The sequence below is a fragment of the Gorilla gorilla genome, chromosome 5 (genome assembly GCF_029281585.2).
Source record: "Gorilla gorilla gorilla isolate KB3781 chromosome 5, NHGRI_mGorGor1-v2.1_pri, whole genome shotgun sequence".
Taxonomy (NCBI): Eukaryota; Metazoa; Chordata; class Mammalia; order Primates; family Hominidae; genus Gorilla; species Gorilla gorilla.
In genome coordinates this window covers 156,331,897-156,403,985 of record NC_073229.2, presented here as the reverse complement: position 1 = coordinate 156,403,985, position 72,089 = coordinate 156,331,897, and the positions used below count along the sequence as shown (strand labels likewise).

The 72,089-nt window shown below is 37.1% G+C and overlaps 1 long non-coding RNA gene across 4 annotated transcripts; it reads right to left on the bottom strand.

Annotated features, from left to right (window-relative positions):
• Positions 1-33,741: 33,741 nt before the first annotated feature.
• On the bottom strand, positions 33,742-70,327 carry LOC101150354 (uncharacterized). 4 transcript variants are annotated; one of them, XR_174945.3, is made up of 5 exons: positions 70,281-70,327; positions 70,061-70,130; positions 67,770-68,137; positions 48,347-48,468; positions 33,742-34,115 (listed from the first exon to the last, which is right to left on the bottom strand). It is a non-coding gene; the product is annotated as an uncharacterized lncRNA (long non-coding RNA). The 4 variants fall into 4 exon arrangements; XR_010134371.1 differs by lacking the exons at positions 70,061-70,130; positions 70,281-70,327 and adding an exon at positions 68,921-69,721 and having other exon boundaries at positions 67,770-68,393; XR_010134370.1 differs by lacking the exons at positions 33,742-34,115; positions 48,347-48,468; positions 70,281-70,327 and adding an exon at positions 56,221-57,062 and having other exon boundaries at positions 70,061-70,268.
• Between the last annotated feature and the right edge of the window lie 1,762 nt (positions 70,328-72,089).

Sequence of the window (72,089 nt, the reverse complement as noted above, 5' to 3'; positions counted from 1 at the left end):
ACCCACATATTGAACAGATGTCTGCGAGCATTCCTGCTGGCTACTCTGTCCTGTGGGATGTCCACCGTGTATTCCCTGATAGCAGACCCCTGACCTATGAAGTAATGTTGCCCTGAAGACACTGGATGCAAAGACAGGTCTGAAGTAAATTCAGTGAATTTGCTTCCTTACGCAGCCCTTAGAAAGAGATGGCTGCAGTATCTGGGAGTTGTGGGGGATTGTATTGTATTTTATATCTATAGATATTTGTTAATTTTTACTATTTTCATGAAAATGAGAAACTCTAAAACTAAGGCATTTTGGAAAGCTAATATTTTCCAGTAGGGATAAATACATATTTTAAAGTTCCAAATGATTAAATGGCTTAGATGGGTGCATTTTACCAAAGGCCTATTCATAAAATGAGAATTGGATTAAGATTGTTTAAAATTAATGCAATAATGAAGCTGATGCTGACTTTCTTTCTAATGTACTAAAATAACCAGTCTGACTTCAAATATCTGTATCTATTTTATTTGCTAGACATCCTCACCTTATTAAAAAGGAATTTTCTTAGCAAGACTTATTTGGAGGATTGAGCAAGTGAGATTTTAGGAAATGGGACAAGAGCTATAGCAAGATAATGTTCTAGAATATGCAAAGACAAAGGGAACTATGCAGGTGCTTCGATTATCTGAGATGTTTCCAGCCTGCTGAGAATGGACCTGATTGTATACCAAAGTCAGGCTTTCATTCTAACTGACTTTGGGCAATGAAAGTATGTTAGTAAATGGCTTTGGCATATGGTCATCTCAGACTGAGATCACAGATCTCACAGTCCTGAACTTTTAGAGTTGGAGGAGTTTTTAATATTGATAAGGAACTGTGGCCCAGGCAGGACCACACATCATGATGGTATAAGTATCATTTAACCTTATCTTTACCTTTAATTTTTGAGTTCTAAAGGTACTTGATTGTTATAAAAGTCTAAAAATATTATTTAAATATATACATACACATATATACATATAAATGTATATATTTAAACAATATATAAATGTATGTATTTATATATTTAAACATATGTATATAAACACTACTCATGAACAGATTTTGACAAAAAAGAAGAAAAAAATCAAACTTGAATCCGACCAAGACTCTAGATCTTATTAATAATTTATGATAAATTTAAGGGAAAGAAAAATATGTCAGATTACATCATGAGGTTGCAATCAGCAAAATTTAGACAGTGCAAACTCTACTGGTTAAGGAGTTGTGTTTCTTCCACACACAAACATAGTTATGGAAAGGGAAGCTTTAAATGAAAAGAAATGTAACTGACCTACCAATCTAATATCAATCTTAATTATAAAACTGTGGAGAGGGGTGTGTGTGTATGAAACAAACAGGTAAATATAAACAATAATTCATTTTTTATACTCTTAAGTAACTATTGTTAAAATTATTTTCTTTTTTAAAATAATTATTTCAGTTTTTTGAGATATAATTGGCAAGTAAATTTGTATAAGTTTAAGATATAGAACATGATGATTTGATATATGTATATATTGTCAAATGATTACCACAATCAACACATCTATCACCTCACCTAGTTACCATTGTGTGTGTGTTTGTGTGTGTGTGTGTGTGGCGAGAACATTAAAAATCTATTTGCTTAGCAGATTTCAAGTATACAATATGGAATTTTCAACTATGGTAATATTAAAAGTTTCTTGGTATAATAATGACATTATAGCTTTTTAAGGGAGTTCTTATCTTTAAGAGATACAAAGTATAATATTTACACATAAAATGATAGACGGCTGAGATCTACTTCAAAATATTCTGACTGGCATGGGGTAGAGTGGATAGGGGTATAGATAAAACAAAACTGAACATTTTGATAATTATTAAAAGTGAGTAATAGACTCACTGGGTTCCTTAAACTAGTCTTTCAACATGTGTGTTATATTTGAAAATTTCCATAATAAAAAGTTAGAAAAATTTACTGAACACTAAGCTAAAACTTCCGTGAAGGCCAGAATTGTGTCTATCTTATTTACCCTTTCATCCCTAGAACATAGCATAGTAGATATATATAATAGCATCTCAATGAAGTCAGAATTTATTAACCAACAATATTTGATATTTTATACTTGAATCTAAAGAGTTTCATTTGCCTTCATGAGGCCTCTGAGAAGTAGGATTCACTATACCTTAAGAAGTAGTGGAAGAACAGGGCTCAAAGAATAAACTCAGTCTATGTGCTGTATTAATTTATTTATGCCCCAACCATTTCTTGATTTAAGTGATCCTTTCAATCTGAGTCTGTCATATACCCTATTACAGAGGTCTTCCAAAAACTCTTCTAGAGTTATTTTAAGGTCTAAAGTCTACTTTATCCTAACTTCCAAAATTCCCAGCAAGTTAATTGATATGTTTTGGTTTTGTGTCCCCACCCAAATCTCATCTCGAATTACAATCCCCACGTGTTGGCGGAGGAGCCTGGTGGGAGGTGATTGAATCATGGGAGTGGACACCCCCCCTTGCTGATCTCGTGTTAGTGAGTTCTCACGAGATCTGGTTGTTGGAAAGTGTGTGGCACATGCGCCCTCACTGTCTCTCTCCGGTTCTGCCATGGTAAGATGTGCTTGCTTCTCTTTCACCTTCCAACATGATTGTTAACTTTCCTGAGGCCTCCCAGTCATGCATCTTGTTGAGCCTGTGGAACTGAGCTGATTAAACCACTTTCCTTCCTAACTTACCCAGTCTCAGGTAGTTCTTTACAGGAGTGTGAGAACAGACTAATACATTAATTGAATAAACTTTTGTTTAGAAATTCAGTATAAAAGATATTCTGCCCTGTGATTGGGGTAAAGCAAAGGAAATATTTAGTCCTCGAGAAGCTAACTTCTATGGTGTGGATTAGGAGCCTACTCTCTGTATAGAAACTGACCCTAACATGTTTAGGAGTTGCTTTGCTCATGAGCTATGAGGGACGTTATTTTTTTTCTTCTTCATCTTACTGTCTTGAAACAAAGTCAGAGCAGCTGAACTATAGTGGGGTTATTGGTTATTTGAGTCAGCTGCTGCACTCACATGATATTACTGTAAGCTATGAGCCCCGATATGATTGAAGGAAGAGTTTTTGTCACTGATGTCATCCTGGCTTTGGTTGTGGAGCTTTCCTTAAAATTTCACTTTGCGTGATAGACATACTTAATCCTATGCAAAGATAAATCTAAATAGTGCTGGATAGTGAACATACATTATCATTTTTTGGTGTCTTTTTGTTGGTGGTGGTTTTTGTTTTGTTTTGACCACTGTGTAAGGCAGAAATCTAGTCCAAATTATGACAGACTTCTGACTCATCATTTGGAAAATGGCCTTCCATTTGCCAAAGGTTTATTCAGATGTTTTTATTGTATTATGATTACTATTTCTACTTTTTTTCCCTGGAATCTAAAGTTTTTAAGATTAAACCTACAAAATAGAAGGTTATCCTTTAACTATTAAAAAGGGAAAAAATAAAAACCCCAAGAATGTGATTATAATTTAGACTAGCCATGAGAATTAATGACTCCAACCCACACTCAACACAAAATTTTATTAGTGTACAGTTTGTACTGTATGCTCTTACATTTCAGTCCGTCATGCCCTAAAAATGTGCTTTTCCACTTGGATAAATAATTGAAAATCACCCAATGTCTAAGGCTAGTTTGCTTCTGATTTCCACTGTGAGGCTATACAACTTTTGGGAACATGTGATCAGTGCCAAACAAGGGCAAAAGTTTACCAACTATAGCTCCTTTAGTGTGAGTGTTGGTGTTTGGGCTCTGTTTCCCACAGAGGGTTTTATCCTTAAATGGAGTGTGTCTATTTTTTATTTTACAAGTCCAAGTAACAGTTTCATTTTAGTCAACAGCACAATTTTTTATATATATTTTACTGGTTTTGAGTGTTACTTTTGAGCAGACTTTCACATGAATTCACAAAAGTTAATATATTAAAAATAAAACACATATAATAAAAAATAGGCAAAGATGTTCAGAATCATGATATAGGGATGTTCCAGTTGGTTCTATCACTGGGTACCCTAGCTATTTAACAATTCACTACCAGATACCAGTTCTTCTCCTCCTTGTTCCCATACAATTCACCAAAATCAAAGAGTTCTACACACACACAAACACACACACACACACACACACACACACAACAAACCTTCTTTTAAAGCCATATCCATTAGAAAGCCCAAATGTGTCATGATCAGACAATTTCATTGATCAAGTCCAGCCCATTAGGAGGAAACAGGCAATATCTTTACATGTCTATTTTAAACTTAATAAAAATACAAATTTCATTGAAAGCACGAAAGTGCAATATCTTGGGGTATGTAAAGAACAGGCAGGGCATGGGCCCTATAAACACCACCTGCTCTTCTCCAGAGCTGCTGTGATAAGGGGATCCTAGCTATAGGCTGTCAGTCTGGAAACTTTTTTTCGGTGAACTCTTCGGTGGGCCAGTTCCTGGCCAGCAAATGTCAGTTGCTGAGTCAAACCTGAGGCATGCAGAGAAGGCCATCTTCTTAAGTGCCGGTACTGGGCACCTCTGACAAGAATGGCTTGGGCATCTAAGCATCTCAGGGTCTTCCTTCAATTCTACTGATGATGGAAATATATTTTGATTCCTTTGTAGGTTTAGTTTATTTACTTTTCAAGATCAATATTTTTCCCCAGCAAACTGATAGACATGATCTTTTAACATAAAAGTAAATTTCACTTTTTAAAGATGCTATTGATAAATTACTAGATTTTTTAAGACAGATGTAAATGGAGATTTTCCAGCTCCAGCAGCAGGCTTAAGGAAAAGTAAAACTATGGTACATACAGGAATATACAATTGTGAACAAAAATTGAAGTATACTTAAGGATGATAAAAAAGTTTACTAGTATATATTTACGAAGTTGATAATGTCTAATTAACAAAGGCAGTATTCAAAATTCAAAGACAGAAAGTAATAAACTATGACACAAATGAAGCATTGTAGTAAAAACTAGCAAGTTTAAAACTGAGATTAGCTTAGCTGATACATGACGGTCTTTGACCAATCCTGCTGATACGCAGGAAACGACATAACCTCAGCAGCCCCATAGCCTGGACTTTCATTCATTGCCGTTAAGAATAACATGAATGTTTTAGTGATCTGTGGCCACTGAAAATCTAACAGTTCCCTCTGGCTCTCAGGGTAGACAATCTGGATCTGCTAATACTTCCACTGATAACTGACTGTATGTCTCTTCCCAAAAGAAAAAAAATGGATTTGAGTATTTCAATGGGCAGAGTTTCAGTATCTGGCCATCTCTTTAGCCTCTGGAAAGTTTACAGATAGCCACTTTGGGTGAGCTCTCCATGTTGAGTTGGTTCAACTGGGCCCTGTAAGACAGAATCACATGGGTCAAAACTCAGTAGATTATAACTAAGAAACCACTCTTTGAAGGTACAGAGGTATGGCTAGACTTCTGAAGCTTTTTAGAAGAATGTATTGTAAATTGCAGACTACATAGGAGTACAGGCTATCTGGCATAAGAAAAATAGAAAACTATTTTATTATGTAGATACCCACAAAGGCCATCATCATGTATTTATGAATAAAATCTTTTATTCTTTGTTATGTTTAGAAATTTTATAATAAACATTTGCTATTCAAAATAAAAATTATCACTACTGCTCTTCTCAACAACTAAAACATAATAGATACATTTTTACTCATTTGACAAATATTTATTATATGCTTATTATATGATAAACATTGCTAGTTGCAGAGGATACAAGAGAGAAAATACAGACAAAGTTTATGGTTTTGGAGAAGATATGCACATTGGCAAATTTAACAGTATTATGCAGGTTATGATGGGGGAAGATAATAATATTTTTGGGTTATAGACAGGCATTTAACTGTAACCTGTGTAATCTTGCAGGGTGGGGGCTACCTGCAGATAATTACATATAGGCCAAAACCACCTAGAACTGAGTATAAAGGAGAAACAAGTGCAGAATGATGTCCAAGTTTCTCTTTCTGCCTTGAGGGACCAGATGAATGATGGTGCTATTCACTGCGGGAAAATAAATCCCGGAGGAAAAGCGAGATCGAGAGGAAGATCAGGCCAGGTGCAGTGGCTCATGTCTACAATCCCAACATTTCAAAGATGAGAGGATCACTTGAGGCCAGGAATTCAAGACCAGCCTGGGAAACATAGCAAGACCTCCCTCTCTCCAAAAAATTTTAAAAACCGAAGAAGGTCCTGCATTCAGTTTTGAAGATGTTCTTGAAGTATTTGAGAAATCTTCAAGTGGATTGGAACAATAGGTAGAGAGAGATACAGTTCTGAATCTGAAGAGATAGATCTATGCTGGAGATAAAGCTGTGGGATTCATCAGCCTATAAAAGATACTTGAAGTCATGGGAGTGAATCAGCTCACCCAGGGATAGTGAGTAGAATCAGAAAAGGCTTAAAAGGCAAAACCCAGGCCTGGCGCGGTGGCTCATGCCTGTAATCCCAGCACTTTGGGAGGCCGAGGCGGGTGAATCACGAGGTCAGGAGACCAAGACCATGCCGGCTAACATGGTGAAACCCCGTCTCTACTAAAAATACAAAAAATTAGCTGGGTGTGGTGGCGGGCACCTGTAGTCCCAGCTACTCAGGAGGCTGAGACAGGAGAATGGCATGAACCTGGGAGGCGGAGCTTGCAGTGAGCCAAGATCGCACCACTGCACTCCAGCCTGGGTGACAGAGCGAGACTCCATCTCAAAAAAAAAAAAAAAAAACAAGGCAAAACCCTGAGAAACAGAGAAACATCATTATGTGCAGGTAAATGGAGGAAGGGAAACACAAAGAGACAGAAAAAGATTGGCCAGAGATAAGAAAGGATGGGAAAACCAAGGAGATAACAAGGGAAGTTGAACAATGGAAGTAGAAGGCATATGACAGTGAATTGAGATTTTATTAGACAATAAGCAAGTGTCAGAATGTATGAACTTAATTTTTAAAAAACTATTTGTCTAGTATTCCATGGTGTATATGTGCCACATTTTCTTAATCCAGTCTATCATTGTTGGACATTTGGGTTGGTTCCAAGTCTTTGCTATTGTGAATAATGCCGCAATAAACATACGTGCACATGTATACATATGTAACTAACCTGCACAATGTGCACATGTACCCTAAAACTTAAAGTATAATAAAAAAAAAAAACTATTTGTCTGTCAAAAGGGAGGAAAGAGATAAGGTAGTAACTAGAGATTGAGAAAAATCTTAAAAGTGGAAGAGGCTTGTACACAATTAAAATGTTAATGGAAAAAACTCCTGTATAGAGTGAGGAACTTTAGATACAGCACACAGGCAAACAATCAATAAAGCAAAATTCCTGAAGGCAGGGAGGAGCTGGAATTCAGACAATAAATGGGGAAATTAGCTTCAGATGGACGAGAAGCATCTCTTTCATTGTAAAGCAGAAAGAATGTTTAAAAAGACAATAGACTGGTTTGTGAATAGCTGCATATGTGATTTCGGTAGTGGGAAGTTCCTATTTTTCTAATGATATGGACAGGAGACAGGGAAATACTGGGTAGAAGAGGGTGGTTCCCTGGCAAAGGCCCCACCCTCAAGCCTGGATTCCCATAGCCCTAACTGAGAACAGGCATTCCTGTTTTCATGCCCAAAGCGTTGCCTTTTGGCCCACCATACCCCCTATCCTGTAACCATACAAACCCTGAACCCCAGGCTCCAGAATCAGAAGATGAGGAGACAAGCAGACAAATGGCAGCACAGCATGGCAGAGAAAGAGAGAAGAGAAGGAGCAACTGAGCACTGAGAGGAGTCTGACCACTGGCCAAACTCCAGGGGAAGATCATCTTCCCACTCCATCCCCCTTCCAGCTCCCCGTCCATCCCATTGAGAGCCTCTTCAACTACTCACTAGAAGCCCTGCATTCATCCTCCAAGTCTGTGTGACACCTGATTCTTCCAGGATGCTGGACAAGAGCTCAGGATACAGAAAGCTGCCACACTGGCCATCTGTCCTTGCTGAAAGGCAGAGGGTCCACTGAGCTGGCTAATACTTAAGCCATCCACGGATGGCAAGGCTAAATGGGCACACTGTAACACATGTCCACGTGGGCTCCTGCACCTGTCCAGTTGCATGCTCCCCCTCCTGTAAGAGGTTTGAGCAGCGGCAGCCACCAAACAGGCAAGCCACACCTCCATCTCACACCCTGCAAGGGGGGGGTCAGGGAACTCTCTTGTTTCAGTAACAGTTTTTGTTTTATATCACGATTGTCACTTATAGATCTTACTATATGCTATTGTTTTTATTCAACACAATTCATATAACTAAATGATTTTTCTCTTTCTACATAGTCTTTTTTTAGAATTTAGCATATTTAAAACATTGCTTTGAAATATACAGTACCCAGGTATACAGATATTTTGCACCACATCAACAGTTTCATTTTTATTTCTAACTTGCATAGTTTCTGGCTTCACAGTGAACCATTAACTGGGCACCAGAATTTCCATTTATGTATAGGTCTTTTGGCTCATATCAAATGTATAGAAAATCATTCTAAATTTTAAATATTACCTCTATTTTTCAGATGTAGTTGGCAATCTATATAAATAGCTTCAGGAATGCAGCTTAAGCTGTATTAGTAGTTTAAGAAATAAGATAACCAGACATACAGGCAAAATGTTTGCAAAAGAATATTTTTGTTTGCATCATTTTTCATACTGACAAAATTTGGATACAAGGTAAAATTCAAACAAGGAGAAAATGCATGAATGTATTATGATTAATAAAATACATACAATTTAAAATATTATTCACAAAGGACTTAACAAACAAATATTTATGACAATCATTGATAAAAACAGTGTAACAATAAATACAATATGACTTTTGTTATGTTAATGTAAACATGCATTGAAAAAATAGGTTATTTGATACATTGTTACTATTTGTTGTTTGTATTTTGTTGTTCCATTTATCTGTGCTTTCTTTTTTTGTTTGTTTATTTTTGTTTGTTTGTTGAGACAGAGTCTTGCTCTGTCACCAGGCTGGAGTGCAGTGGCATGATCTTGGGTCACTGCAACCTCCACCTCCCAGATTCAAGTGATCCTCCTGCCTCAGCCTCCCTAGTAGCTGGGACTACAGGCACCCACCACCACACCCCGCTAATGTTTCTTTTTGTATTTTTAGTAGAGACAGGGTTTCACCATGTTGGCCAGGATTGTCTCGATCTCTTGACCTCATGATCTGCCCGCCTTGGCCCCCCAAAGTCCTGGGATTACAGGCGTGAGCCACTACACCCGGCCTTATCTGTGCTTTCTAAAATGGAAATATAAACATATTAGAAGCAGTAAAAACTAAATTATCTTATGAGAAATATATTCTTGGATTGTTATATTTTGAGGAACATGTGGTTAAATTGTTTCTAATTACTAAACTTTCAGATGATATGCACATCTTGAAATGTCCATTCTTTTATGTATCAGATCTGATATTTACCTACTTTCCATATTAGTTCTGTTATAAAAATGCTTCATTTTCTAAATTTGCCCTTTTTTGCTGAGAGTTACAACATTTATATTTAATAAAGAAAGTACAGGTTAAATGCAAAGGCCAAAAAAAAAAGAGGACCAATACTATTTAATTTAGAATTTGTTGTATTTAACATGGATCATCTCCCTCTTCCTTTCCTCTGGATCTTTCCAGCTGAAGCTTCTCACTCGGTCTGTGCTGTAAGTCAGAGCACGGTATGTACTGTACCTGTACTGGAGCATTTTATTATTTGTTAGAATTTTTCCTAGTGCTAGGTCATTTTGGGCAGGAAGTCATTGCCAGTTAGAAAGAAGCAGAAGGAAAAGCAAAAATAATGTACTCTAAAAAGGGTGGTATTTGCAAGTTACACATAACTGTTATTTTAAACCATCAAGAACTGGGTTTGGTGGTGGCAGCCACATCTACCCTGGAGGGTGTCATTGAAGAGAACTAGGTATTACAGGAGCCACAAGCAGACTGTGCAATTAGGGTTATGTGAAAGGATTGGGTAATCCTGCAATAGTTACTGTTACATAACGCGTCAGTCGCTGCCCAGGGATATGAGCGGTAACTGAATATTATAGCGGGAACTGTTAGCATTGATGCTGCCAAGGGTCACTAACTGTTTCCATTATAAACTTTATTTTGTAGTTGGCTTATAACCCAGACAGTTGAATTTACATCAGGTGGAAACCTGGCATTTAAATTAGAAGCCTAGAGGCACTATTTTTTTTTTTCAGTAAGAAAATTTTGAGCTAGGAGGTACTAGAGAGAACATCCAGTCCAACAACTATTTTACAAATAAGATAGAGGTGCATATTTAAAATAGAAAAAGAGACATATTTAGTAGCATGCAGTTACCTAGAGGCAGAACCAAACCTAGGACACAGGCTTTTCTGCCCTCCAGATTAAAAAACAAACACAAAAACAAAAAGGCTCTTTCTCCCATCCTGTGCTAATTTAATTTATTTTTAATATATGGAGGTGCCAGAGGAATGTTGACTATCTTACATTCAAGAGGTGTCCCTCTTAAAGTATGAAGTGACTTGCCCAGGGAAATACAACATGTGGAACAGGGAAGTACAACATGTGGAACAGGGAAATACAACATGTGGAACAGGGAAATACAACATGTGGAACAGGGAAATACAACATGTGGAACAGGGAAATACAACAGAAAAGAACACAGGCTGTCTTCTGTCGCCATTTGGCCTTTTTTATATCCTTTCCTGCAGTCCTGTCAGCTGTCTATTCAGTTTATTCATTGATTATCAGAAAAGAAATGATGGTTAAGCCATTGATACATGGGGCTAGTTTACTCCTTCTCATAACCATAAAATGAATCATAAATTGAATTGGAAAAGAAAGAAGGGCTATGAAGCCAGCATCATGTTTCTGTAAAACCGCAATTCGTTGAAAGGTGAGTTCAATCAGTTAACCCTGCAGTCTCCATGATATCAAAAGTGTACTGGATTAATTTTCTTTGATAAATTCTAACAATTAGTTTGTGAATATTAGATAAAGTCAGAACTTCTGATGTAAATGAAGTGATGACATTTTCTTGAGCTATGTATTACATCAGTTGGTTGGAACTATAAATTATCAATACATCGTGACTTCCTGCATAGTTGGCTTTCCTGAAATCTAACCCAGAAGAGCATCCTCTGTCAACTGTACCATAGCTCAGTATTTAAAAGAGACCTGCTCTTCCAGACCTGAAAGAATATTCTATCATGACGGTAGAAAGTTCATACCAAAATCACATTTGAATTTTAAAACCTATGCTGTGACCAGTATACAGCTAGTATTCCCCCTCCTCTCTCTATTTTCACCTGTGTTGACACCCAAGATCATGGAACCTTTTTTGAACATGTCTTTTTCCTTTACTGGGTGGTAAGTTCCTTTGAGTATAGGGACTATGCATTGTTTTTCTGATTCACATTCTCTCTTCCATATACCACAGTTGTACTGAGCCATAGTGCTCTATATACACAATCAAAATTTATGTTGTTTGTTGTATTATTTTCTCAGAGATATACTTCTGCAGAGCGTAGGATTATATTCACATCTCCTATAGAAGAATGTGATGATAAAGTGTACTAAGCCCAGTTTAAAACAGGAGAAATAAGCATGCAGAGGAGCCTTAGACTTTGACTTTTGCTTACAATAAGTCAGAAATGAGTCGGAATATACTAATTAGAATTCCCAGTGTATAATTCGATACACCTAACCCAATCAAGAAAATTTGTCTATTATTTGTATTTTATGCTATTTTTAACCTCTATTTCCCAAATTAAGATGTTGCATTATGTTTGTATTTTGTTTATACTTTGTTTGTGGTCATTATTATTCTGTAGGTTTATGACATTGACAGCTTGAAATTCCTACAAACCATGAAAACCATACTGAGGAAGTGGGTGGTAATTGGCAAAAGGAAAGCATAATACGGAGAGAGTTAGTCAAAGGCTGTTGTAATAATTTGGCTCTGTTAGAGGGTTCATTTGTTTTGCATTTCTTGTCCAATGTATTATAACGTTATTGAAGATGACTTCATAGGTCAAGTGTCACTTAGGAAACCTCGTATTTTTATTTAGCATGAAGAGATCCAAAGTTGCCAGAAAGTCAATATTTATCAGGGTCACTTCATCTAATATTTTTATTTTCTCCATAACCTAATCCCCATTTCAGGAGTTGACAACTTTAGTCAGTGGTTTAGTTATCCTCATTTTGTCGGAAATGGTGTGTGCTATCAACCTAACTTCTTGTTGCTAACAGTGAGAGTAGGCCGAGGTGCATTTTCCACTGAATCACATGTCTCTGTGGTTTAAAAGCACAGATATTAGTTGACCTCTTGCCATTGCTGTCAGGTTTCAGTGGTGTTTGGGATTCTATTTTAGGAGTTTGGGACCGAAAAGTGAACATTTAAATCTTTTATGGAGCACTTGTCCTTAAGAAAAATCCATGTGCAGGCACTGAAATTGCATATTAACAAAAAATGCATTACAAGGATTTTGACATGCAAATGAAATTCTCTGTGCTATTTGATTTTAAAGCCATTAAAAAGGAATACTGTTTTGAGATGAAAACTATGTGGAATCCTTGTAAATCTAAAGTCAACCCTGCAGGAAGTTGGAAAAACTGACTCATCACCCCAAATGACCTTTCTATCTCTCATGTATACCTACCCAAAAAAGCCTTGCTCTTCTATAATCACAGAAGTGTTAGAGCATGCATGAACTCCATGTTCACCACACTTCCAGCCCGCATAAAATTCCATCTGGTGACTTCTAGGAACCAATATGATTTCCACAATGCTGAGAAATAATTCTATAATGAAGTTTGTCTTTTGATAGAGATTTAGTGATACTGCTCAACTTAACCCTTCCACTGGACACGTACACATGGATATACTAACATATTTATTATGTGTAAGATGAATATATTTGCTGTATTTTTTATTCAAATATTTAGATATTATATTCCACTACCTATTACTGATGCTACCTTACAGCTTATTTATTATTAATACTACCTTAGTAGTTTAACATCCAAAACACTTTCAATACTTCATTTGTTTTCATTTCTTTGTGTTTTTGCTCCTCATTCTGGGAGATTTTCCTTAATGTGTCTTTATTTTCCAGATCACTAACCAGGTATAATAACCAGGATTATTTTATTCTCAGCCCCTTTATGAATAATTTTATTTTCATAATCATGGTTTTAAAATATTTTATTTATAGAAGCATAGTTTTTAATTCTAAGAAATCTTCTGGTTTTCTGATTGTTCTTTTTTCATAGCAGCATGTTTTTGTTTTATTGATAAAATATTCTCTGGATCATGTTGAGGATAATGATGGTTTTAAATTCTCCTTTCATAAAAATAATCCTTTTCTCCCCTGTGGTATTAGTTTCCCTTTTTTTTTCCTTTTTTTTTTTTGAGACCAAGTCTCACTGTTGCCCAGGCTGGAGTGCAGTGGTGTCATCTTGGCTCACTGCAACCTCTGCCTCCCAGGTTCAAGTGATTCTCCTGCTTCAGCTTCTCAAGTAGCTGAGACTAAAGGCATGTGCCACCATGCCTGACTAATTTTTGTATATATTTTTAGTAGAGACCAGGTTTTACCATGTTGACCAGGCTTGTCTCAAACTTCTGACCTCAAGTGAATCGCCCACCTTGGCCTCCCAAAGTGTTGCAATTACAGGTGTGAGCCACCATGCCCAGCCAGTTTCCTTCTTTATTTTTGTACATTTTCTCCCAATACTTGATGATAGATGTATACATAAGTTTGTGTATATGAAAGAGGAACATAAGAGAAGGAGGAAAAAACACGAGGGAACAGAATGTTGATTTCTCCATTGAATAGGTTCATTAATCCTCCCAAAATCTGCATTGTGGTATTGAAAACCACAGTATGTGGGAGAGAGGAAGTTGTGACTCATACTTATGGATGCAGTCTAAAGTGAGGCTCAATTTGACCTCCTAAATCTGTATACTTTGATTCAGCAATTCCATTTCTAGAAGTCTATATTAAGGGACTAGTCAAGGTTATATGTACCAAGGATTCGGTTTGAGAATGTTCATCACAGTCACAACAATGCAAGAATAATAGAATGCAACATCAAAACTGATATGCTGGATAAATTTAAGTTATGGTGATTCAGATAATGGAAAATAATGTAGCCCTTAGACATTATGTCTTAAGGCACTATTTTAAAAAGGAAAGAAAGGCTCACATGATAGTATTGGCAAAAAGAGAAAATGCCTAATAGTCTAAACAATGTGATTCTATTTAGAAAAATAAGACAAGGGAAATGTGTGTGTGTGTCCTAAAATGAAATATGCCAAAGTATTAACCATGATTATCACTGATAGTGAGAACATTATAATTTCTGTGTTTTGTCTTAGTGTAATATAATTCCTCTTATTTGTAATACATAACTTCTAAAGTTTCCTTTTTTTTTTTGAAACGGAGTCTTGCACTGTCTCCCAGGCTGGAGTGCAGTGGCGTGATCTCTGCTCACTGCAACCTCCACCTCCTGGGTTGAAATGATTCTCCTGCCTCAGCCTCCTGAGTAGCTGGGATTACAGGTGCCCACCACCCCACCCAGCTAATTTTTTTTTTTTTTGTATTTTTAGTAGAGATGGGGTTTCACCATGTTGGCCAGGCTGATTTCAAACTCCTGACCTCAGGTGATCCAACCGCCTCGGCCTCCCAAAGTGCTGGGATTACAGGCATGAGCCACTGTGCCTGGCCCTAAAGTTTTCTTTGTATATAGTTAACACATATAAACTATATGTAACATATATATAAATTATGACACATAATAGTGAAATAAATAGAAATAAAACATTTTCAGATTCATGAACTGGAATACTGCCAACCATTTTGGAACTACTTATACATACTTCTTTAGTTCTTTGTATTTCATTTTCCTGTCCCAAGAGGTAAGCACTCTCCAGAGTACTGAGTTTATGCTTCCTTTGTTTTGTTTGTCTTCCAAAATATATTCCTTAACAGTATAGTTTAATTGTTTTTGTTTTGGAACCTCATAACATTGAATGATATCATGAGTAACCTTTTGCCACTTTTTTCCCCGCATGTTTTTCAAAGTTTCATCACTTTTACTCCTGTATAATATTACATTATGTGACTATACTTGAACGCAAATGACCATGAACAGAAAATATAACTATTAAATATACAATTAATATTAACTAATAATTAGTTATATTTTCTGTTCATGGTCATTTGCGTTCAAGTATTTTTTATTATATGAATACCATTACCTAAATCACTGTGCCTGTGTCAAGACACAGGACACATGTGAAAAGATTTCTCTAGCTGATAACCTGCAATGGAACAGCTGGGGCACGTATTGTGTGCTTATTACTTTTATATTGCAAGGTTGAAGTGTTTTCCAATTACTCTCCTAACACCAGTGGATAAGAATTTCTATAGCTCACACCCTTGTTAATGGCAGTCATTGTCATACTTCAGTTTTGCCCATCTAGTGGATATAAAACTGTCCCATTATACTGTTAAATTGCATTACCACATGGTTAATGAGTAAAACATCTTCCATATACTTTTGGTCATCTAGTCTTTCTCCTCTGAAAAAAAAATGCCTTTTGATGCTTTTCTGTTAGGTTGTTGGTCTATTCTTATAGCCACTAAGAGTTTTATTAGAAGATATTAGGAGATATTTGGTTTTTTTATCTTTTGTTAATATATGGCTGATATATTTTTCTAATTTGTGGCTTGTATTTTACTTGTTGTGGTTTCTTATAATTAATGGTAATTCTTCATTTTAATGAGTCAAAGTTATTAAATTTGCATTTTTTAGTTGGTACTTTTTGTGTCTTACTGAAGAAATCTTTTCCTAGCCCCATGACTATAAAGAAACTCTCCTTGTTTTCTTCTAAAATTGGGTAATCTACCTTTTCAAATTTAAGAATTTAATCAATCTGAAATTGATTTGTGGAAATTGTGTATGATAAGGTTCTAGTTTCATATTCTTTGAAATGAATAATCCACTCAACCAGCATCATATATTGAGTGGTCCCAACTTTCCCATTGATCTGCCTTCTCAATCACAGCATTTCCATATGTGTATGGGTCTATTTCTATTTTCTCATTTCTACTATCAGTATCCTTTTTGTTTGCAAACCAATACCACACTGGCATTGCCAAGGCTTTTTAAAAAGTCTTGCTGTCTCCTGGGGAAATCCCACACTATTTTTATCTCAGGGATCTCTTAACTAATCTTGGGCTTTTCTTTTCTTTCATCAATATCAGAATCGGATTCTCAAGTTTCTTTAAAAAATTCTATGAAATTCAAATTAAAATTGCATGTATGCTATTTGGTGATATTGACTTCCTTGTAATAGCAAGTCTTCCTTGAAAGTGGCAAAATTTAAACTTATTTATGTCTCTTTTAATGTCTCAATAATATTGAAAAGTTTCCTCCATGAACTCTTTATATTTTTGGTACATATGTTTTTACACATCTTATATTTTGTGTTAATATAATAAATGGTGTTTATTTTAAAATTCTATTTCCAACTCTTTATTCCAAGTATACAGTTTCTGTATATTAATTTTTTTCAGCACTTGGCTATATTGTCTTACTAATTCTATGGATTCCTTTGAGTTTTTCTATCTGTGAATTAAAAAGATTTTAGTTGTTTTCCCAAACCTCAGAATTTTTATTTCTTTTTGTCTTATTTGACTGTCTTAGAATTCCATGCTGAATGGAAGTGCTGTTCTTGTTTCTGATTTTTTTCCCAGTTCTATTTTTTGTGTATTTCAATAGGTTTTTGGGGAATAGGTGGTGTTTGGTTACATGAATAAGTTCTTTAGTGGTGATTACTGAGATTTTGGTGCACCCATCACTGAGGCAGTGTACACTGTATCCAATGTGTATTTATCCCTCACTCACTCCCACCCACTCCCTGAATATATATATATATATACACATATATACATCTATATACATATATATGTGTGTGTGTGTGTACATACATATCACAATTTGTTTATCTACTCATTGATTGATGGGGCGTTTGGGCTGGTTTCATATTTTTGCAATTGCAAATTGTGCTACTGTAAACATGCATGTGCAAGTATCTTTTCGGTATAATGACTTCTTTTCCTCTAGGTAAATATCCAGTCATGGCATTGCTGGATCAAATGAGTTCTACTTTTAGTTCTTTAAAGAACCTCCACACTGTTTTTCATAGTAGTTGTACTAGTTTACATTTCTACCAGCAGTGTAAAAATGCTCCCTTTTCACCACATCCATGGCAACATCTATTATTTTATATATTTTTTTATTATGGCCAGTCTTGCAGGAGTAAGGTGGTATTGCATTGTGGATTTGATTTGCATTTCCCTGATCATTAGGGATGTTGATGATTTTTTCATACTTTTTTTTGCCATTTGTATATCTTCTTTGGAGAATTATCTCATTCATGTCCTTAGCCCACTTTTTGATGGGATTGTTTGTTTTTTTCTTGCTGATTTGTTTGAGTTCCTTGTAGGTTCTGGGTATTAATCCTTTGTCAGATGTATAGATTGTGAAGATTTTCTCCCATTCTGCGGGTTGTCTGTTTACTCTACTGATTGTTTCCATTGCTGTGCAGAAGCTTTTTAGTTTAATTAAGTCCCATCTATTTATCTTTGTTTTTGTTACATTTGCTTTTGGTTTCTTGGTCATGAAGTCTTTGCCTAAGCCAACGTCTAGAAGGGCTTTTCTGATTTTATCTTCTAGAATTTTTGTGGTTTCAGATCTTAGATTTAAGACTTTGATCCATCTTGAGTTGATTTTTGTATACAGTTATACAACTAGATAAACTAGATAAAAATCTGGTTTCATTCTCCCACATGTAGCTAGCCAATTATCCCAGCACCATTTGTTGAACAGGGTGTTTTTTCCCCACTTTATGTTTTTGCTTGCTTTATCAAGATCAGTTGACTGTAAGTATATGGCTTTATTTCTGGGTTCTCTATTCTGTTCCATTGTTCTATGTGCCTATTTTTATACCGGTACCATGCTGTTTTGGTGACTGTGGCCTTATAGTATAGTTTGAAGTTGGATAATGTAATGCCTCTAGATTTGTTCTTTTTGCTTAGTCTTGCTTTGGCTATGCAGGCTCTTTTTTGGTTCCATATGAATTTTAGGATTGTTTTTTTTTTCTAGTTCTGTGAAGAATGATGGTGATATTTGGATGGAAATTGCATTGAATTTGTAGATTGCTTTAGGCAGTATGATCATTTTCACAATATTGATTCTACCCTTCCATTAGCATGGGATGTGTTTCCATTCATTTGTGTCATCTATGATTTATTTCAGCGGTGTTTTTTAGTTTTACTTGTAGCAGTCTTTCACTCCTTGGTTGGGTATATTCCTAAGTTTTTTTGTTTTGTTTTGTTTTGTTTTGTTTTGTGTGCAGCTATTGTAAAAAAGTTGAGATCTGGATTTTATTCTCAGCGTGGTCACTGTTGGTGTATAGCAGAGCTACTGATTTATGTACATTAATTTTGTGTCCTGAAACTTTGCTGAATTCATTGATCAGTTCTAGGAGCTTTTTGGACGAGTCTTTAGGGTTTTCTAGCTATATGATCATATCATCAGCAAACAGCAACCGTTTGACTTCCTCTTTACTGATTTGGATGTATTTCTTTCTTTCTTTTGTCTGATTGCTCTGGCTAGAACTTCCAGTAGTACTATGTTGAATAGAAGTGGTGAAAGTGGGCATCCTTGTCTTGTTCTAGTTCTCAGGGGGAATGCTTTCAACTTTTTCCCATTCAGTATAATGTTGGCTGTGGGTTTGTCATAGGTGGCTTTTCTTAGGTTAAGGTATGTCCCTTCTATGCCAATTTTGCTGAAAGTTTTAATCACAGTTGGATGCCGGATTTTGTCAAATGCTTTTTCTGAGTCTATTGAGACAATCATGTGATTTTTGTTTTTGATTCTGTTTATGTGGTGTATCACATTTATTGACTTGCATATGTCATATGTGAAACCATCCCTGAATCCCTGGTATGAAACCTTTTTGATCATGGTGGATTATCTGATTATCTTTTTGATATGTTGTTGGATTCGGTTAGCTAGTATTTTGTTAAGGGTTTTTGCATGTATGTTCATCAGGGATATTGATCTGTAGTTTTCTTTTTTGTTATGACCTTTCCTAGTTTTGATATTAGGATGATACTAGCTTCATAGCATGATTTGGGCAGGGACGGATACCCTCTTTCTCTGTCTTGTGGAATAGTGTCAATAGGATTGGTACCAATTCTTCTTAGAATGTCTGGTAGAATTCATCTGTGAATCCATCTGGTCCTGAACTTTTCTTTGTTGACAGTTTTTTTAATACCATCTCAATCTCACTGCTTATTTTTCGTTCAGAGTTTCTATTTCTTCCTGGTTGAATCTAAGACAGTTGCATATTTCCAGGAATTTATCCATCTCCTCTAGGTTTTCTAGTTTATGTGCATAAAGGTGTTCACAGCAGCCTTGAATGATCTTTTGCATTTCTATGGTATTGATTGTAATGTCTCCTGTTTTGTTTCTAATTGAGCTTATTTGGATCTTCGCTCTTCTTTTCTTGGTTAATCTCTCAAACTGCCTATCAGTTTTGTTGATCCTTTTAAAGAACCAGCTTTTTTGTTTCATTTATCTTTGTTTGTTTTTGTTTTGTTTCAATTTCATTTAGTTCTGCTCTGATCTTGGTTATTTCTTTTCATCTGCTGGGTTGGGGCTTGATTTGTTCTTGTTTCTCCAGTTCCTTGAGGTATAAGCTTAGGTTGTCTCTTTGTATTCTCAGATTTTTTCAAGTAGGCAATTAAGGCTATCAACTTTCCTCTTAGCACCACCTTTGCTATAGCCCAGAGGTTTTGATAAGTTGTGTCACTATTATTGTTCAGTTCAAAGAATTTTTTAATTTCCATCTTGATTTCATGGGTGACCCGATGAACATTTTGTGGCCTATCATATGGTCTATCTCAGAGAATGTTACGTATGCTGATGAATAGAATGTATATTCTGCAATTGTTGGGTAGAATGTTCTGTAAATATCTGTTAAGTCCATTTGTTCTAAGGTATAGTTTAAATCCATTGTTTGTTGATTTTCCATCTTGATGACCTGTCTAGTGCTGTTAGTGGAGTATTAAAGTGCCCCAGTATTATTGTGTTGCTGTCTATCTAATTTCTTAGGTGTACTAATAATTGTCTTATAAATTTGGGAGCTCCAATGTTAGGTGCATATATGTTTAGGAATGTGATAAATATCACATATTGGACTAGTCCTTTTATCATTATATAATGTCCCTCTTTATCTTTTTTAACCACTGTTGCTTTAAAGTTTGTTTTGTCTGTTATAAGAGTAGCTACTTCTGCTCACTTTTGGAGTCCATCTGCATCTTTTTCCACCCCTTTAGCTTAAGTTTATGTGAGTCCTTATGTGTTAGGTGAGTCTCCTGAAGACAGCAGATACTTGGTTGGTGAACTCTTATTCCTTCTGCCATTCTGTTTATTTTAAGTGGAGCATTTAGGCCATTTGTATTCAATGTTAGTATCGAGATGGGTGGTACTATTCTATTCATCATGCTATTTGTTGCCTGGATATCTTTTTTCCCCCATTATGTTTTTGTTTTATAGGTCCTGTGAAATTCATGCTTTAAGGAGGTTCTATTTTTGTGTACTTCAAGGATTTGTTTCAAGTTTTAGAGCTCCTTTTAGCAGTTCTTGTAGTGCTGGCTTGGTAGTGGCAAACTCTCTCAGCATTTGTTTGTTTGAAAAAGATGGTATCTTTCCTTCACTTATGAAGCCTAGTTTTGCTAGACACAAAATTCTTGACTGATCATTATTTTGTTTAAGAAGGCTAAAGATGTGGCCCCAATCCCTTCTAGTTTGTAGGGTTTCTGCTGAGAAATCTGTTGTTAAACTGATAGGTTTTCCTTTATAGGTTACCTGATGCTTTTCCCTCACAGCTCCTAAGATTCTTTCCTTCATCTTGACTTTAGATAACCTGATGAGTATGTGCCTAGGTAATGATATTTTTGCAATAGATTTATCAGTGTTCTTTGAGCTTCTTGTATTTGGATGACTAGATTGCTAGCAAGGCTGGGGAAGTTTTCTTCAGGATGACAAGATCTCTAACAAGGCTGGGGAAGTTTTTCTTCAATTATTCCTCAAATATGTTTTCCAAACTTTTATATTTCTCTTCCTCCTTAGAAACACCAATTATTCTTAGGTTTGGTCATTTAACATAATCCCAAACTCCTTGGAGGCTTTGTTCATTTTTTTAATCCTTTTTTATTTGTGTTTGTTAGATTGAGCTAATTTGAAAGCCTTGTCTTCAAACTCTGAAGTTCTTTCTTCTACTTATTCAATTCTATTGCTGAGATTTTCCAGTGTATTTTGCATTTCTCTAAATGTGTCCTTCATTTCCAGATATTGTGATTGCTTTCTTCTGCTTCTTTTTTTTTTTTTTTTGTGGGGGGGGATTGAGTTTTGCTCATGTTGCCCAGGCTGGAGTGCAATGGCATGATCTTGACTAACTGCAACCTCTGCCTCAAGGATTCAAACAATTCTCCTGCCTCAGCCTCCCAAGTAGCTGGGATTACCATGTGCCACCACGCCCAACTAATTTTGTATTTTTAGTAGATACGAGGTTTGACCATGTTGGCCAGGCTGGTCTCGAACTCCTGATCTCAGGTGATCCAACTGCCTCATTCTCCCAAAGTGCTAGGATTACAGGTGTGAGCCACTGTGCCTGGCCTGTTTTTTATTTATGCTATCTATTTCACTGAAAAATTTTTCCTTCATATCTTGTATCATTTTTTTTATTTCATTATGTTGGACTTCACCTTTCTCTGGTGCCTGCTTGATTAGCTTAATAATTGACCTTCTGAATTCTTTTTCTGGTAATTCAGAGATTTTTTCTTGGTTTTGATCCATTGCTATGAGCTAGTGTGATCTTTGGGAGATGTTAAGGAACCTTATTTTGTCATATTGCCAGAATTGTTTTTCTGGCTCCTTCTCTTTTGTGTAGACAAATCTGGGGCTCAAGGGCTGCTGTTCAGATTCTTTTGTCCCATGGGGTGCTCCCTTGATGTGGTGCTCTCCCCCTTCTCCTAGGGATGTGGCTTTCTGAGAGCCAAACTGCAGTGATTGCTATTTCTTTTCTGGACTCAGCCACCCAGAGAAGCTGCTGGGCTCCAGGATAGAAGTGGTGAGTGTCTGCTCAGAGTCCTGTGATGTGAACCATCTTTGGGTCTCTCAGCCGTAGGTACAAGCACCTGCTCCAGTGGAGGTGGCAGGGGAGTGAAGCGTACTCTCTGAGGGTCCTTGGCTGCAGTTTTGTTTATTTCACTAGTTTTGTGTTCACTGGCCTCCAGCCAGGAGGTGGTACTTTCAGGAGAGCATCAGCTGCAGTAGTATAGAGAGGATCAGGCAGTGGGTGAGGCTATAGAGCTCCCAAGAGATTATGTCCTTTGTCTTTGGCTACCAGGGTGGGCAGAGAAAAACCATCAGGTGAGTGCAAGGTTAGGTGTGTCTGAGCTCAGGCTTTCCTTGGGCGGTGCTTCCTCTGGCTGTTGTGGGAGATCAAAGTGTGGTTCCCCAGCTGATGGAGTTGTTTCCACGGGGATTATGGCTGCCTCTGCTGCTTCATGCAGGTTGCCAGGGAAGTGGGGAAAAGCAGGCAGTCACAGACCTCACCCAGCTCCCACGCAGCCCAAAAGATTGGTCTCCCTCCCACCATGTCCCATCAACAGCACCGAGTTTATTTCCAGGCAGCAGGTGAGCAAGGCTGAGAACTTGCCCCAGGCTACCCACCTCCCAGCTGAGAAAGCAAGCAGGGTTTCAGGTCTTGCCTCTCTGCCTGCCATGGCCTCTGTGCTGTGTCTGTACTTCTGATTCACCCCTCCCCCAGGTTCTGTCCAGGAAACTTTGCCTTCGGTCAAAATGTTTACAAAGTTCAGCTGGAAGTTTTATTCTCTCCGTGGTCTTTTCCTAGGTCCTCGGGCAGCCCTCCCCAAGGACCCCTGACAGGGAGAGCTCACAGGGCTTTTCTTGCTGCTGTTTCTAACCCTGTATTTTGCTCAGCTCTCTAAATTTGTCTCAGCTCCAGGTAAGGTCAAATCCTTCTCCTATGATATGGACCTTCAGGCTCCCCACTGAGGGTGTGTATTCCGGTGCCCATGATCCCACTTTCACACTTTGGGCACTCATAGTTTTTCAGCTGTCTCCAGGGGCCTGCAGCAGCACTCCGCTTCCTTCAAAGGATCTGTGAATTCTCTCAGCTTTCCTGGTATGTTCTTGTGGTAGTTCTTGGAGCAAAAGTTCATGATGTGAGTCTCCACATGCTGCTCTGTCAATCCAAGTGGGAGCTGCAAGTTAGTCCTGCCTCCTGTCTGCCATTTTTTTCCTCCCCTTGTTTCTGATTTTAAAGGGAGCATTTTTACTATTTTGCCTCAAAGGTTGATGTTTGATGTAGATTTTCTGTTGAAGATTTTTATCAGATTATGGAAATCCTCTTTTATTTCTAGTTTACTAGAAGTGATTTTAAGATTATAAATAATTCTTGAATTTTAGCTATCATTTTCTCTATTTACTGAGATGATTATATGTCTCACTTTTTCTATAGAGTAATTAGATGTATAGATTTTTCTGAGATATTTAGCAATATTGAATTTCTTGATCATAATATCATTATAGATTAAGATTCCCAAAATATTCTTTTGTCAGAATATTGTTTAGAATATTTGTATATATGTTCATGTCCTTTGTTTTCCTTTCTCATATTTGCTTGTTAAGTATAGTTGGCAGAATAAAGCCCCACAAAAGTTGACCACATTCTAATCTTTGGAAACTGGGAACACGCTATGTTACTGGCAAGCAGGGTCTTCATGGATGTGATTAATGAGCTATGTATTTTGAGACTGGAAGTTTAAAAGCAAAGAACATTTCTGATATATCATAATAATGTGTGATCCTAATTGCCGAGACCAGCTCAGTCGGGGAGACCCTAACCCAGCAGCGCTAGCGGAATTAAAGACACACACACAGAAATATAGAGGTGTGAAGTGGGAAATCAGGGGTCTCACAGCCTTCAGAGCTGAGAGCCCCAAACAGAGATTTACCCACATATTTATTAACAGCAAGCCGGTCATTAGCATTGTTTCTATAGATATTCGATTAACTAAAAGTATCCCTTATGGGAAACGAAGGGATGGGCCAAATTAAAGAAATAGATTGGGCTAGTTAACTGCAGCAGGAGCATGTCCTTAAGGCACAGATCGCTCATGCTATTGTTTGTGGCTTAAGAATGCCTTTAAGTGTTTTCCACCCTGGGTGGGCCAGGTGTTCCTTGCCCTCATTCCTGTAAACCCACAACCTTCCAGCTTGGGCATTAGGGACATTATGAACATGTTACAGTGCTGCAGAGATTTTGTTTATGGCCAGTTTTGGGGCCAGTTTATGGCCAGATTTTGGGGGCTCGCTCCCAACACCTAATGTCTCAAAATGTAGTCACTCATATCAAGTAGCATTGAACCCACAGTAAAGTAGTCTCCCTCTTCTCAAGTGATAAATATATATGTAATGGACTGAGGTGATAATTCCTGCTGTTGCCTGATATCACTCGAGACCTGAAATGAACCAGTAGAAAGAGGAAAGTCATAAGATGTTGAAAATAGACACATCTCTGAAGGATTATAAAAGCAGCCAGGACAAAACCTTGTTCGAGATGCCTTTGGAGGCCTGTGAGAACTCTGAGGACTTCTCGCAACTTTAGGTGGCTGCCGCTTGAGGCTTTGCCCTAGAGAGGCAGTGACGCCCCAACTGACCAGCTTCCAAAGGACTCCAGACCCACTAGAATAGGCTCCCGGGCCATCACTGTGGTTCATTACCTCCCATCTTTTATTACTACCTTTAGGTTGAATATAAATTACATGATTGATGACATGTAAGGCCTCACAATAAATTGTGCACTCAAGCATACATATATATTTTTTTAAAAGATGTAAAATATGTATAATTATATGTCAATATATAACAGTATTATAATTAAAATTATGAAATTATATTAATTATTACAATAAGTATATACAACTATAACATACAATTATATACAACTATAAAATGTATATATATATAACTCTTCTGCCTCCAGTGGGAGTTAGCACACTTAATTGACCTAGCAGTCTCCCAGTTGTGGAGAACCAGAGAGTATGAAGACTCAGCCCACTGTTGCTGGCTTTGAAGATGAAAGAAGAAGACTATGAGCTGAGGAATGTGGGCAGTTTCTAAAAAACAATTCTACCCTAAGCTACAGGAAGGAAAATAGCTCTACTGACACCATAATCTTAGTCTAGTGAGATCAGGAGACTTCTGGCTTCTAGAGGTATATATAAGATGATAAATGTGTATTGTTTTAAACAATTAAGTTTGTGGTAAATTGTTACAGCAGCAATAATATACTTGTTTTTGTTATTAAGATCATACTTGGCTTTTAAAACGAAATGGAATTCTTTACCTCCTACTTCCATTTTCTGGAAGAATCTTTACAAGGCTGGAATGATATAATACATTAGCAAAAATTAGTAAATCTTTTTCTTTGAATTATTTGGCCTGCTGTTGGCTTTGTAAAATATTTTTTAACAAAAACTCTGGTTAAATTTTAAATTGCTGTAAGATTATTCTTAATATTCTAAAGTTAATCTTACTGTTGTAAGATACTTCTTTTCTTATGTGACTTTTGTTCAGGAACTTCTAATTTTCCTACATCCAAATGTAAAGTTTCATCGTATTCTGATCCTCTTTAATTTCTGCCTTATCTTTAGTTATGTTCTCTTTTCTATTCCTAATACTATTTATTTGACTCTATCTCCCTTTTATTTGTTCTGACCAGTTAACCAGTAGTTTGCCTATTTTGAACATAATTTTTTCCAATTTTTTTGCTTTTGTGTATCTATGTTTTTTCTAGAGTCACTTTATTTTGTGCTGAAGAACATACCTTAGAAGGTACTTTTCTGAAGTTGTGCTGGTGATGAAAGCTCCAAGTTCTTGTTTATGTTCACGCCTTTATTGTGCCCTTATTATTGAAAGAGAATTTGACCGGTTACACAACTCTAGGTTGACAATTTTATCATTTCACTGTGTCCTGGCTTTGGTTGCTGCTGTTGAGACACCTACTGTTAAATTCAATTGCTTCTTTTTAGGTGATTTGTTTGTTTTCTTAGTCTACTTTGAAGAGTTTTGCTTTGGAGTTCTAGAGCTTTAGTGGAAGGTACAGGGTTATGGATTCATTTTTACTTATTCAATTTGGTATGTGTTGTGCTTCTTCTATACGTAGATTATCTTTCATCATTTCTGGAAAATTCTTTGTCATTACCTTTCAAAACTGGCTCTGCTCCATAACTTTTATTCTCCTCTCAAACTCTGTGATATGGTTTGACTCTGTGTCCCTAACCAAAGATCATGTCGAATTATCATGCTCAATGTTGGGAGAAAGATCTGATGGGAGGTGATTGGATCATGGGGAGTGGATTTCTCCCTTGCTGTTCTTGTGATAGTGAGTGAATTCTCATGAGATCTAGTTGTTTAAAAGTGTGTAGCATGGCTAGGCACAGTGGCTCACGCCTGTAATCCCAGCACTTTGGGAGGTCAAAGCGAGTGGATCACGAGGTCAGGAGATCAAGGCCATCCTGGCCAACATGATGAAACCCCGTCTCTGCTAAAAATACAAAAATTAGTTAGGTGTGGTGGCATGTGCCTGTAATCCCAGCTACTCGGGACGCTGAGGCAGGAGAATTGCTTTAACCAGGGAGTCGGAGGTTGCAGTGAGCCAAGATCATGCCATTGAACTCCAGCCTGGCAACAAAGAGAGAATCTGTCTCAAAAAATAAAAATAAAAAAAAGTGTGTAGCACTTTCCCCTTTGCTCTCTCTCTCTCTGCTCTTCCATGTGACAATTATGCCTGCTTCTCCTTTGCTTTCCACTGTGATTGTGAGTTTCCTGATGCCTCCCCAGCCATGCCTCTTGTACAGCCTGCTGAACTGTGAGTCAATTAAACCTCTTTTCTCCATAAATTACCCAGTCTCAGGTATGTCTTTACAGTGGTGTGAGAACAAACTAATACAGAAGATTGGTACCAGAGAAGTGGGGCATTGCTATAAAGATACCTGAAAATGTGGAAGTGACTTTAGAACTGGGTAATGGGCAGAGGTTCAAAAGTTTGGAGGGATCAGAAGAGGACAGGAAGATGAGGGAAAGCTTGGAACTTCCTAGAGACTTGTTGAATGGTTTTGACCAAAATACTGATAGTGATGTGAATAGTGAAGTCCTGGCTGAAGTGATCTCAGATGAAGATGGGGAACTTATTGGAAACTGGAGAAAAGGTCACTCTTGCTATGCTTTAGCAAAGAGATGGTGGTATTTTGCTCCTGCCCTAGAGATCTGTGGAACTTTGAACTTGAGAGAGATGATTTAGGGTATCAGGTGGAAGAAATTTCTAAGCAGTAAAGTATTCAAGATATGACCTAGTGGTTTCTAAAAGAGTACAGTCATATGTGTTCACATAGAGATGGCCTGAAAGTGGAACTTATGTTTAAAAGGGAAGCAGAGCATGAAAGTTTGGAAAATTTGCAGCCTGACCATGTGGTATTAAAGAAAAACCCATTTTCTGGAGAGGAATTCAAGACTGCAGAAATTTGCATAATTAAAGAGCTGAATGTTCACAGCCTAGACAATGGGAAAAATGCCTCCAGGGCATTTCAGAGACCTTCACGGTAGCCCCTCTCCTTACAGGCCTGGAGGTCTAGGAGGAAAAAATGGTTTTCTGGGCCAGGCCCAGGGCCCTGCTGCTCTGTGAAGCCTTGGGACCTGGCACCCTGCATCCCAGCCACTCCAGCACTTGCTGTGGCTAAACAGGGCCAAGGTACAGCTTAGGCCATTACTTCAGAGGGTGCAAGCCCCAAATCTTGGTGGCTTCCACATGGTGTTGGGCCTGTGGGTATGCAGAGGGCAAGACTTGAGGTTTGGGAGCCTCAGCCTAGATTTCAGAGAGTGCATGGAAATGTCCGAACGTCCAGACAAAAGTCTGCTGCAGGTCCAGAGCCCTCATGGAGAATCTCTGCTAGGGCAATGCAAAGGGGAAATGTGGGATTGGAGCCCCAAACAAAGTCCCCACTGGGGCACTGCCTAGTGGAGCTGTGAGAAGAGGGCTACCATCCTCCAGACCTCAGAATGCTAGATCTAGCAACAGCTTGCACTGTGCAGCTGGAAAAGCTGCAGACACTCAATGCCAGCCTGTGAAGACAGCTGCAGGGGTAGAGCCTCTGCAGGGTAGACCCTGCAGAGCCACAGGGCAGAGTTGCCCAAGGCCTTAGGAGCCCACCCCTTGCATCAGTGTGGCATGGATGTAAGAGATGGAGTTAAAAATTCTTTTGGAGATTTAGGTTTTAATTATTGCCCCATCGGGTTTCACACTTGCATGGTGCCTGTAGCACCTTTGTTTTGGCAAATTTCTCCCTCTTGGAATGGGGGCATTTATTCAATGCCTGTAACTCCGTTGTATCTTGGAAGTAACTAACTTGTTTTTGATTTTACAGGCTCATAGGTGGAAGGGACTTGCCTTGTCTCAGATGAGACTTTGGACTTGTAGTTTTGAGTTAATTCTGGGATGAGTTAAGACTCTGGGGGACTGTTGAGAAGGCATGATTGTGTTTTGAAATGTGAGAAGGACATGAGATTTGGAAGTGGCCAGGGGTGGACTGATATGGTTTGGCTCTGTGTCCTCACCTAAATCTCAGGTCAAATTGTAATTCCCAATTTTGAGGGGAGAGACCTGGTGGGAGCTGATTAGATCATGGGGGCAGATTTCCTCCTTGCTGTTCTCATGATAGTGAGTTAGTTCTCATCATGAGATCTGGTTGTTTAAAAGTGTGTAGCACTTCCCCCTTCCGTCTCTCTCTCCTGCTTCACCATGTGAAGACCTGCTTGCATCCCCTTTGCATTCTGCCATGATTATAAGTTTCCTGAGGCCTCCTCAGCCATGCCTCCTGTACAGCCTGCAGAACTGTGAGTCAATTAAACCATTTTTCTCTGTAAATTACCCAGTCTCAGGTATGTCTTTACAGCAGTGTGAGAATCGACAAATACACTCTGATAAGACAAGGTTTAGATTCTCATTTTCCAACTTCCTTATCTATTAACCACTCTATAGTAATTTTTTTTGTCTTTGTGTTTCATTTCTAATTTTCTTTCTGATGAAACTTTCAGTTTACTTACTGACTTCATGTTAATCTAATCACCCACCAAATTTTTAATTTTAAAGAGTATATTTTCATTTTTTAAAGTTGTATTTTTTTAAAATCTGTCTGGTAGTTTAAAATATTTTTACCTTCTGTTTTTAAAATATTTGATACGTATGTCCTACATCTAACAATTTCAATATCTATAGTCCTTGAGATTCGTATCTATTGCTTGTTGATTTTATTGAATCTCACCAATGATGGCCAATTTCCTCTTGCTGTAATCTTTGATCAGAGTTTATATTCGACTGACATAAATAAATAAAAACACCAAGGACCTGAATTTCCTCCAGAGTGGATTAATACCATAATACTCTTTCTTATTCAGTAAAAATGACTAGAAATTTACAAGCAGTAATGTCCAGTGCTGACACAGTTTGCTAAAGGAGAAAAACTTGAATAGTTATTGATTGTTAAAACTGAATATGTTAAATCATGAGGTTTGTTGTGATTATATAGTATAAAACAGTATATAATGTAAACCAGATTACATAGTAGTAGAATGTTTAATAAAGGTTCTTGGTGTGTTTTTCATGCTTCTGAGTAAATTCAAGCTACTACCATGGAAGTTGCAGAGCAAACCAGTGAAGTACTAGAGTAAGGTAATTATTTCGTGACTGGTGAGTCACTTCAATCTCATACCAGAAACATAATTAAAAACAAGAGTATATAGTGTTTTACAAAAAACATTAACAAGTGTGCTCTCTTATTTTTAAAAGTCGTGAATTTGGGATTTACAAGCAAAAAGTCCTTGGAGTCTTTTAATAACACAAAAAAACTCCGTCCTTTTTGAATAAAATTAGAAAAAAACTCAAATTTCATGATGAGAAGATACAGGTGAAATGCAGATTTTTCTTAAATTTTATGGAAACAGGCATTAAACTATTTCCCAACCTTTTTCTTATCCATCTGATAAGATGCAATGGCTATATGAGAGCTTTGTCTTTTCAAAGCAGCTGCATCAACTGTCTTACTATTATATTTAATGTGTTTTATTAAACTTCTAATTAAGTTCTGTAGTGTCTGCCTTCAGTTACTTTCCTAGGAATGATTAGGTTAAAGAATATAGGGCTTGTCAGTTATTTTTTTTCACAACAGGAAGTAAGTCACTCTTGGGCATACTTCTTTGAAATGTTCTTAATAGGTTCTTGGTAGAGAAAACTTGCAAAATATGTTAAAATTAAACATGTCTACTTCTACCTAATAATCCAACCTGATAAATTATCCAATAGAAATAAATACCACATTTGGATTATTCCATCAGCTAATACTGGTTTTTAATAAAAGAATACCCACCAATGGTGGGGGACGTAGTATTTGAATACATGTAAATACATTCAAACCACAGAATGTGTTCAGAAATACTTCTCTCACATTTTGACACATCTTGAGAAAAGATGAACTGACTGTCTTTTCTTCTGGATTGTCTTTTAAAGGATGTTTGTGTAATGAATAACCTTGAGTGATAGAGATAGTGTCTCTCCCTAGAACAAAGAGCAGGAATGCTTGCTGTCTGGTATAAAAAATATCATGTCTCCCTCTGGACCAAAGGACAGAGACACTTACTGCTCATTATAAAATATTCATATTCCCTATGTAGAGAGTTCCTCTCCTGGAGTGTAAACCACTACATATGTGGGCTATATCTGGGCCCATCTGGGTCACCTTCACAGGGTTGCGGAGCAAAGAGAACCCGCAAAAATAAGCTGATGTTCATGCTGCTTACCAGGCCGTAATAAAGTCATTTGTTTTGACTTAGGAGTTTCATGCCATTTTTTAAATCCATAAAGCTGTGGCAGGCTAGCTCATTATCTTGCAGTTAGAGAACATGTCAGGTCCTTCACAATTCTTAACAGTTTTGGTGACAATAATGGAAGCTGACTTAGGTGTGGCTTTCAGGAAGAGAAAAGACAAGAGTCCTGCAGGCCAGGTTTGGGAATATGACAAGGCTCTCTGCGACCTGATACCAAATGCTGGGCAAGAGAAAGGGAGCATAGTAAGGGTCCCCTACTGTCCTTGCTGATAATGAATCTTTAAAGGATAAGCTGTAATAGACAGGACTGAAACAAACTGCCCAAATGGCACCTTGGTTGTTGCTCACTCTCCTCTGGTAGGGTGGATGAGCAAATGCTACTATGACAATGGGGCAGCAAGCCCTCCAGCCCCAGCCAAAAGGCAATGAGGCCATGGCTGATGAACCAAAGAGTCCCCAAAGCAGAAATAAATGATGTCAGCAGTGGAGACCTTGCCATTCAATACAGAGCTTTGGGCAGATTAAAATCATTAAATGTTCTTTTGGTTGAGCCATAAGCCAGCACCTGCTCAAAACCTGCTCAAATTGAGTGAAATGCCTTACTTAATGGCATAGATCCCCTTTCTCTTTTGATATGCTCTGATTACTCTCTTCCCTTCTACCCTGACTTCAGCTGCTTTAAAGAGAAGTCTCCCTGCCCCCCAGAAAGACCAAAGGCCATATTCATCAATCTCATTATGCTGGAACTCTGTTGGATAAAACTGCCCAAGTCATCATCTTACCCAATACTGTGCGGGGAGCAGGCACTAGATTCAAGGAATGGCGTTTGGGCCAGGTTCACAGTGAAGAAGGGAAATTAATGTGACTTTGTGCGTTGAGGAATTTTGGACCAGTTCAGTGTACTGTTGTAGCTTCTACATCTGAATGTACTTCCTCATCCCAAAAGTGCCAAGGGGATTCTCCTGATCACAGAAGAGCTGCATGCAAAGTGCTAATGCACAACTTCAATACACCTCTGAGCTCAAGTCTTTGTGACAAGTCTTAGTCAGTTAGGGTCCGGGCAAATAAAGCCAACCTCTACCTTGAGGGGCCCTTGGGATATGGGGTTAACTTCTCTGACATGGCTACTTAAAAAAAAAACAGTAGCTAGTAACTTGCTGGGCTCTTGGCAAAGCTAAATACCTGACCCATAGAAACCTTGTGACTGTCTTGCCTGGTGTTCCCATTTTTTGGGTGGGCCATTTATTGGGTGGGACTCAATGACTAACAAAGTAAGAAAGGCCCAATAAGCCTCACTTGTCAAATAAAATGATATATTCAAAAGCAAGGTCCCAGCAGCATCTTAGCATTAAATGAGACATGACAGCTTGCCTTCTCAGGGAAACTGTATCCTCCATTCTGCTTCTGAAAGCAATGTCACTGGCTCAGTGGGGACCTCAATGCCTGGTCTGGTTCCCTGATGGTGAACATCTATGTATATAATGTTTTCATCTAAGTAATTCAATTACTAGTAATTTGTAAAACAGCATATTCATATGTGTGCCTAAAGTAATGTTTGCAAGAATGTTTACTGCAACATTGTTTTTGACAGCAAATGACAAGGAAATACTTAAAAATCTCTCATTGAGGAACTCTCTAAAGAAATCACTTGTAGTTCCATACAAACTATGGCTAATTGTCCCAATAAAAATAGTGTTAACAATTTCTATCTTTACGAACAGTGACTATTTTCTCTGTGTTTGTAAAGTGTGAATAAAAGCATGTTTCATTACCTTTGCCATTTATTGACCAGCTATATACAACATAACAAATGACAGTTGCTTGCTTAGCAAAGGCAACTTGAAGGCAAACCCCTTAGTCTTCTCCCTCAATGTCCCAACTCTCCAGTCCCACAAGACTGTCCCTATACAAATTCTGAGACTTATACTGATTTCAAGATTTATTGTTACATGAAAAAGCAAGGATCTGAAAAATGTAAAATTTATCATTTTCCTGTAAAAATGGCATATATACAGATGTTTGCATGTACTCCTCTGAAAGTAAACACAAGACACTGGCAATACGGCTGCCTCTACAGAAGAGGATAGGGGAACCCTGGATGTCTTTGGTGAAAGTAAGACTAATTTTCATTGCTATAGATTAAGGCTCACACTTAGATTAAGAACTATTATCTCTGGGTGGTAAAAATCCAAAGGACTATTCATTTGTTTATTGCCTGTTACTCATTTTGTATTATTTCTACAATGAACTGAAATTCACTTCAAACAGAAAAAGTTAAAAATATTTTGAAAGGAGTTGTCCAGCAAGAATATAGCAGAAGAAAGGAAATATCTGTATTTTGGCAGCTAGAAAAGGAACATAAATTGTTGTAATCCCTGGTGATTAAAAAAATACAATCCTTAATGTAATTGTAATTAATTGTAATACAATCCTTAATGTAAACAGCATCTAATGTAATGTAGGTGCTGACATTAAAATAGGAAAGAGATAAAAATGACATAAAACTAGAAAGGCAAGTGACTGGCAGAGAAAATAAATCCAGATGCAAAATTACTTACCAGAAAAATTCTCAGATTATATAATCAAACAAAAATTCAAATAATATCTTGCTTTTATTATTTATTTTTATGTCTTCTTATATGCAAGGATATATTCAATCAAACAAACAGTATTATAACAAGAAATTCTCAGTTCCATTCATTAGATTTCAATAGCTGAGTTTCTCCCAGAATCCTATCTGGAATAACCTCAGTCATTACCATACCATACAGACAGATAGATTTCCCTGGGGCTTTTGGTGGGGATTCTTTTATTCTGACAGCACTTTGAAGGATTTGAGATGGAGAACGCTGTGCCGTTGCCTTTGCTCATCTTCCAGACAGTGGAGAATGCATTTAGGGGCAGCAGATTGGAGTTCATCTTTTGGGGGCCTGTGAAAATATTTTTGGCCTTTGTAGATTGGTTGAACTAAAAGGGAAAAAAAATACCTTAAATCATTGGATTGGTATACACTACCAATACTCTACTCATGTTAGAAGTAACACACACACAAATCAGTTTATGTAACTCCAAGAATGTAAGGTAGATGTTTCATCTTTTAGGAAAACAGCACCTCCTAAAACAATTATTTTATTTCATTCTTGGGGTTGTTGCTAATGGCAACAGAAAGAATGCACTGGAGTGTCATAATAATCCTCCATTAAATCCCTACTGTTTAAATTTTAATGCTATAATTCAAGAGCTGACAAAAGCCCATTGAGTTTGTCTATGGGGAGGAAAACAGGCAGGCCCATTTTCTCAGGGGTGATGCTATAGCAACATGGAATGAATTTGGGGTCAGGGAACAAGCAGTCTCCAAGCTTTGTTTGCATTTCCTGACTAAAAGTAGAATCTAACATTATAAATTTTACCCAAATAAGTATTTATTTTGAATAGCAGGAAGATAGCTCACTTTGTACTGCTGTTTACATTGAAAACAGAGAGAAGGTAACAAAACCAGAACTGGAAGAAAGACATGCCGACAAACATGTTATGAAATGACTATTGAAGTGACCACTTTAGAAACCCCTAGAGCCGCTCCGCGTTTGCTTGACACCCAACCCCTCTCCCGTGGACAAGCAATGCTTTAGAACATGGAAAAGTATTAAATTTGCAAAATGCCTTTTTAAAAGAGAGAGACAAAGGAAGTCTGATCAACAATTCCTGAATGTGACCCCTTACAGTCATGCAAGACATGGCAAAGACGGGTGTTGTTGATTTTGTCTAGCTCTTTATAATGGCACTTTTGTTTTAGTGGGAGAATTTATTTCTACCAGAATAAACAAATACACCTGAATCACAATTGCCTATTGTGCAGCAGAAGGCCAAGAAAAACCCTACCCAATTCCCACTAGTTTCTGCTGCCAACTTTTCTTTCCTCAGGCATCTGTGTTTTCACTTTTGGTTTGAGTGTTGAATATTAGCATATTGAGTCAGTGTTCAATAGCATAAAATATTACATTTTGGGTGGTTATCCAATAAGGTCTATCTAGTTATAGACTCTATTTATATGGCTTGCAATATACAAAAAAGAAGACTGTTAGGTTTTCAAATGCTAAGTCATAGGTGAAAATATAAATATCTGTAAACCTTGTAGCTCAACAAAACTCAAAGCTGTTTCTTCTTTTTTATTTCCTCTCTCAGACCTTTGCTGTCTCACCTTGACAATGAAAAACTCTCACCCCTCCCAAACCTCTGATGACCTCTAGTACCCATCCTTTATAATTCATCCTAAATATAATGGCAATATTAATTATCTTCTTAATAACAAAATCCCTCTTCTATTAAAAATCTTTGATGTTTTCAAATAGAATTCACACTTCTACATATTTACTCTGCTATTACAAGTAAGTCAAACTGTATAACTTGCTGTTCCATTTATATATCTTGCTTACACTTTTCTCACAGTATATTTACTTAGATGCTGTGTAGAATTTCCTCATCAATATTCTATTCATCTTTCAAACCCAGTTTATATGTCACCTTTTCCATAAAGTTTTTCTAGATCACTCCTTCTGGAAAAGATTTCTTTCCTTTTCTCACTCTAAGCTCACATGGTCCCTGTAGAATTATCTTTGGGACCTTATTTCATATTTTCTAATGAACTCTCTTACTATTATCCCACAAGGACAAAGACTATATATTTAGTTATTTTTCTTTCACTCATTTTACTCTTAGAAAGAAAAGTTTTTTAATAAAAGTATTCTCTAAGCTGTATTGCTTACCTGGTTTTGCCTCCTAGAAACACAAAGCAGATTACATTCAAGTTATAATTATTATCAACAAAAGGATTTGTAGAATAAAACTTAAAGCTATAGAATAAAAAATATTAGGTGATATGTTATGATCAAGTACTAGTGCCTTAAATAAAAGAATGGTTTAGCATAAAAAGAAAAATAAAGGATGGGTTATTCTGCATAGACAACCCTAATATCTGAGTAGTTTATCATAATAATCAAGTATGTGCTCATGTTACTCATTCAATGAACACTGGCAATAAGACTTTGCTCATCACAGTCACTAAGAGATCCAGACTGGCAGAAGAGACATCTCTATACACATTTACATAGTCACTGTGTCAGAAAAAGGGAAAGTGGTGACACATACCATGCTACCTCTGAAAATTTCGGCCCAGAAGTAGCACATTTTTTCTGTTCATACTTTATACATCAGAGCAAGTCACATGGCCAACCTCACTTCCAGGGGACAAAGAAGTGAAATTCCACATGTGTTCAGACACAGAGACAATTTGAAATGCCTGGAGAATAGCACTAGTAATTATTTTTCCACATTTTCCCCCCCAGTAGTTAGGGGAAAAAATAAATTTCAAAATCTATATCAAAATGGCAAAATACTCAAAATTAGGAACCTCCCTGAAATCATTTGAACATATATTTCAATAACCTTAACAAACAGCATCCTTAATCGTGAAATTTGAGATTTTTTTCTCTTAAGATACATTAAATACAAGGATAAATTAAATACAAGGATATTATCATTGCTACTGAACCATATAGGCTGCAAGTCATGGCCAGCATAAGACGTAAGAAAGAAAATAAGGTAGATGGTTTGGAAAATAATAGACCAAAATTGCCATTTCTATAGGTATGATATGAATTGTTGATATGGCTTACCTTTTGAATTTTTAGAATTTTCTATTATAGTTATTACAAATTATGATCAAATTTTCCATAAAAATTACTTTAAAATTTTAAAGTAGAATATTAACAACCTGTGAAATAATAGCAAAAGAATGAAAGTTTGTAATTAGAGTACTAGAAAAAGAAAAAGAGAGAGTATGAAGCAGAAAAATTACTTAACCAAATAATGGTTAGAAATTTTCAAACTTTATTTTAAAACCCACACATAATTTCAGGAATCTAAGCAAAAAACAAGCAATGGACATTATATTAAACTGCTGAAAATCAGAATTAAACAGAACATTTGAAAAGCAAGAGAAGAAAAGACATATTACACATTAAATGCAGAGGACCAATAATAAGAAACAAGGCTGACCTCTCATCAGAAACAATGAAAATGAGAAGACAATGGAACAACATCTTTAAACTAAATGAAAGACAACTATATAACTTGTCAACCTAGAAAAGTGTTAATCAGCAGATATGTATTACAGGAAATGCTACAGGAAGTTCTTTTGGCTTCTGGTTCTTTGGCTCAGAGTAAATGGTACCGGATGGAAATTTGGTTATATAAGAAGGAATGAAAGATTAAGTATGTGACCAGTTTCATGAAAATAAATTGAACAAATTAGATGAAAAGGACAAGCTTTTTTTGAGAAGCCATAACAAATCAAATTAACAAAAATGAAAGAAAAATATTGAATAATATTATTAAGTAAATAGAATTCATGATTACAAACCTTTTCTCAATGAAAATGATGGTGTATACTGGTGAATTTTATTAAACATTTAAAAAGTTATATGCTTTTTAACTTTAAATACATAATATACTTCTGATATTTTTTATAGGAATTTGCATTTAAGGAAATAGTCTACCTTTACTTGTTGAATGGAGATACATAGATCTCAGGTCTACCAAAAAAATTCACTAACAGTTTCAACCAGGATATTGCATTGTTGAGGTTATCCATTTGTTGTTCAGTTAGTACTTGACATTAGCCTTTAACCTCAGCCAGTCTCTCCCCTGGGATAGGCTGATATATAAGAAAAGAAATGGTCCGGGCACGGTGGCTCACACCTGTAATCTCGGCACTTTGGGAGTTCAAGGCAGGTGGATCGCAAGGTCAGGAGTTCGGGACCAGCCTGACCAACATGGTGAAACACCGTCTCTACTGAAAGTACAAATATTAGCTGGGCGTGGTGTCACGCACTTGTAATCCCAGCTTCTCAGGAGGCTGAGGCAGGAGAATCATTTGAACCCAGGAGGCGGAGGTTGCAGTGAGCTGAGATGACGCCATTGCACTCCAGCCTGGGTGACAGAGTAAGACTCCATCTCAAAAAAATAATAATAATAAATAAATAAAATAAGAGAAATGTAAACTTGGCCCAACTATTGGACAAAAAAAAATCAAAGTTACAGCCTTCCTGATGGTTATGTGATTGATGTTAACATTGATATAAATAAAGTCTGTTTCTGAAAAGAGAAGAAAGAAAAGAAGTGCTGGCGAATTTGGGCCCAGATCAAGTGAGTTTGTATTTCATACCCAAATACTTCAAGCCAAATATTTGGTGGACTCAAACTACTTATATTTCCTATCATCCTTTTTATCACAGGGTATTTGTTGTAGATAGAAAAGACATAAGAAAAGACAGACTTTGATGTGTTTTTCTTTCTAGTTCTAAGAATTGCTATTTTGTCTTCTAGCAGAACACCTTCCCAAACATAAGATAATTGGCCAAAGTAGAGAAGAGAATGAGTGGTGTATATCTATGAACAGACAAATTTTCAGTGGAAGAAGGGAAGTTCTGGCAAGCTTCAGCAGCATACTTTCACTAAATCTTTAAGTGCACGGACTATAGTGTATATAATAATGTTGCAGGTCAGGTGACTCTGAGATCATGCTTAGTTTACAGAAATTTGGGGGGAAATTGCTGTCAGGATCAACAGTTGGGGAATGGGAGGAAAGTAGAATTAGGCCAAAGAAGAATTTGGACTGCAACATAGTAATAAGAACTAACTAAGGAAACTCAAGGAGAGCCCTGAGGTTAGAACAGTCCTTTAGATGGGGAAAGGAGACCAGACCATCATACCCCCACATCAATCAGACTTCAGGTGCAGCTTGCGCTCTGGAGGAGGAAAGATCTTGGGCAATGTGCCTCTTTTCAGAAGAGGGCAACTTCCAAAAAGTTCTGATGGCTGAGAGCTCAACCATCAGTGCTCCCAGAAGTTGAGTGAATTTGTCCTTCCTTCCTGAAGGGGGAATCTGAGCAGTGCAGCAGAGCATTCTGTACTGTCCATTCTTGCACACCTTGAGTCCTCTTGCTTCACCTAAGTTCTGAAAGCTGTATCTTCAGGACTCTGAGGGATTTCTTTCCTGCAGTAAGCTTCCTAGGGGAAAGTTAATGGAGAAATGCTATGTCTCATTGATGTAGTTGGGCTTGAGGCTACATCTGTGATAATTTATTGTCCTCTTCCTCTACACTCTATCCTAGAATCACTTCTCCCACAGCTAGCACCTGGTCTTGGTGGCTTACCTGGTTGGATGACCCAAACCCACATCTCTGATTGTCTAAACATCTGGTCATCAAGCCCTTATTAGATTGTGGCTACTGTATTTGTCAATTTATCATGAAAACTGGGCAAAGAATTGCCATGAGATAATCAAGTACCAAATATGTTCCTCACCTGCCCCAGTGTGTCATAACAGCCTTTCTCCTGATGATCAGCTCAATTGCTTCTATCAATATGGTATTCCCCCCTTGCCAACTTGTCCCTTGGCATATGGAGTCCGAAGTGCCGAGGCCAAAATCATAGCTTATGTTTCGCTGATAGATATTCCCCATGGTAGGAACGAAGACCATTAAACACGTGGAGTTCAGAATTTCAGAAAAAGGAAGCAGAAACTCCCTATGTGTCATTGCTATTTTCTTTTTTTAAAAAATGTTACTTTATTTTAGCTCTGGGATACATGTGCAGAATGTGCAGGTTTGTTACATAGGTATACATGTGCCATGGTGGTTTGCTGCACCTATCAACCTGTCATCTAGGTTTTAAGCCCTGCATGCTTTAGGTATTTGTCCTAATGCTCTCCCTCCCCTTATGCCCCACCCCCCAACAGGCCCCGGTGTGTGGTGTTCCCTTCCCTGTGTCCATGTGTTCTCATTTTTCAACTCCCATTTATGAGTGAGAACATGCAATGGTTGGTTTTCTGTTCCCGTGTTAGTTTTCTGGGAATGATGGCTTCCAGCTTCATCAATGTCCCTGACATGAGCTCATCGTTTTTTATGGCTTCATAGTATTCCCTGGGGTATATGTGCCACATTTTCTTTATCCAGGCTATCCTTGATAGGCATTTGGGTTGGTTCTAAGTTTTTGCTGTTGTAAATAGTGCTTCAATAAATATATGTGTGCATGTGTATTTATAGTAGAATGATTTATAATCCTTTGGGTATATACCCAGTAATGGGATTGCTGGGTCAAATGGTATTTCTGGTTCTAGATCCTTGAGGAATCACCACACTGTCTTCCACAATGGTTGAACTAATTTACATTCCCACCAACAGTGTAAAAGCGTTCCTATTTCTCCACAGCCTTGCCAGCATCTGTTGTTTCCTGACTTTTTAATAATCGCCATTCTAACTGGCGTGAGATGGTATCTCATTGTGGTTCTGCCCCAAAACTCCTTAACTGATAAGCAACTTCGGAAAAGTATCAGGATATAAAATCAACATGCAAAAATCACAAGCATTCCTATACACCAACAATAGACAAGCGGAGCCAAATCATGAGTGAATTCCCATTTACAATTGCTACTAAGAGAATAAAATACCTAAGAATACAACTTACAAGAGATGTGAAGGACCTCTTCAAGGACAACAACAAACCACTGCTCAAGGAAGTAAGAGAGGACACAAACAAATGGAAAAAAAATCCATGCTCATGGATAGGAAAAATCAATATCGTGAAGATGGCCATATTGCTATTTTCAACTCTTCATTCCTGCCACCATGTGTAACCAATGGAGCACCACATATCTAAATAATGGAGCACAGTACCATACAATGGTCATGAGACTTGAGTATAGACTGTATCTTGGAATATGATTTCTTATCCTTATATGGTATCATTTTCAAGCTTCTGCCTCACCTATGCCTTCTACGAACTACTTTATTGCTCTTCAATGGCAGCCTCTTTTGGATGGTGTAGTTTCTAATAGGAACAGTCGATCTTATAATCATCCAGCCACTGTTGCACCTCTTTTCCTGTAAAGTGAGTTTCTTTTACAACAAAGGAAACAATCAACAGAATGAAGAGACAACCTATGGAATAGAAGTAAATATTTGTAAACTACATATCTGATAAGGAGTTAATATCAAAAGTATATAAGGGACCCAACTCAACAGCAAGAAAAAAATCTGATTAAAAAATGGGCAAAGAACCTTAGTAGACATTCCTCAAAAGAGAGATACAAATGGTTGACAAGTAATACTCAACATCACTAATTACCAGGGAGATGCAAATTAAAACCACAATGACATATCAGCTCACACCTTTTAGGATGTGTATCAAAAAAAGAGACAAGTATTAGTGAGGATGTGGAGCAAAGCAAATACTTTTACACTGTTTACAGGAATGTACATCAATACAGCCATTATGGAAAACAGAATAGAGGTTGCTCTTAGTCCAGAATTTCTGAACAGTGGCATATTGACATTTTGGGGTGGATTATTTATTGAGGGAGGCTGTCCTGTCCACTATAGGATATTTAGCAGCAACTCTCTAGCCACTAGATGTCAGTAATATCCTCCCTTTTCTGACAATCACAAATGTCTCCAGACATTGCCAAATGTCTTGGGGGTGGGATACGGGAGACAAGGAATTGCCCATGGTTAAGAACTACTGCGTTAGTGTGATGCAATGCTATATGAGATCTCCTGTTGATGGACTAAACTCTCTGCAATCCCATGGCTAATGGTGCTGTTTGAGGTTCTTTGACATAAAACACAGAACCATACCTGGAATATGTATAAATTCAAAAAGCATTAATTCGAAATGACTTAATGCTTCCATCCTTCAAGGATGGAAGAAGTCCAATGTATTTAACTTGCCACCAGGTTGGCTGGTTGACCTCCTGAAGAGATAGTGCTGTATTGGGGGCTTAGTGTTGGTCTCTGTTGCTACTTCTGGGACATTTGGCAGTGACAGAAGTTATAACAACTTCAGTAAATTGGTGGGGCCCATGCAAAACCTGCATCCCTTACACCATGCTTACTCTGTTCATGTGCTTATTGTCCGAACACTGAAGTCTCTGATGACAGAGTATGGCTGATATTGACTGGCTGACACTTTGTCTACTCCAATTACTTGGTTGTTTAATGTCTCTTCTAGGGTAGGTATATTCTCCCTTAGACATTAGCTGCACTACAAAGATCTTCAGATTTTGTGCCCACTCTCACTAGTTCATTCATATACCATGACTCCAGACTGTTCCTGATCTTCCCATCTTTCAAGACTGAATGCAAAAAAAAAAAAAAAAGTAAAACATCTCATCGATATTTTCATGCTGATTACATGTTGAATGACAATATTTAGATATATTGGATCAAAAAATATGCTACTAAAATTTATTTCACCTGTGTTTTTTACTTTTTTATTTTATACTGTTTTGCTTTCTTTTTAAAAAATTTTTATGGATACATAATTGTTGTACATATTTGTAGGGAACATGTAATATTTTAGTACAAGCAAATAATGTGTAATGATCCAATCAGGGTCATTGGGATATCTATCACCTCAAATATATATCATTTTTTGGTGTAAGGAACATCCCAATTCCACTCGTTTTGTTATTTTGAAATATACAATAAATTATTAACTATAATTACCCTGTTGTGCAAGTGAACACTAGATCTTATTCCTTCTATCTAACTGTATGTTTGTACCTATTGCCCATTCCCCCTTTATCTCCTGTTCCCAACTATCCTTCCAAACCTCTAATAATCATTATTCTTATTCTCTAGCTCCATGAGCTTTTTTTTTCAGCTCCCACATATGAATGAGAACGTGTGATATTTGTCTTTCTGTTTCTAGCTTATCTCATTTACCATAATGTCCACAGGTTTCATCCATGTTGTTGTAAGTGACAGGATTTCATTCTTTTTTTATTGCTGAATAATATCCCATTGTGTATATGTACCACATTTTATCTATGCATCAGTTGATAGACATTAAGTTGATTCCATATCTTGGCTACTGTGAATAGTCCTGCAATAAACAGGAGAGTGTCGATATCTCTTCCACATACTGATTTCCTTTCTTTTGAATATATACCTAGCAGTGCAATTGCTAGATCATATGATAGTCCTATTTTTAGTTTTTTGAAGAACCTCCATACTGCACTCCATAGTGTCTGTACTAATTTACATCCCCATCATTGGTGTTCAAGTGTTCCCCTTTCTCCACATCCTCACCAGCATCTAGATACACACACATACACAAAATGGAAAGATATTCCATGTTCATGGATTGGAAGAATCAATATTGTTAAAATGTCCACACTACTCAAAGCAATCTACAGATTTAATGCAATCCTTATTAAAATACCAATGACATTCTTCACAGACTCAGAAAAAATAATCTTTACATTTATATGGAACCATAAAAAAAAAACCAGAATAGCCAGAGTAGAGAACTCAGAAATAAATCCATGCACTTATAGTCAACTAATTTTTGGCAAAGGTGCCAATAACATACACTGGGGAAAAAGACAGTCTCTTCAATAAATGGTGCTGGGAAAACTGGATATCCATATGCAAAAGAATGAAACTAGACCCCTGTTTGTCACTATATACAAAAATCAAATTAAAATAGATTAAAGAATTAAATCTAAGACCTGAAACTATGAAACTACTAGAAGAAAACATTGGGTAAATTCTCCAGGACATTGGTCTGGGCAAGGATTTCTTGAGTAAGATCTCAAAAGCACAAGCAATCAAAGCAAAAATGGACAAATGAAATCATATTATGCTAAAAAGCTTCTGCACAGCAAAGGAAACAAAGTGGAGAGACAACCTACAGAATGGAAAAAAAAATTTGCAAACTACCTATCTGCAAGTAATTAATAACCAGAATATATAAGGAACTCAACTCAATAGCAGAAAAACTAATAACCTAATTAAAAAATAGTCAAATGATCTGAATAGATATTTCTCAAAAGAAGACATACAAATGCTAGCAGATATATGAAAAAAGGCTCAACATCACTAATAATCAGAGAAACGCAAATTAAAGCTGCAATAAGATACCATCTCACCCTAGTTAAAAGTTTTTGAGTTTCTTACATATTTTAGATACTCATTCTTTTTGAATATGTGGTTTGAAATTTTTTTCCCAGTCAGTAGCCTAATTTTAGAGCATCTTATCAGGGTCTTCTTCAAAGCAAAAGTTTTTAATTTTGATAAAGTCAAATTTATTACTTTTTTTTTCTTTTTGAATCATACTTTTGGTATCAAGTCTGACAGCTCTCTGCCTAGGCCTAGATTCCTAAGATTTTTCTCTTTTCTCTTATGTTTTTTTTCTAAAGCTTTTATAGTTTTACATTTTACAATAAGTCTATTATCCATTTTGACTTACATTTTATATAATGTGTGAAGGTTAGATTGAGGTTTATTTATTTATAATGTTAGTTGTAGATGCTCTTTATAAAGTTGAGGAAGTTTCCCTCTATTCCTCATTTTCTGAAAGTTTTTATTATGAATGGGTGGTAAATTTTTGTCAAATGCCTTTTCTGTATCAGTTGATATAATCGTGTGATTTTTCTTCTTTAGCCTATTAATACGGTGGACTACTTTGATTAATATCAAAATATTGTAACAATATTGTGTCTCTGAAATAAACTCTGCATGGTCATGGTGTATAATTATTTTATATATTGCTGAATTCTATTTGCTAATATTTTGTTAATAATTTTTATATTTACATTCATGAAAGACATAGTTCTAGATTTTTTATTTTTATACTGTTTCATCCTGTTTTAGTATCAGGATAATATTAGCTTCACAAAACTAATTGGGAGGTATTTCCTCCTCTTCTACTGGCTAGAAAAGATTGTGTAGAATTAGCATTACTTTTTGTTTAAACATTTGTATAATTGATTTTTAAATTATAAATTCAATTTCCTTACTAGTTAGTTTTAGGACTAGTTAAATTATCTGTTTAATATTTGGTGAGTTGTTGTAGCCTGTGCTTTTTGAACACTGGTACACTTCTAAGTCATCCAATTTATGTGTGTAGGTCATTTGTAATATTCCCTTATAAGCCTTTTGAGGTTGTTAAGGTCTTTATTCCTGATATTAGTAATTTGTGTTGCCTTTCTTTTTCTCTGTCAGTCTTATTTTGTCAATCTCTCTTATCAGTCAAACTGCTGTCAATTTTATGAACCATTTCAAAGGACCAGCTTTTTGTTTCATTGGTTTTTCTTTTAAACTTTATTTATTTCTGCTATCATCATTATTATTGCCTTTCTTCTGCTGGCTTTGAGTTCTTTTTGCTCTTCTTTTTTTGAGATTCTTGAAGTAGGCGCTTAGATGACTAATATAACACATTACCTCCTTTCTAATGGAAATATTTAGTATTACAATTTCCCCCTCAGAACTGTTTTAACTATGCCCCTAATAGTTAAATATGTTGTATTTTTTAATTTCATTCTATTCCATTTATTTTTTATTTTCCTTAAGAATTCCTCTTTGATCCCTGGACTATTTAGAAATGTGTAGTTTATTTTGCAAGTGGTTAGAAATGTTTCTGATATCTTTTTGCTGCTGGTATCCAGGTTGATTCCATTGTGATCAGAGGATACACTTTACGTAATTTCAATTATTATAAATGTGTTGTCTTTTGTTTCATTGCCTAGGATACAGTCTATATTGATATATATTCCCTGAGTGCTTGAAAAGAATGTGTAATCTGCTGTTGGGGGGGCAGTATTCTACAAATGTTCATTTGAGTCTGGGTATTGATGGTGTTGTTGATTCTTCTATATCCTTGCTGAATTTTTGTTCAGTTCTGTCAGTTGCTGAGAAAGGGATGTTGAAACCTTCAAGTATAATTGTAGTCTTGTCTATTTCTCTTTTAAGGTATCCATTTTATAGATGTATGTCTACTCCATCTTCTCAGAAGTAGAAATCTTCTCTTATTGACAATTTTGACTGAACTTTCCTAACTCCTTCTATGAGCATTTTCATTTTAAAGATATTATTTGAAATCAGATTCATGAACTTTACTACTCGAGAATAAAATGGTCTCCTTATACATCTGTTTGAATAGAAAGAAAATCATCTTAATTACAATCAAGTTTAGCCTGTTATCCTTGAAGGATTCTACTGGATGAGTGATGCATAGTCATGGACAAGTCCCCCAACCCATGTATATATAGCATCTTCTGACCTAAAGATAATGGCAAATGATAATCAGCCAATATATAAGACATGTACATTACCAGCTGGCTTTTCAGCCAATGTTTTTCACAAGAAAATAAAAAGAAAAACAGAAAATATTTCTCTTGTGAAATTTATAAAGGACCGAATGGTTGGCAAAGAGAACATGACTCCTAATGCCAACCACATCAGTATCTTTTGGGAAAGGGTTTGTTCCATGTCACAAAAATTCTCTAGCATGTTCACCTGAGAAACACAAAAGTCCTAGTGCTCTGGGGACAACCACCTTAAAAGACATATCTTTAATGCAATTACATAAGTTTTGACTAATTTTCATAGCAAGAAATATGTCTTTATTCAGTATAAAAGAACAATCCTGAGCACAGTAAACAAACCAAAAGTTGTAGACCAGCTCCACAAGATTTTCTGTTAAAAGTCCTTTCCTAATTCTACAATTGTTTTATTACTGCAGAATAGAGTTTTAAGAAATTATGAGAGAATACCTGAAATTGGAGAAAATCTGTTTATTTTTAAATTTTGAAAGCATTTATTATTTTATTATATAAAACAGAATAACATGATTCTGCACAGATATCTAAGTGACCTTACAGCAAGCTACAGAACTGAAAAGCTCTGATAAGTGATTTGTTTTGGGATTCTGAGTCTCAGTTGCTGACTTGAACCTACGCTGTATATTCAGTATTGTGCTTTAGAATGACACTGTGGCCCTGATAGAAGGAAGGGAGGAAGAGAAATAAAGAAGGTAGTAAGGAAGAAAGAAAGAAGGGTAGAAGGGCAGAAATAAAGTAGAAGGAAGAAAGGAAGGAAGGAAGGAAGGAAGAAAGGAGGGAAGGAAGGAAGGAAGGAAAGAAAGAAAAGTTCAAATATTTTAAATAACCAGCATTTGTAGGGAAAGGCCATTGTTTTTTATAAATATGTCTCACTGGCTCTGATTTAAGGAACATGCAAAATCAATAAAATAAAAAGGACTGGACAATTTTGTTTTTTTCAGCCTTTCTAAGCTTCCTTCCCATTCATTTCGTAATAACACCTCTGTTTTCCTTTGGAGATTTATGCTTCCTAGTGGATCAAGTGGGAGAGCCCATTACCCAAGCTGGGCCAATCAGTTACTTGCAACACAGACTGTTAAAAACTTTAATAATATACAACAATATTTGTTTCCCCTAAAATATTGTTGATCAGCAACATTTGACTAGAATATAAAAAGTCCATAATCATTTTGAATAGCTCATCTGAACCTCCGGATTGACTGATGCTTCATGCCTTTCAAGTATTCAAGTTCCCATATGATTATGGGAGCTATGATTATGATTCCATATTAATTTCAATACCCACAAGGATGTTTACTGCTTCAAAAATGACTTTCTCCTTAAAAATGCAACAAGAGTGGTCAAGACATATGTCCTCTCAGAGCAGTTAATGAAATTGGTTTGCCTTAAATGGCACAGGTTGAAACTTCATAGATAAACCACTGTCAAATCTCTTCACTGGATACTTTAAATAGGTAGGCTGTTCATGAGTCTTTGGTATAACATAATTTGCACTATGTTGGAGGAGAATGTTTGTGGTTTTCAGTACATGGCTTTATAACACCTTTCAAAAAACTTCTAAGAAATCACATCCACAGAAGATGTTATTTGAAGGTACCAGAAGGCATCAACCTTTGACTAGAGGGAAAATATTTCTCTTGAAGAAGAATAATAAATAGAAAAATATGCAGATTCTAATAGATTGAAGGTGATTTCTACAGTTTGTACTGAAAACTGGATTGTGGCAATTGAAAAATCAGATGGGTGTAGATTTGAGATGAAAATTCTAGAAATGTTCATGTTTTTAAAAAAGTTTTAGAACTAAGTTGACTGAGTGGGATGATGTGAAAAGTTGGGTTCAGAGAAAATATACTCAGTTACTTGGTGAATAATCTCACATGAGGCTTTACCATGATGAATTAATGCCTACCACAAGCTGGGAATTTAAAGCAACATCTGAAAGTTAGAGAAATGTGCCTTTGCCTGGGAGAACCTAACACAGAGAAACCTGTGAAAGAGATGATCTCTAGCCTACCTTTGCTTTCATTCTTCTGTCAATACCACAAACTGGCCCTTATTCTCCTCATCAGACAGAATAATCACCTTGCCCCCGGTCGGATCCTGCCTTTTTTTGATCACCAAGGCAAGCACTTCTGTCTGAAATGAAATGTCAAAGTGAAACACCTGATTTGTGACATCTACCAATGCAAATACATTTTAAAATAGCTATCTAGTTCTCTCTCTCTCTCTCTCCATATATAGATAGATAGATAGATAGATAGATAGATAGATAGATAGATAGATAGGTAGATATAGAGATATATAGTTCTTGTACATAAAAAAATACTTTTCAATGAGTCACCAGAAGAAGAGATGAACTGACATACAGTTTTAAGATGATATATTATTTAAACCATATAGATAAAAATATGAAGCTTTCATTAGTAAATGGTAAAAAAACATAATTAAAACACAGGTCTTTGGAAACTTGTTCTGCCTTAACACACTGCTACCTCAAAATAAATATATAAATCAATAATACAGAAATAAAAGTCATGAAAATATTGATATTCATTGAGTTTCAAACATCGATGAAGATTTTAAATCACATATTCTCCAAACAAAAAGGTAATGACTAATTAACAGGGTTTTTTAGTGGTATGTTTTTGCTTGATTTATTTTTGTATTCCTGTTTAGTTGTACTAATAGTTGTACATAGTTGTACTAATGTAGCACCATATAATTTTAGATTCTAAACTTTTCCATTTAACTTTATAATAAACACATACCATAGTTTTAAAACTTTTGTAAATATGCATGGGTGGTATTTCATTGAATTGGATGTTCCATAATTTTAAAAATGTTTTCTATTTTTGGTATAATTTTGGAGCGTAGTCCTCCAGGTTTAAATATTTTGTACTGATGCCTGAAAATAAAATAATTTTGACTTGCACCTCTTGTGACTTTAGGAATACAGTGTTCATTATAGTTAAACTCCATCTTCTCGAGAAGAATCTTGAGAAGAAAGCCTCAATGGCAAAGTGTGAACAAGCAAAAGAACTGCCAATAATGGGAAAAAGCCATCCCTATGATGTTGCAGTTCTCGGAGCCAAGGAATAAGTCTTGGATATTTTGGGATTGGTTTGCTCAAATATCGGATTTGAGGAACTCTTCAGGCTCACATTTTTCCTGGATTAGCCTGATTTTGACTCTTTATCCTTATATAGAAAGGCCTGAACTGGTCATATTTTAAAAAGAAATGAAGAAAAGATTTTTCAGGTTAAATCAAATTTTATGTTTCTGTTACTCCCAAATTATTTTCAGATGCAAGAAAAAGCAAACCACACGGACGAACTGCACACTGCAATGAAGTTGGAATGCAAGACTTCATCAGAAGGGAGGGAACAAACTGGATAATTCAACCGCAAAATATGTGAACCACAAACAAGAGTAAATACACAAGTAGACACAACACACACACACACACACACACACACACACACACACACACACATACACACGTCTGCTTTTTACCCAGGAATTTTCATCAATGGAGTTTTAAAAAAGCATATTTATCCCCCAGCAAAAGCATATGGAAAATTTCACATTTCTGTGTTTAAATGCTTGGCTTTACACATATTGTGAATATTCTTTTAGAAAAGCACGAAAAAATGGAAACAAGTTTTTTTTTATCAGGCCATAAACAGCAGATTAAAGTTGAAAATAAATCACTATGCCTAAAGTCTTCCTTTAAGACCCAGGCCTAAAATGTTTCCCTATAATATATGAGTTTCTTGCATGAATCATTTTTGTTATCCTCTATTATACGTGCTCATTTGTGTACAGGGCAAAACATTTTTACCAAATAAATCAATGTTAGGGATAAAGAAACCCATAGGTTGTCTTTTCCTTGGGTCTGACAATTAAGTAAAAGAGCAAGGTGACTAAAACATAATATTCTAATATCAAATGTAATCTTTTTGCCAGTTGTCATGAATTTTTTAAAAAATATATTCGGTTATGTATAAATTATAGACTTTTAGCCAAATTTTGACAGTTTAATTTTCAAATAATTAAAATGTTCACTGGGCTATGAAATCTCATTTAGGAACCTTTATGGTAAAATAAAAACTTAGTATGACTTCTAAATCCCTTGGGGAAGTACTAATGCCCTACATTTCTAAAATGGTTTATAGTTTTCAAAGACCTTATGCTCTAAGATTATATAATTGATTCCATTAATTTCTTCCTTATTCTTTTTTTTTTTTTTTTTTTTTTTTTGAGATGGAGTCTCGCTCTCGCTCTGTCACCCAGGCTGAAGTGCAGTGGTGCAATCTCGGCTCACTGCAAGCTCTGTCTCCCGGGTTCACGCCATTCTCCTGCCTCAGCCTCGATTAGCTGGGACTACATGTGCCTGCCACCACGCCCGGCTAATTTTTTGTATTTTTAGTAGAGACAGGGTTTCACCACTTCCTTATTCTTTATATGTGTCTGGTACTATAGTAGGTGTCAGGGATTTCTACATCCATAACACAAAGCATATCTATGAAAGGTGTTCATTCATATAGAGGAAGAAGATAATTTAAAAGATGATTAGGCACTTTTACTTCTGAAAATATAGTAGGATCGTTGTTTATAAAAAACCCTTCCAGTAAACAATGCCTAAAAATACTGAATGAAGTTTTGTAAAATAATACATTTTTGTGTTATTTGTCTGATAAACAAGTCAAAAAAATCTTGATGGGCAGAAATGAAAAAAGGTGTGACTCCAGAAAGTAGACAAGTTCAAAAGCCATTGTTTGCCCTGAGGACATCTGCCATTCCTGGTAGCCCAGAACTGCATGGACAGAGTAGAAACAAAGCCTGGTCTGTGCAAGGGAAAATGGAAAAGCAAAGAAACAGCCTCAAATCAAAAGTCTCCAAAAGGTGACATCCCTAGTTGATGAACTAAGAAAGGATGTTCTCAGGAGATTGAGACCATGCAAGCAAATGTGAATGAGAATGACCGGAAAAGAAAAGTCAACCTGACAATTCCAGCTCAAAATGTTGCAGATTTTGGAAAGACACATATATATACTTTGAAGTAAATATCAGCCTCATCTTTCAAAAAGAGTAAGAACATAGTAAGATGATGAAGAATAAGAGATTTTTCAGAAATCACTAGGTAGATTTGAAAAAAGAACCAAATGATCAGTCTGGAAATAAAGGCATTCCTGAGAATATAATATAGGGAGAAAGAGATTGAAAATAGGAAAGATAGTTAAGCAAAACAGAAGGTAGAGAAGGTAATTGAAGTTTCAGAAGTAGAAAGAGAGAGAGAGAATGGGAACAAGGAAATACTCAAAGAGTTAGTGATGTGGGATTTTCTAGCATTGTTATGGACTGCAATCTTTAGTTTCAGGAAATCCAACAAATGCTAATATAAAGTAGAATAAAAAACACACACACACACACACACACACACACTTTTAGACACATTGCAATCAAACAGCAGAACACCAAAGAAAAAAAGATCTTAAAAAGAGACACAAGATAAAATAACTTTAAACAAATGAAAATTAAACTGAAGTGGACTTCCCATTAACAACAATGGATGCCAGAATAATATCTTCACAGCTCTGAAAGAAAATTTATGTCAAGCTAGAATCTTATACTCAGTAAAATTATCTTTTGAGAATGAGGATGAGATAAAGACATTTTTCATGCTCCCAGGAAACAGTTAAAATATAGAATGCTGGAATTTGAGACATAAATGAAATTTTTTTTTAAATCCCTTATATTTGCTTTATGCTTTATAATCACAACATACTTTCACTTTTTTTCTCATCTAGCCATATAAATGTGGTGATGCTATTGCCTCAAATAAGAGTTTATGTTTTTTTAAAGTTGGAAGAACATTTTATTAATTAATTATTTAAAATAATAAAAATAATATGTAATCTGTTCAGCTGACTTGGAAAACATTGAAAATCGTGTAGAGGGGAAATAATCAAAACCATCCAATATCTCATTTCTCAAAGGTAACTACTGGTAGTATTTCATTCCCAAACCTTTCTATAATTTTCTGTGTATGTATCTTTTGATAACTTACTTTTTTCCTTGAAAGTAGATCATAAGAATACTACTCTGCCAGTCATTTTTTCCTAATTACATTTTTAATGGATAAGTAGCCTTTTGTCATATGAATGCTGCTTAATCATTAAATCAGTTACTACTTAGCCATTGTGGTATTTGGATAATCGTGCAGCACATATTTACTTTCCTCCCCTCTGACTATAGAAGACTTTCTGTTTATACTGAGCTTGGCCATGGAACTTAATTTGACCAATGGAAGTTAATGGATTTTGTGCAGAGATCTTAATTGTGCTTACCCTAATTAGTTTGTCTCTGGTGCTTTGATGATTCACCATAGGTAGCTGCCGTCCTTTAAGCTTGGGTCCCCAAATAAGCATACATGGAACAAACCTGAACCCAAATTGGGCCTTGGTGCCAAGCCCCATCACTGCAGAGTTGCCCATTTGTGCCTCGTTGAGGTAAGCTAATCTTTGTTGATTTGCAGACCCACGAGCATTGGAATAAATGCTTGCTGTAGCAAACCATGGTGTTTGGAGATGGGTTTTTTTTGTTTGTTTGTTTGTTTTCTGAGATGGAGTCTCACTCTGTTGCCCAGGCTGGAATGCAGTGGCACAATCTCGTCTCACTGCAACCTTCGCTGTAGCAAACCATGGTGTTTGGAGATGGGTTTTTTTGTTTGTTTGTTTTCTGAGATGGAGTCTCACTCTGTTGCCCAGGCTGGAATGCAGTGGCGCGATCTCGTCTCACTGCAACCTTCGCCTCCCAGCTTCAACGGATTCTCCTGCCTCAGCAGAACTACAGGCACGCGCCACTACACCCAGCTAATTTTTGTATTTACAGTAGAAACGAGGTTTCACCATGTTGGCCAGGATGGTCTCGACCTCCTGACCTCATGATCCACATGCCTTGGCCTCCCAAACTGCTGAGATTACAGGTGTGAGCCACCATGCCTGGCCTGGAGATGGTTTTTTACGTGTATTGATGTGAGAGTAACTGATGAATACAACTGGAATTGGACACTGAGGTTGTATTCTAGTTTTGCTATGATGAATAGTGCTTCATTGAACATGTCACTATAGCTTTTTAAAAAATTATCATTAGTCCCTTTCCACAGAGGAAGAATCTGAGGTTAGGTTGAAGTTTTGTCACCCAATGGCACAAACCTATTAAATGACAACACTGTAATTTGAATCTGAGTCTGTCTAAAGCCAAAGGCCATGTTCTTTTAAGATGCTACATTACTTGTCACTAAAACATGTACACTTTTTAAATGATAAAATATGTCTGGCAATTTATAATAACATAAAAATGGCTTTGACTGGCACTGTAAGTATTAACTGCTTTTTGTCTCATTTTCATGGTCTTTTAAAATTAAATATTGTATTGCAGTCATCCTACAAGAGACACTAAACTTTACACATATTGTTTAAAGCAACCTTAGTTTGGTACAATATTTTTTCTTAAAGCAGGCATTAAATCAGACTGTAATTTGTGACAGAAATTTTAGATTCAATATGAGAATGAGCACCTTGCTAAAACTTGGATTTCTTGGTTTGCTTTTGAAAATAGGCATCTTTTTTATAACATTACTGTAGGTTTATTTATATTTTACAAATATAACAGTAAGCTAATACTTGAAAGAGTGTGCAGTATCTTAAAACTGAGTACTTCTTATTAGGAATAAGTAATGTTCACATTATTTATGTGGGACAGAGTCATAAGATAATAATATGCATCTTGTGAAGAAGCAGACAGGCAAATTAATAGCTGCCAAAAGAACCACAGTTTCTGCTTATGTTTGATAAATTAAACATGTTGATATAGAACTAATGATATGTATGTAAGTAAAGAATACCATTCATTTATTTATGTTCAGCTAATATCTAACTTGACATCATGTAACCACTCCCAAAAACTGATTAGATTTAGTTAGAATAATTCCAATAGACAAAAAAGCATTATTCTCATGAGCCCTCTAGCAAATCATATCTCTGACTTTGACATCCATGGATATTATAGCCAAAGCAAGGGATTATAGTAGTATGATCAATTTGAAAATACAGTAGTTTCTCTACATGGTCTTTATATTACCTGACTCTACATATATGCATATAATACTTTGATTAGCTGTGTTCAGTCACACAAAGACAAGCCAAGTTAATTGAAATAAAAAATACAGATCAGCTTTGTCTTTCACAAGCAAAGCTGCCTATGATAACAGCCAATAAATCACTTCCAAATTTTAACATTCATTTAAGTGTGTACCCCATATCTTTGCATATGTACTCAAATGATAACACAGGATGGAATGGAATGTAGAATGAGAGAGGCAAAAGCACGTTTCTAGAAGCTAGGAGACAAAGTCATTTTCTAGTTGGATATGAAATATCCAACTTTTCAATTGTCTTGAAGGAGGCTTTTCACGTCTTTTCAGTTGTCTTGAAGATGAGTGTGGTGATAATAGGCTGGGGCAGTGGTGGAAATGTGGAATAAAGGTATGATGGACAGAAGTAAGCCTATTTTAGATAACATGCAAAATTCTGAGAGTTATGAGAGGTCAATACAGGAAAGTAGATAGGATGTCCAGGATGGGTGATTGTGTGTGTATGTGTGTGTGTGTGTGTGAAGAAAGAGACCTGAAGGGCATCTTTCCATATAATACTTAAAATAGTGCAATATATGAAGGCTTATATATACAGGAAAAAAATTCTTGAATTTCTTTCTCTTCCTAGAGTAAAATTGCTTGTGTCTCATGCATGCCAACATTATGACACAGTGTTAATTGGCATCAGTGAAACAAGGCAAAAGGGTCTTAATCTTCAGGCTCCTCACATCAGCATATTCCATTAAAGAGTTCAGTTCAATATGGCAACATCTCCTGCCATATTAGTCTTCTTTGCTCTAATGTATTAGGGACATGTAGGGCCAGTATGGGATGTGTAGATGTATCCAACTCCTCCCTGAAACGGCTCAGGCAAAAGGGTGTAGGCCTGGGTTCTGACCAACTATTTCTCAGGCCCTAGGAACTGCTTAAAAATCCCAGTTTACTCATTGAGCATCCAAGACCATGGATGTCTGTGGCATTTCCCTTCACCCCAGGGAGTCTCAGGTCTTTTTGGCCTGCAAATTGCTCAGCCATAAAATGATGTCATAATGAATGCACCAATGAAACACTGCCAGCTGAGGCTCACAAGGACAGAACCAAAATGACAGCACTGTCGAATGCTTCCATGCATTCCCAGACTCGTTTTTGAATAGTCTCATTAGCCAGATGTGAACTTAATCCACTCTAGTCAGCTAACTTTGGGATGACTCTCCTCCCACATTGCTGACCATAATTATTTCCTGCTGTAAGAATACTACTCTTACTGAATGTGACTCTTAGTTTGCTTTCTGCATCTTGGCTGCCATGTCAGGTTATATAAAATCGTAGTTTTCAAAGTATAAAATGGATATGCTCTATATAAATGTAAGGTATTAATTAGCATCTCCAAAATCCTTGCTCTGCTGAATGTTTATCTAAAGAGAGACTTCTTTTTCAGTGTTTATGAAATGGTATTTAGTGTCTCTCACACAGCCCAAAGAAGCTACTTTAATGTAGCTGAAAACCACATGCCCAATCACATCCTACTCCATTTAACACATAAATAGAGGGTGAGAAAGAGTCCACTCCAAGCAGCAATAAGCACATGGTGCTCACCCCAAAAGTCCTCTCCTCCCCACCTTATTCAACAATAAAAGACCTACCCTTCCTCCTTTGTCAATAATAAAACGGCAAGGGAGTGTTATGTCTCAGTACATTCAGGCTGCTAGAACAAAGTACCTTAGGCTGAGTGGATTATAAAGAAAAGAAATTTATTTCTCACAGTTCTGCAGGCTAGGAAATCCAAGATCAAAGTGTTGGCAGATTCCGTGTCTGGCGAGGGCCCACGACCTGCTTCATAGCTGGCCGTCTTCTTGCTCATGTGTCTTCTTATGATTGAAGAAATGAGGGATCTTTCTGGTTTTTCTTTATAAGGCAATGAATCTTATTCTTGAGGGCTTCATCCTCATGACCTTATCATGTCCCGAAGGCCCCACCTCCTAATACTATCTCCTTGGGGGTTAGAATTTCAACATATGAATATTGGGGGAACAAACATTTAGAACAGAGCAGTGTAGAAAAAACGATGGTTCCCTCTTGAGCAGTCTTGTGACTCAAGAAGAATAAAAACTTTATCTCCACAAGAAATTTACATTAGTAAATGTAAACACCTTTTGTCACTTTAGAGTACTACTTAAAGATTTGCTAAGGTTTCACTTCAATGAAGGAATTCAATGCATCCTGCTATTACAAATCTAGGTTAAGGAAAAAGTAATTGTTTCTGATGGTCAGTGGCTAAATAAGCCATTTCAGGCTGAAACTGTGTTCTTCTGTGTTGTTTCTTACTCCAAAATAGTTTCTCATAAACTTCTCTGTGACACACTAAGCAACAACACTTACAAACTCAATATACTCTCATGGGCATATGTAGATTTTCACATCACCCACGACATTTCTTTTATCAAGTGCTTCAGTGATTCAGAATCTCCACCATTGTTAATGGCTCATCAGTATCAGTCTCCCACACTTAGCTGAGACAGAAGCTACTGGTGATGTACAATTCCTGAGCAGTCTGCTGCAACTCCATTCTCTCCTGCAAAGCACATGAGAATGCAAGCGACAATCTTAGTCCATTTGTACTGCTATAACAAAATACCTTAGACTGGGTAATTTATATACAAGAGAAATTTACTGCTCACAGTTTTGGAGGCTGGGAAGTCCATGATCAACGCACCACAGATTCAGTGTCTGATGAGGGCCTCCTCTCTGTTTCAAAGATGCACTCTCTAACTGCATCCTTACATTGTGGGAAAGGTGAACAAGCTCCCCCAGGCCTCTTTTATAATGGCAACAATATTCTCACCCATGAGGGCTCTGCCCTCATAACCTAATCACATTCCAAAGGTCCCACCTTTTACTACACTCACCTTGGAGGTTAGATTTTAGCATATGAATTTTGGAAGGACACATTCAGACCACAGCACTGAGAGAAATACTACTGAGAGAAATATCATTTTAATTGATATTATAAAAACTAACTCATTCAAAACTCAGTACTCTAAGAATTATTAGAACCAATACACTTTATGGTCATTGATTCAAACAACTCGATGCCAGGACAGGAAGTTGAAAAGCGCTACTCTAAAAGGGGACAACAACATGCTAAAAAGCATGTGGACTTTTAAAGGATTGTCATGTTCAGTTTGCGATTGGAATTCTGGTTGCTAAGAGGTTCAGGCATTGTTGTGAATGTCTCAGTCTCATTCCACACTCCACTCAATCTTTACAGGGAAGTCTCTGTGTGGGATGAAGAAGTCAAGAGATACAGGAGAGATAACAGAATTACACTCAAGTCTGATAATGCCATACAATTTCATTGGAAACAGCAAAGATTGAGGGAAGTTGAAGTATTCACTCTGTGTGGTGTTCATTCAGCCAGATCCTATTAAGCCTGAGCATCACAAATGCTCATGGGAAATTGAGAAAACTATAGGTTATAGAAGTAAACGGATCATTAACCAGAAATGTAAGAAATAGCTGATGGTCCCTGTGGACACATGATCTTTGGGGATCTGTGACTCTTTTTTGTTGAAACATTATTTTGGCTTGTGATATTTTGCTTGTGGGCATTTTGGGCTTGAGCATAAACAGTGGTGATGGTAGAAGAGGGAAATTAGTGCAGGTAGAGAGAGAGAAGGAAAGACTGAAGGAGAGAAAGGGGAGAGAGAAAAGAAACTTGGAGGTAGTGTGGGAAAAAGAGGAGTTACCATTTATTATACACATTTCCTAAGAACTTGAACTGTACGATCTTTTGTTTAGTATTCACAAGATTTTCTGAAATAAATGGGGTTTTTTAATAGAGGAAAAAAACTTAGAAGAACTATGTTGTCCAAAGCCACCAAGCTACTAAACTGGGACACAAACCCTGATCTCTCTGTTGCTGGAGCCCTGTGTTCTAACTGCTGCATTGCTCAGGTTCCTGGGCCTTTTGGAGGGTCTTCCTCTCTTTGAGGATGGAGTTGGGTGTTGGCAAGTTGTTTAAGAAGAACTCCTTGGGTCTGGAGGGCTCAGAGGAACCAGAAGTGAGAAAGTTGGGAACTGACTCCAGGCTGATCTTTTTGGGGAGGGAGTGAGAAGAACTGGGAGATAACATGGTGGTTTCCATTTCCTTCCAGGGTGTTCTGAAGGTTCACCAAGATAAGGAAGAAGGCAAGGACTCAGGAGAGCACTATGTAGGAATGAAGATTTGCATTTGGCTGTAGCTTTCCTTGTGTCATGGATCTTAGGAGGAAAGTGTTTTACTATGGAAACAGAAGGATACAGAACTCTCAGACTTTGAGAATTCTTGATTTAACTGATCAGTCTCATTTTTTTCAGACACTCAGAATAGTTTTGGTATATAGTTTTGTGTTTATTTCTATTCAGACTGCGATTGGCTGTAATTACCAGTCAGCCTTACCAGTCTAGGGTAAAAAAACCAATTGTATATTGTATACAACTATATACCAATTGGTTGCCAGAGTCACATATTTATTTTTGTGCATTTTCTAGAGTCCATGTATAGAACCTGACTACAAATAGTCTTTTTAAACTAATGTGCACAGTAGCTCTTCATCCCACTTGTATGAGAACACATCAAAATGGCAATCTGAGGGTGTAATCATCTATTTTTAATACCAATGTTTTCAAGACCCATTTAATTAAAACAAACAAAAAAGATTTCCTTTCTTTGAACCCACAAGTCTGATAAGCAGCCAGTGCCATTTCTTGGTGTAATCTTAGTAAAACACATCCCACATCCCAAGAAGTTTTTATGAAACCATTCAAATAATTTCAAACATTCTCCTCATTCTATTGTCCTGTTATTTAATACACACAGAGACACACACAGTCAAAGCACATGCCCAGTTGTGCACACATAAATGGGCACACACAAATGGGCACGCACAAGCCTGCACGTTGTCTAAAGGTATTTGTTATACAAACATCACAATATCATTACTTTTCTTTATCTTGGATTCAGGCACACTACATTTTTGAGTGTACATTCAATAATATGCTGATAGTGAATTCAGCTTTTATATAATCTATGGATTAAGTTTTTCCAGGAACTTCCAATTTTACTCCAATATGATTCCAGTATGCTGAGAGAAGGTTATTCCAACTAGAATGTGCTGAACGGATGGATGTGGCTTCCATGCAGGGCATATTACAGCTTTTTCCAAATAACATTCTTGTAGAGATTACAGGATAATCTGGCAGCCAGACCCAGCCAATTAAAACAGTAATTGAAATGGCTGAAAATGTTTTCCTTGGCAATTTTTTGTTATTTTGCTTCATTTTGGGTTTCCTTGAATAACAAAAAAAATAGGGTCAATCATAAGACTCCTAATTTATTTTCTTGGTTATCTTTTCTCATCAAACAGAAAAGGGCTGCTGTGGAGCTTAAATTAAAACCTGAAAACTGTGGTATGGGGTGGTATGAAGGCAGGCATGAGAAAACATGAAATGATTCTTAAGCTAACACAAGTAAATCTCCTCTGAGCATAGAAGATGTGGGAGTTTCTCTTTTAGGTGGTAAGAGTGAAATGGGGAGGGGGATTCAAAAGGAAATATAATAAAAAATACAGAAGAGGCTTTCTTCTAAAATATAGGTTTAACTTTTTTGAGATTAATAGGTACTTGAAAGTTGAGACTTATAATTTTAAGACATCTAAAAAGAAGAACTAAAAATCATTTATGTACCATAACTCTCTTCCACTGAAATCAGTTGTGTACTATTGAATGATTGATCATGTCTGGGGTGAGAGAGTATCTGATGATTTTTAGTATTTGCCAATTTCCATAGTGTAAACATTTTTATCACGGCTGATTTCAATCTACCAATCTGGCATTGATGAACATAGAGCTGGAAATAGATAGGCACCATCAATTTTGCAAGGCTATGCAAACTGCTCCAGCACACTTCTGACTAAAGTCATCACTTTACAAAAGAAGACAGATATGAAAAAGCAATCGCAATTGATAGCAAGTAAAAATATCAATAGAGGAAATTAATAGGCAAAGATAAGCATCTCACAAATTAATCAATCTAAGTTCTGCTGATTAAAATGGCAAAACTTGAGAAAACCCAAATTATGTAACTGATTTAAAAAGAAAAATACTTTTCCACGTCATTCCATGACGTAGCTTCTTTCCTTTAAGGCTCTACTTTTAAGTCAATTCCTCTATGAACCCCCTCTGAAGAAATCTGAAAGTAGTCATTGTAACCATGTTAGCATCCTCTTGGAATTATGATGACTTCAAAATATCTTAATACTACTGTATCTAACTCCACACATTGGAATCCCTTGGGAGCTTCCATAAAGTACCAATTCCTTTGTCCCACACAGGACCAACTAAATTAGAAATCTTGGGTGGAGCTCAGCATCTATAATTTTGGAAAGCTCTCCATGTACTTAATTTGCAACCAGGGTCGAGAACAACTACACTATACATTTATTTGTCTATATTTTCATTAAAAGTGCTCTGAAGCAGGGTTATGTTCCATTCTCTTAAAGTATGGCCCTGTAGCTGGGCCATATATATAATTTTTTTTCTTCCTTTATTCATTTTCCCATCTGCATTGTACTGGCAAATGTGGTGAATAAATAAAGACTTTTGATTAAGTTTTAAAAGGACTAGAAATACAATGTCTTTTCTATGGATTGTAGATTGAACTTATGTTTATTCTTATTTTCTTATTTTTAGGTTTCAAACCAAGCTCAGAAATTTTTGAGAGGGATCTCAGTCACCAGCAGCATGTACTAATTATAATGATTTTCAATTATTCCACACAACACATGCGGAACAACTCAACCTTTTACGTAGAAATGGAAACTAATTTTAAATTTGATTTAGTGAACAATTAACTTATGAGATTTATCTACATTATGCTAATATGAATATCTTTATGCAAAACCAACAAAGGAAGCAAAAATTCACTCATTTAAATAATGTAAAATATATATATATATAAACAATATAGGTGAGGTTTTAGCTTTTTCCTGGAAGGACAAACCATACAATGCTATAGCATGCATGTTTATAGGATTAACTAATTTACATTCTTCTTACTCTAAAACAATCTTTTGGCTATTTAGAAATGATTCTACCCTATTTTCCCATGCACAGTCATCATCATTAGTAGCTGTATTGATCAAAGCTCTATCTATGAATCTTGGAAAGCCATGCTTCATGTGTAGAAATCTATGCCACCCTTAGGCAATGCAACAGAGCCAAGAATAGCAAGAAGCACAACAAATAGCAGCTGTGGCTCTTTGCATGTGTGGTACCATTTACGCTAATGCCCAGGATAGCATATCATTTGTCCAAAAGGTGCAGCTGCACCAGCTGGCAGACTGTTGAAGGCGGCAAAAACACAGAAGGCAGAAACTGGCACCGATCCTTGCCTCTCCCCAAACCCACTCAAGTTCTTGCAGCACTACTCTGTGCAATGTTCACAAAGAGTCATGGCCAGCATTTGGGCAAAACATGCAATATGACTTGGCTGAAGAGCAGGTGTCATCATTTGACTCAGTCACTGGTAGGTGCATCTGAAATTAAGTGTATTAGTTCACCACTGCTGCATAACAAACCACCCCAAAGCACAGGGGGCTTTAAACAGCAATTACTTATTGCTTACACCTATGTGGGAAGGATGGGGTTCAGATGATCTAGGTTGGACTTGGCTGGTGGCTTTTTTTTCTCACTGTGATTCTGTGAATTGACCAATGCATCTCTAGCCTATGTGTATTCATTCTGGGGCTCAGGCTGAAGGGGCAGGAGCGACCTAAAAGGAATCTTCTCATGTCAGTGACACAAATGCAAAGGTGCAAGTGGAAATACACTTACAGAGCTTTTAAGGCCTAGGCTTAGAACTGGCATATTGTCACTTCTGCTCGTATGCTATTGACCAAAACATGTCACATGGTCAAGTTCATATTTAAGCAGGGAAGAACCACACTTTTCACATGAAGAGACCATGGAAAAGGCATAGATAGGTTCAGGGACACATAAAGAGAATTAAGTTCAACATATTTATCTGACATATAAACCCATTACTTTTTACAGAAAAGAGGGATGATTATGATGACAATGGAAATAGTAATAATAGTAGCTATCTTGTACTATGCATTTACAATGGTCCAGGCACTCTTCCAAACTCTAGATAGATAGATAGATAGATAGATAGATAGATAGATAGATAGATATAGATACATACATACATACATACATACATACATACATCATACATACATACATACATAGCTAGGTAGATAGATAGGCAGATGAAGTTCCATGTAATTCTCACAATAATCTTATGAAATAAGTACTATTGTATCCTCCTCTTATAGACAAGGCAACTGAGGTAGAGAGGGGACTTATAAGAAATATAATGGATTATTATTATTATTATTATTATTTTGAGACAGGATCTCTCTGTCACCCAGACTGGAGTGCAGTGGTGCAATCATGGCTCACTACAGTCTTGACTTCCCAGGCCCAAGCAATCCTCCCACTTCATCCTCCTGAGTAGCTGGGACCACAGGCGTGCACCACCATGCCTGGCAATTTTTTGTGTGTGATTTTTGGGTAGACAGGGTTTTGCCATGTTGCCCAGGCTGGTCTTGAACTCCTGGGCTCAAGCGATCTGCCCACCTTGGGCTCCCAAAGTGCTGAGATTACAGGCATGAGCCACCATGCCTGGCCAATACGGGACAATTATTAAATTAAAAGAACAATATGTGCTCATTTTCTTTACCTATGGTACAGGAATATTATGTGAATTATGTTCTGTAACTTTAGGATTGCCTCCCATGATATTTACTGTGTTGGGAGTAGAAATAGACAATCTGGATGAGCATGCCATGGTCATCAACGAAGAGAGACAGGAACATGATGTGCTCATCTCTGGGGTTTACCTACAGAATGTGCACATCAGTAGAACTTAGTAGCAGTGACCACCAGAACAAACTGGTAGACTTTTGAGGAGGAATTCAATTTGCTTTCTATTTCTTTCAGGTTTGAGGCTTATGGAAATCTGTACATGGAGGAACCTGTGGGGTTTGAAAATGGAAATCCTTTGCTCGTTTATAATTTAGAGCACGTTGGGAAAGATGAATTCTACGGAAAGGGGAGAAGTAGAAGCTGTTATTTCCTTTTTAGCAGTAGTGGGCAATGTGGGGAATGGAACAGACAACAGATACGGGATTTTACAGCAGCTTCTGGGAAATTTGCTGAAAACCTGCCCCAGTGCCACAGCTGTTGCTGAGATCAAGAGTCATAGGGTGGTTTCTTATGATTCTTGCAACTTCCTGAATTCCTCAAAGGTTACAGTGGCTTTGTCTGGCCCTCACTCCTCAAATGGACTTTTTTGGTGCCTAATTCCCTATGTTTAAGTCTCCTCCTGGTTGAAGTCACTAGTTGACTACTCTAGTTGGTGAAATGAAACCTGTTTCAGGCGATGAGTGTTGAAAGCTTGTAAACATGGATACATTCAATGATGATATATTTGCTCAAAAGAGAATGATTATCTTAAAGATATCCTCCAAAGTTAAAAATTGATCAACACAAAATGATATCTTAATAACAATAATCTAGATGTTAAGGATCTGTTAACAAAGATTAGGATATGTGCTTGGCAGACGAGTTGTCAAGTGGAAGAAGGTGTGCTTCACAACTAGAGAAGGTCACTTAAAAACCCCACTTTTTAAAGGTATAACTGACAAAAAATAACAGCACATATTGAATGTATACAACTTTAGTTTGGAGATAAGTATACATCTGTGAAATCATCACCACAATCTATGCAATAAACTTATCCATTGTCTCCGAAAGTTTTCTCTCACCCTCTTTATTATTTGTGATAAGAACACTTAACATAAGATCTATCCTCTTGCCAAATTTTTAAGTATATAATACAGTACTTGTAACTATAGACACTACACTATACAGTAGATCTCTGGGGCTTATTCATTGTATATAACAGAAACTTTGTGCACTTGGAGCAATAACTTCCCATTTCTCTCACCACCCCCTCCAACTCCCGGTAACCATCATTCTATTCTCTATTACTATGAGTTTGACTGTTTTAGATTCCACATATAACTTAAATCATACAATATTTGTCTTTCTGTGCCTGGCTTGTTTCACTAGCATGATGTCTTCCAGGTTCATCCATGTTGTCACCAAAGGCAGGATTACTTCTTTTCTAAGGTTAAATAATATTCCATTGTATATATATACCACATTTCTTTATCCATTCATCAGTCGATGGACATTTAGATTGATTACATGTCTTGGCTATTGTGAATAATGCCACAGTGAACGTGAGGGTTCAATTACCTTTTAGAGATCTTGCTTTTAATTCTTTTGGATCAATAACAGAAGTGGGATTGCTGAATCATATGATAGTTCTATTTTTAATTTATTGAGGAGCCTCCATGCTGTTTTGCATAGCAGCCGAAGCAGCTGCACCCATTTACATGCCCACTAACAGTGTACAAGAGTTCTCTTCTCTCCAGATCCTCGCCAACACTTTTTATCTTTTGCTTTTTGGATAACAGCCGTTCTAATGGGTGTGAGGTTCATTGTGGTTTTCATTTGCATTTCTCTGATGACTAGTGATGTTGAACATCTTTTCATATATCTCTTGGCCATTTGTAGAAAATGCTATTCTTGAATTCATTTTCAAAATATACATTGAAGTCTGTTTTTGAAAAACTTCACAATAATCATCAAATTAAAAACTAGATGTGTCAGTCTCAAATCATTTAATAATATTCAATCAAGAATAAAAAATTTAGAAAGCAAAACTCATTAGTTCTTTTATTTACTCAGCAATTATTTCTTGAAAAGCTGTGCTAAGCAGTACTTAGGTGCTGGGGGAAGTAACAGAGAGCAAAAGATTTGAAGGCAAATCCTTGCCTTCATGGAGCTTGGTTCTAGAGTTTGATATAGACAATAAAGATGTTAAGTACTAAGATGCTGATATAGTACTTTAAAAAGAAGATCATTACAGCTGGGCGCAGTGGCTTGCCTGTAATCCCAGCACTTTGGGAGGCCGAGGCGGGTGGATCACCTGAGGTCAGGAGTTTGAGACCGGCCTGACCAACATGGAGAAACCCCATCTCACCTAAAAATACAAAATTACCCAGGCATGGTGGCACATGCATGTAATCCCAACTACTCAGGTGGCTGAGGCAGGAGAATTGCTTGAACCTGGGGGCAGAGGTTGCGGCGAACCAAGATCATGCCATTGCACTCCAGACTGGGCGACAAGAGCAAAACTCCATCTCAAAAAAAAAAAAAAAAGAAGAAGATCATTACTATGAAAGATAAAATGGATATGAGGAATTCTGTGGTGTTAAGTTTGCAATTTTAAATAGGACAGTCAAGGTAGGCCTTATTGAGAAAGTGATATTTGAGTCAAGACTTAAACTAAGCAAAATGCGAGCCATGGAGATAACAAAAACAAGATTTTTCCGGGCATTGGAAATTGTTTTTGCAAAGAAGCTGAGGCTGGGATGTGCCTGGCATGTTTGGGGAAGAACAAGGAAACCAGTGTTGCTTAGGTGCAGAGTTTCTGTGAAAGAAAAAAAAAAACAAAACTCAGAGGAAATAACTTATTTAAGAGTTAAATTGAACAGTTAGCTAAAGAGCAACAGAGGAAGATCTCAGTGTTTCCACTTATTTGGCTTTTCTTTTTCTTTAACACCCTATTAATTTACTTAGCTAATTAATTAGCTAGGTAGGAAGGTAGGTGGGTGGGTAGGTAGGTAGATAGATAGGTAGCTAGCTAGTTTTAAGGAGGTAATACCTGCACACCGTATACATTTCCGAATTTCCAGTGGTCTGAAGGAGTGCACAGTGAAAAGTCAGCCTCTTTGATGCACTTACACCGTCTCTCCCTACCCACAAGGATCCAATGTCACTAGTTCTCCTATGTATCTTTCCAGAGACATTCCATGACTCTTTCTAATATACACTGCCAATTGAGGTAATTTGGAAAAGCAGAGTGTGTCACTGAGATCTCGACAAAGTTCGCTTTCATAGACGCACCTGCATCTTTGTACAGTAATTACAGACCCCGAAAGAGGAGGTCAGCCCAGATGGTGCTCATCCCATATGGGTGGGGTGGGGCCTATCTTGTGAAGTCACCAAGTCACCTCATGAAGAAGTTACCTGGGTGTGGCCACTATTTATTCTGAGAGCTATTTTTGTTCTCATATCCAGAGGAAGATTCCGTGGCTGTCGTTGCTTGTCATTTTCCCCCAAGGATAAGGAGTGATTTCACTGCGTGCATGAAAACAGGTGTAATGAAATTAAAAAAAATGGTAGGCAAAAATAAATAAATGCAATAATAAAGTGAATAATAAATGGAAAATTTCTGTGTTTCACCAATCAATATGGACCAGGGACAATGCGTTCTTTGTTTGATAAAAGTTAGAAATCCAAGTTTTTCCTCAAGTGCAGCCAAACTACATGTAATATATACTTTAGGCATTTGGGCATTTCCCTTATAGGTAAACAAACAGCAAGCCATAAAATCTTCTGTATTTGTTTGATGTTACAGACAGTCTTCTGTTTTATCATGGGCTGCAAGTCTGATTCTGTTCTGTGAGATGTCTTGCATAATTTTCTAGTAGTATCAAAAAAAAGTGCCATACAATCAGAGTCTACCTCTCCAACGATAGTAAGATAAAGGATGTTGCTTTCTTCAGAAACATTCCTATGGCCCTAGCATTGTCATCACTCAACAGCCTGTCTCTATAACCACTACTATATTTTCTAAGACACCATCTCTGGAATTAAAGTGTATCTTTAGCTTTGTACTGGTGTTTCCAGTCCTTGAATTCCCCCAACTTGATTTTTCTTAGCCTAAAAAATGACCTAAATTTCCTTTTCTTTTACATTCTACCTCTTTTTTGCCTCACCTAACACATGTAAACCACCATAAAAGTTGAGTAGTAGCTCTCCTGTTTTTCCCCTTAAGTTTTTTACTTACTCCAATATACATTTATTCTAGAAGGACATTTTGGTTCCAGCAGATCCTCAAGTTAATGATATCATAATGTATGCTTCTGACTCAGTTTGAAAATCCAAATAGATTAATGACAGTAAAGACTTTTGAGAAAGTAAATAAATATATTAAAGATGCTTGAGAGACAAATAATATAAATACAGTCCCCCAAAACAAGTAAAGAGAAAGCTGTGATTCAGTGATAGCGTTTTCTGGCAACTTTTACCTGATTCTTACCTTGTTCTCCCACTGTACTGCCCACTCCAGGCTTCTTTCCCCAGCGTAATCTATCCAGACCACTTGTGTTTAGTATCCAAGTGTAGCTCTCCTTTGCTCCAGGCTGAGGTCCAGGATATAAAGCTGATGCAGTCACAGGTTCTAATGGGTTAAATAATACTTGGGCACTGCTGGATGCCAACTAGCACAGTTTTCTGGAGATGATGTCTTAACTGGAAGAATGGAATCCATTAGTTGGAATTTCAGTTGCTGACTGATCAGCAGAAGAAATATGTGGGATAAGAATGTTTTCTGCAGCCCCTTAAGTCAAACCAGGTAGGAAATTGCCTTCTCAGACTGCACGAGGAGTCTACTGAAATTCTGATTTTCTGAAATGTACAGCAAAGAAGTTTAAAAGACCAAAATAGGGCACAAGAGAGTTATCGTAATATTAGTATCAACTTTAGGTGAGAATTTAGTCATTAAATATAATTTACTTCCTATTTATTAAAAATGCTGGCTTCCTGAAGTCATTCATAAGGAAATGAATCTGTGAGGCATAACTTGTGGTCACAGCGGGGGGGTGAGGAAGTCCTTCAGATGCAGCTTCGTGGGGAAAGCATGAGGAACAACTCAACTGGCTTCCTATGTGAAATAGACAGATTTGTCTCTAAGATTTTTAAAAAAGAAGAAATAATAATAATTTATAACTTAGAAATTAAAACTGTTGAATGCCTCATCTAAGATGAGGCAGCACTATCCATTTCAAGGATTATAAAATGAGAGAAGTATGATTTGTAGAAATGAAATAGAACTTTTTCTAAGGGAAGCTTATAAACTTGAGACTACATATCAGAGAAGTTCACAAGTTTGGGGAAAAGAGATACATGTGTAAGCCTCTCATGTTGGGCTAAGAAAAGGAAAAAGTTGTTGGGTCTTGAGTTTAATTTTTAAATTTTTTGGTGAGTAGAAATGAGCTCATATAAATAACATTTCCTCTTTTGTGCTTTGCCTAAACTATTCTAAATTGTGATCTTTAGCCACACCAATCCCCAGAGTTCCTCAGATTTCTGCTTCAGTGCTGCTCATGTCATAAACAGAATTCTTATAAAAGCATTTTTAGAATGTAAAATCTGCAGCGGTCCAGAGATGAAGCTATGTTTTAAATAGACCTATATTATTAGTGAAAACGTGGTGTAGTACAGCACACAGCACAGGGAGCCTGAGGGGTCCTGGTCCTAGGCCCAGCTCTTCTGCTGGCCATGTGGCAATGAATGCTCTGTGTCTCTGATTTTTCACTGGTGAAAGAAGAGGGATGAAATGAATGGCTCCTCAGTTATCTTCCAACACTGAGAATCTGCCTTTGTTATGTAAGAGTAGCCTGGCTTTCACTCAGGCCTGATCATGAATAACAATCTTAATAGTGGTGAGTAATGCACAGAGTCACTTTTCCACAACTAGGAGAATCTTGGGTCTTGAAGAAAGCCTAGGAAATCATATCACCTTGTCCTCCATTGCCAGTGAGGGCTGCATCTTCATCCTTCAAATATGCTCTTTCAGGCTAATCTTAACAACTCTTCCCAAGGGGCAAACTTCACAACTTCTATGACCTTAATGGCAGAAGTTCTTCCTTATGTTTGGTCTGAATCTCCCTGCTGAATTTGCAATTTATTTTCATTTGTCCTATCCTTAGCAGAGAGGGAACACAACTGGGGCACACATTCAAGTGCTATCTATTATTAATCTGAGCCATAGTAAATTTCTTTGTACTAGAGTTTCTGGGGTCTTACATTGCATTCCAGTGAGATGATAGAACCTGATCCCTTGATGGAATGTTCTTTTTGAGGTCTAAAATGACTGAACGATAAAGGCTAGCAGGCTGGCAGGAATCCTGAGCAGTTCTTGATAGTGGTCACAGGAAAGGGCATTGTTTCTTTGGCTGTCCAGTCTCCTAGCAACCTAGCGTACAGTGGCTCTTGACATAGGGCTCTCTGAAACCCCACATTTAGAACTATTAAACTATTTCTTCTAAAATTAAATATGTGCTCAGGCAATTGTATTTTAAAAATCTGATAAAAAGGTAATTTTTCCAATAGCACCTGGTGCTTAGTAGAGATAGGGAAAACTGATGAAAGGGAACATAATTATACCATCTAGCCCTACCCACTGCTTTCTGAAAGGTGAGCTCTTATTATGCCCATTTTACAGACAAGGCAGATGGACACACACTAAGAAACAAACAATGCTAACAACATCAACTGTTTAAGAGGGAAACGTTTAGGATTTGGAAAAGAAAATGAAAGCAGGTTTACCTTGCTGACACTCAAAAAGTAATAAGAGCTCCCTGTTCACTTTCTGCCTCCTCCTAGTCGTGTGGGTGTCCTGTGAGAGGCACGGAAGAGGAAAAAAGTGGTATTCCCTGGGGATGGAGTTTCCCAGCCTCCTCCAGAGCAATCCAGGTTTGTGAATCAACGCAGGAGGTGGGGGTGGGAGTGGGAGGGGTTGGCCAGGCAAGGCTTTCCCTTTACCCACACAGGCTGTGATTAAGAAGGCATCCATCTGTCAACAGAGGCTCTCAGCTGTATTTCCAGCCCAGCTTCCTCCCAACTGACTCATTCAGTGATGCCACAATCTAATGTTTATGACCTAACAGATGATCACCATGGAAGTAGCACAAACCTTGGACTGTTGAGGAGCAAAACCAGCGTAGAGGAGCTGGACTGTTTAGGAAAAGAAAAAATGAAGACCCTTATTCATAGAGACCACATGTTAAGACTGAACATCCCAATCCTCATGTGGGCATTTCCACCCATTACTAAAATTGATATTTGGATGCCTTCGTGCCTGTTGGAGAACCCAAATAAGGATTTAAGGTGACTGAGTACAAACAGATAGCATGGCATTTAGAAACAGACAGCAAGAAGTAGAAGGGAAAATGTGTGTGCAGCAATTTAACAAGGTTTGGATTACAAATTCAGTTTCCTTATCTTTTTGCCAGCATGTGGCAATAGTTCTAAAGGAGACAGAAAATGCATTGAATGCCAGGAGAAAGATGAAGATCCCCCCAAACCCAACTTTATAAACAGTCCTGGTGGAATATTCACAATGTGGAAGTCAGGATAAACTGGCTATTCCACCCGCCACTGCCCCCCAGGAAAAGAAAAGCCTAAATGAATAAGAAAGTCAAAGGAAATAAGTGCTTTTTAGTAAAGATCATCGCATTTGGTGCTGTGAGTGGCAGGAGGCCTTGGCACAGACTTGAGAGCTACATGAGGACTCCGGTGGCGTGGTCAAGGTGAAGTGAGCCTGACTTCCTGGCCTGGCCTCCCCAGACTAATAATCAAAAAGAGCTGCCCTTCCCCAGCCCTAAACAGCCCTGTGTGAACACAGTGTCTCCTAGTAGTGCCTGCGGCTTACAAGTAATGTGAGAGTCTTTTTATAACTGTTGAGGTTTAACGTAAAAGGAAGCTCAGAATCAGCGGTAAAGGGAGGGGAATGTTGTGAACTACAGACCATCTGAAATGGGGAAAATCATAAATACCAGAGTGTCTGATTATTTGAATGTCTCTTGAAGTCAAATAATGAACCTTCTTCATGTTCTGCTTTTCTGGACTTGGCTCCCTCTGACAAATTTGCAGGCATCAGGGTCTGTCTGGAATTCATTCCAAGTTGGAGGGATATTTTTTCCCTTGACATTTTGCAGCTGAGACAGCCGGAGCAGGAAGCTGAGGAGCGTAACATTACCAAATATGTCCTTTCTCCTGCCCGTAAGTTTTATTTCCACAGGAAAAGAAGGCAAATGCTGGCCAATGAGAACTGGCCAGTAGAAATGCAGCCACAGCAGGCGGCCTCTACTGGAAGTGAGGAAATTGATCAGATGCCATTTTTCACAAAAATGGAAACTGTTCTAGGTACCACCAATTAAAATTTGTGCTACGCTGGAGGAAGAAGTTTGACAGGTTCCTACAAGTTGCCCAGCTATTTCAGGGGAATTCTTTATCACTCTATTGGTCTCATTTTCTCACACCCCTGGAGTGGGAATTAGAGAGTTGGCCTTGGCTGCTGACACACTGTGCTTTTGACCGGATCATTTCTCCTAGGATGTGGGGGAAGCTTCAGATGCTTTATTGCTAAAATGAAGGTTTGGATGTGATGAGCTCCCAGATCCCCTCTGGGTTACCAAGACTGTGGTCTCCAAGCTTCTTCAATCGTGTGTTTCAACCACTAAAATAAATCCAAATATTTGTCCAGATGCTTTTCTTTATGGGTCTAAGACACTAATCTCAAACTATCATATCTATATGGTCTAGGAAAGAACATAAGTGAGCAAAATAGCTGCAG